This window comes from Pongo abelii, chromosome 9 (assembly GCF_028885655.2).
Source record: "Pongo abelii isolate AG06213 chromosome 9, NHGRI_mPonAbe1-v2.0_pri, whole genome shotgun sequence".
In the NCBI taxonomy this organism is placed as follows: Eukaryota; Metazoa; Chordata; class Mammalia; order Primates; family Hominidae; genus Pongo; species Pongo abelii.
Window position 1 is genome coordinate 71,428,634 of NC_071994.2, and position 72,089 is coordinate 71,500,722.

Below are 72,089 nucleotides of genomic sequence, written 5' to 3' on the forward strand. Positions count from 1 at the left end.
CTTGCCTCTGATTTAGACTAGCTTGCTCATCCAGTCCCTAGCACAGACACATACAAGTCTCATTTGGAAAGGTCGGCCACTGACTTTGCTAATGTGGACAGACCAGAATGCATGGCCTATTCAGACAGGGAGATTGACTTCTGTGAAGCGTCAAGGCTCAACATATAACTCACCCACAGCTCACTGATATCTGATGCTTCTCCCACACAGAGAAATGAGTTAGGACAAGAAGAATGTTATTCTAAATGAAGTCCTTATACTTGAAGTAATAAGAAGTGTAGAATAATTAATTATACCCTTTTCCCAAATCTCTCCTCCTTTCCTTAAACTTACTGCTATTTGTTCTTTCTCATAATACAATATCTTCTTGTACTAAATTCAGATTGTGATAGCCTCTCCTGAATGACTACTGGGTAAATAACGAAAGAAAGGCAGAAATAAAGATGTTCTTTGAAATCAATGAGAACAAAGACACAATGTGCCAGAATCTCTGGGACACATTTAAATTTCTTGTCTTCAATTAGCCCACAGAATAGTTAAACTATCCTTGGGCAATGGTATTCATGTTTCAGCTTTTTTATAGAACTGCTTTGAAAATAGCTTTACTTTTTTTTTTTTTTTTTGAAAGACAATGTAAGATACAATACTTTTCTCTGAGTTTCTCTTCAAAGATTTAGCCTGCTAACTTCCTGGTCTTTTGTTCTCAAACTCAACTTTCCTTTTCCTTAGTTACTGTAAAACAGCTTACCGCTTCCCATCAGCTCTAATCAATAACTCACATCTGTTACCTTAGTTACCTGGACTCATTGTTCTCCGGAAACTGCACATCTCACATGCCTCACCACTGTACCCCATGTCCCCCTTCCCTTCCGTATTTAGAAAGATATTTGCAAGTAGCCAATCTGGTCAGCTCAGCCCATGGGGGAGTGACACAGCCCATGGGGGACCCCAGCCCATGGGGAGTGACACAGAAGTAGAAACTACTGTCAGAGATAAAAGCTCCCTGCTCTCCTTCCTTCCCTGTGCTCTTGTGATCTTGATTGATGCGAGTGAATCATTCTGGAGGTTGAAAGTGCGTGAATGGTAGCAAGCGCTAATGCTGCGCGGAATGAATGAGTCCAATCTGTGGCTCCGTGGTCACCTCATATGGGGGCCCCATCAGGGGTTTATGCTGACCCGCCATCAAGGCTAAGAGGTACCTGAAATATTCCCACGAGGGAAGCGGCCAGAGTGGACAAAGCGAAAGGATGCAAAGAGCTTCCAGCAGGTGGGGCTAAAGGATAGGCGAATTGAGCCTCAGTAAAGATTCCAGTGAAGGATAGGCAAGAGATCCCCTAAGGGGTTGGGCCACAAGGAATCGCCCGCCAAATAGGCAAGAAATCCCTAATATGATGGGGTTGAGCCACAGCAATCCCCCTCTAGGCAAGAAATTCCTAATATGAGAGATTGCGCCTAGCCAAGACCCAATATGGGAAATATTACAAGCAAAAATGGTAAGAATAGTAACAAAGATATATACCACCTGAAAGTCCCCTAAGTCTCATGAAAAAAGATATGAATAGTAACAAAGATATACCACCTGATAGCCCCATAGGTCTCATGCTAAAATGTTGGGAAGATAATGAAAGAACTAAACATAAGAAAAAGCAACAAATGATAAAATATTGCTTTTCTATTTGGACTCAAAGACCTAACCTCAATCCCTCAATCTTCTGGCCAAAGTTTGGGTCAACTGAGGATATACTATGTCAACTTTTAGTTTAACATGTAAATAATAAAAGCCCAGTTTCTCAAGAAGAACTGGACTATGCTCTTTTTTGGAGGCAAAGACCTGTCCTCCCTTTCACTTATGCACCTGCCCCTACTGTGGAGACAGTGAAGGAGGGTGCTCAGAGGATCCTAGCAAAGAAAACAGCACATAGGATTCCCTGGACCATCCTCTACCTAATGCCCCTAGTCCCCCACCTAATATCCCCAACCCTTCCCCCCCTCGGGCCCAGCCTAAGTCCCCCTCTCTGAAAGGACTCCAAGCTCCTAATTCGCCAGGTGGCTTTTGCCAGGCTAGCAACATCAAGGATCTGCCTCAACATGTTGTCGTTGTCGTCCAGCCTCTAGTGCGCCCCCACAGCAGAAAAAGCCCATGCTCTGCCGCAGCCTATGCCCCAAGCAGACTACATTATGGGACATATGTCTTACTTTTGCCAGGGTCAAGTAATACGGGCTTCAGATGCAGCTCCAAGCAGCTAGGCACCCCCGCGGCTAAGTTTCCTGAGCAAGTAGTAGATAATCTTTCAGCTGCTATATCCGCTAGCATTTATTATGGGTCAGGCCAGTGTTAAAAGTGAAAATATCCACCAGAAAAGAACTTTGATTCTTTAAAGTCACTTATATTAAAATGTGCCACCAGAAAAGTATTACATATGTATGAGTTTAAAAGGATAGTTTAACATTAACTACTGATAATTCACTTAATCTAGCAAGTTTCTTAATGAGATATCCAAATCTAAAAAGAAAGCACATGTGTTTAGATTTAACTGATTACAAACGTCCGGCCAAACTTAGAAGAAACCCTCTTCAGGAATGATTAAGGGAAAAAGAACGCAACAGGTGTTCAGTAATTAATAAAGAAGTTCCTAGAGAAATTTATAAGCTGTCTGCACTTAGTCAAGCTTTAAAATACCTGTAGGACCAGGAAAGAACCATCTATACTAATTCTAAATACACCTTTACAGTGGCTAATACATTTAGCAAATTTCAGACTGGGTTAATAGTAAAAGTCAAAGCCTTGTTCATGAGGAGTTAATCACCCAAGTATCTATTGTCCATATCCCCAAGCACCAGAAAAGCCTGTCTTTTAAAATAACCTAGCAAATCAGATAAGCCGAACAGGCTGCTGTTTCTCCTGTAGGCACTAAAGGGAACTCAGAAAAATATTACCCATTAAAGACCCCAAGCCATGTATAACACAAAGTTTATACTTGTATAGGAATTTATACCCTTAGCCAAACAAGTCTAGAGACTTGGTTGCCATACATGAAATGTCTTCTGTCTTCCTATTACCCTATTAAGTCCAAACTACCTCCCAAAACAATCTACTGCCAACATTCCTACATACTTGGTTTATCTTCCACTTTCTCTGCTCTCAGAACTCAAAATTTTCCGATACAGGTGCCACCCCTAAAGTTCCCAGTACATTGACACCAGCCTGAGAGCTGGCCTAGTGCTTCTAACCACTGAAACTGCAGTCCAAACAGCAAGAAAAGATACCCGAGTCAAGAAAGCACCACCATCCCCAAAGTCATGGACCATTATTCAAGGGAAAAAAACCCTCAAACTAAAGTTAAGGAAAGTTTAACTCTCTTTTATCTATTCTATTACCCTTTCTTCTTTCCTCATTCTATTGCTGACCTTGTTATCAACGTAACTAAGTCAGACTCACCCGAAATCATTACCTTTGTTGCTTGCCTTGTTATGCCTTGTGAAGAGGAAGAACAATGGCAAAGGTATGTCTCTCCTTTAGAAAAATACCTCTGCCCCTTCAGAGAAACCACTGACCTCACGCCTTGCTCATGGTGGGGGTACCAAGGCACCTCAAGTTAGGAGATATGTTCTCAATGAGCAGATGTCATCCTGACTACCAATGAACACGGCGGGACTCCCCAGAAGGCCGTACCAACCTAAAATCTTACCTCCTCCTTACCAAAGGAACCACCCCCTGTAATTGCCAACTTTACCATTGTAACCCAGTAACTATCTCTATTAACGCCCCTACCTCTACCAACCATACGCTTCCTTTAGAAGGCTTTTACGGCTTAGGGGCAGAGGCCAATGGATACGACCCTGTAGGCCTCTTTAAAATACACTTTATTGACCCTCCTTCACCTTCTAAACTTTCTACCCTGCCCAACAACAATGCCAAAGTAAATATTGTAGAAGTGAAAGATCTAAGACAAACTCTAGCAATTGAAACAACATACCAAGATATAAATGCTTAGTTGGGATGGATTCAGTCCGCAGTTTGAACAAAAGCAATTGTTATTCTTGTGTGCAAGCAGACCAGAGGCTCAGATTGTCTCCTTTCCACTAGGATAGTCCTTCAGTCGACCAGGCATGAGCTGTATAGTAGCTCTTTTCCAAGATTCCACAGCCTAAGGCAACAATCATGCCAAGCTCTCTCTCTGCTATATCCCAAAGTCCAACACCCTGCAGGTCAGCCCCCGAGGGCCATTCAGCTTCCACCTCCCGACGTCAATTTCACCTCATGTCTCTCATGGCAGGGGGAGAACTTAACGCTCCTTGGAAGCTTAACACATTGCAGCAAGCTTAGGCCCTTCCAAGAGCTTACCCATCAGTCTGCCCTTAGTCATCCTTGAGCAGATGTATGGTAGTGTTGCAGTACACCCTTACTGGACACTCTGCCAAGTAACAGGAGCGGCACTTGTGCTTTTGTCCAATTGGCTATCCCTTTCGCTCTAGAATTTCATCAACCAGAAAAAGAAAAATCACAACACCGAAAAATAAGAGAAGCCCCTTATAAGTCTTTTGACTCTCAAGTTTATATAGATGCCACTAGTGTCCCACGAGGAGTGCCTGACAGGTTCAAAGTCCGAGACCAAATAGCTGCAAGATTTGAATCCATATTTCCACAAGTAACTATTAATAAAAATGTAGCTTAGATAAATTACATCCATTATAATCAGCAGCAATTTATTAATTACACCAAGGATGCTATCAAAGGAATAGCTGACCAATTAAAGCCTACTAGCCAAAGAGCTTAAGAAAACAGAATAGCTCTAGACATGTTATTAGCCAAAAAGGTGAGGTTTGTGTTATGATTAAAACCCAATGTTGTACCTTCATCCCAAACAACACTGCCCCTGATAGGAGCATAAAAAAGGCCTTACAAAGACTTACCACTTTATCCAATAAACTAGCTAAAAATTCTACAGTCAATGCCCCTATTTCAGGATGGCTAAGAAAGTAGTTCAGTAAACGGAAAAGAATCATAGCCTTAATTCTTATTTCTCTTGCAATTGTAATAAGTGTACTCTTTCTTGTTAGGTGTTGTGTCATACCACGCATCCATAGGCTAATACAAAGGACTGTACAAACAGTACTTACTAAAGCCTCCCTTAGTTCTCCTCCACCTTATTCAAGTAAGCTTTTCCTTTTAGAAGATCAAATCGAATGGCAAAGCCAAGACATGTTAAAAGTGTTTGAAGAGAAAGAATAATAAGAAAATTAAAACGGTGGAATTGTAAGATACAATGAATTTCTCTGAGTTTCTCTTAAAAGATTTAGCCTGCTAACTTCCTTGTCTTTTGTTCTCAAACTCAACTTTCCTGTTCCTCCTTGTCCCTAGTTACTGTAAAACAGCCTAGCTGCTTCCCATCAGCTCTAATCAATAACTCACATCTGTTCCCTTTGTTACCTGCACCCATTGTTCCCCTGAAACTGCACATCTCACAGGCCTCACCACTGTACCTCAAGTCCCTCTTCCCTTCCATATTTAGAAAGATATCTGCAAGTAACAAATCAGGTTAGCTCAGATTGTGCGGTCTGACCCCAGCCCATGGGGGGAGTGACACAGAAGTAGAAACTACCGTTAGAGAGAAAAGCTCGCTGCTCTCCTTTGTTCCCTGTGCTCTTGTGATCTTGACTGATGCAAGTGGCACCCTTCTGCAGAAGTAAATTGCCTTGCTAAGATAACTTTTGCCTGAGTGTGGGTTTCACTTTGTGGCACTGAGCATTTATTCCTACAGCATTTTTGTATCCAACAACAAGCTATATCTACAGTTTTTTTTTTAATTTAAGGGAAAGTATATTTGTCACTAATTTATAAGAGACAGAACTCAGGGAAAGAGTGAGATATTAGTTATATTTTTGGCTTAATTTTGCCAGTTCAGTAAAACACAAAACACAACTGTTAGCAGAGACTTGTGAGAGGAAGCAGTTCCTGTGGAATGTTTGCTGTATTTTGTGTCCTCCCACCTGTGTTGATACATGTGGCCCATCTGAAATGATTGACTAAGTGGTTCTGGAGATTCTGTAGAAACAAGATAATCTTCCCTATACTTTGTATCACTTTGTCATTTTCTTTTTCTTCCTTTCCTTTGGGATTATTAATATATCTCTTATAGTTTGAAGAGGAAACATGTTTTAACAAATTGAAATCTCAATGTGAGTTCTTTGATACCTTGGTTCTAGATCTAATCTAACTGTGTGAAATTGATGTAGGAATATTGGGTCTGTTTCAGAAAGCTTGCTGATCTCTGTCACCCAACACTTGGTCTCTAGGGCACAAGATGCAACTTGAAATAAAATGTTTTCCACTATCTTTCCCAGTCCTCTTGGTTTCCCTCTGCTTCCCTTTTATTTCCTTCCCTCTTCACTCTCTGTCTGTCTGTCTCTCTCTCCCATCTCTCTCTATCTCTATCATCTCTATCTCTATCTCTATCTTAATCTCTATCTACATCTCTATCTCTATCTCTACCTCTATCTATCTCTCTGTCTCTTCTCCCATGAATACTGAGTAGAATTTTGTTCTATGGCCATCCAACTTATACTTCTTTTTGAAATTTCTCAAAGATATTGGCCTGCTGGCTGTAATCCGATTTTGAGTCTTAGTTTTCAGTCTTTTTTTTCTTCGTGAAACCTACTTTTGAATTTGTAATGATGAAGATAACAAAATTAATTTGCGATTGTTACTCATTGCCTCAAATCTTATTGATTGCATTTTACTTATCCAGATTTTAAGGATACGTTCTTGTTTTACTTTGTTGCTGTTGCTGTTGTTTCTTCCCCCACCTCCAGCTTAGGTCTATTAACATTATTGTTTTCAAATTTTAATTGTAATATTCTATGATTCATACAGTCTTTCTGCTTGTGTACCTCATATTCTTCATTTATGTAATACCTATCTCATAGTTTTGAAGTAAAAGTTTGGTAAAATAATAAATATGAAACATTATTGTAATATTAAACCATGTATATGTTTTAAAACGACGGTTTAGGAAAAGTAATTTATTGATCTGTTTGATAGTGTTTTGAATGGCTTAAATGAAGTTACCTGATAAAGAAACTTTACCAAATGAAAAAACCTAATTCTAAGATATAACAGCTTTACTATTGATAAGCTTATGATTTACATTACATAGAGGCACTTTATAATTTTAGCTTTTAAAAAAAAATAAAACTCAGGTTTTACTCCCAGGTATAAAAATCTTATTGCAAAAATACATGGTGTGGTTAATCTATTTTACTATTTTGCTATTTGACTATGTATAACATGATATTAAAATATATCATTTATATTAGCAAATAAGAATATAATTTTCATCAATATAACATCTTGACCTGCTTATCTATTTATACTTATTTTGTGATCACAGTCTATTTATTACTTCAGTTTTCTCTTGGATTATGTTCTTATTATTTTTCTCATGTTTAATTCAATCTTGCTATTACTAAATACCACATTTACCATTCTAATACTACCGTGCACTTTATCTCTGCTATTTCCAGAAATCTAAATAAGGTATAGTGTTCCCACAGTATTCATGAGGGAGTGGTTACAGGACACCTCCCATAATAAAATCTGTGGATGATCAAGTCATTTATGTAAAATGGTGTGGTATTTTAATATAACCTACACGCATCCTCTTGTATATTTTAAATCATCTCTAGATTACTTATGATACCTAAGGCAATGTGAATTCTATGTAAACAGTTGTTATATTGTATTATTTCTGTTTCTATCATTCTTATAGTTGTATTTTTTTTTCCAAGTATTTTTGATCTGCAGCTGGTTGAATCCCAGGGTGCAGAACCCACATATATGGAGGGCCAACTGTATTACTTTCTCCATTGTCCTTGACCACTCTACCTCTTTCTCCATCTACATGAAACTCAGATCAATCAGTCAAGCCCAGACATCTTTGATTGGCAAAGTATATAGATTTCTTTAAGTCTTCTTTCCTCTACATCTCTCCTGTCCTCAAACAGCTGTCAAGTAGTATCCATTGTATTTTCAAAATTATTCTTGACATTAACTGCAAAGAGTATTTCCCCAATTGTTATCATTCTAGTAACCACATTTATTGCAGCTTCATTTTTGTGTGCACTGGAACATTCATATAAATCCAAATACTTACCCAGGCAGCAGGATGTCAGAGATAAATGAGCAGGCAAAGATGTTTTTCTATAAAGTTATACAAGTGTCACATAAATATAGACTAGAAAGGATAACAGGACACTTGAAATTCAGTCCATTCGACAGGTCTAACTAAAGTTAAGTTTTGTAAAATGTATAATTATGTCTTGTCTGTTTTATGTCTTTTATCACATTGAGGTCTTGAATTAAACATTTTGTGATTATTTAATAAAATTTATGGCAGAATATTCACATTTTTTCCTGAGTCCATAGTTTTTGAACCTTACATTTATTCTCTTCCTCTATAACTTTCTTTATCTTTATGCTGAATTCAGACTTCTATATCATAGATTTATGTCATACTTAAAATACCTTTCTCTCTATAAAACAATTTGATCACTCCTTCACGGATCTGCTTGGTCTTCACTCCATAGACAATTGGATTTAAGGTGGGAGGCAGCATCAGGTAGAGGTTGGCTATAAAAATGTGAACATGATGAGGTATGGTGTGTCTCCCAAAGCGGTGAGTGAAGAAGTTGAAAAAGGCTGGGACATAGGTGATGAAAATAGCACATATATGTGATGTACAGGTACTGAAGGCTTTGTGGCAGCATCTGCAGATGACAAATTCACTACAGCACGGATAATCATGGTGTAAGACATGGAGATACAGAACATGTCAAACCCCCCAATCAATATGGCAGGTATGAGACCTTAGATGGCATTAATCTGGACATTACCGCAGGATAATTTGGCCACAGACATATGGTCACAATAGGTGTGGTGGATGAGGTTGCCCCTGCAATAGGGAAGACGCTTGATCAGGAAAGCAAATGGAATCATAAGCAACACACTTCGAATGAAGGTGACAAGCCCAACTTTGGTAATTACAGTGTTGGTGAAGATGGTGGAATAGTGTAGAGGTAGCAAATGGCCACATAGCGGTCTAGAGCCATAAGCATGAGCACCCCAGACTCCATGCCTGTCAGCATGTGGACGAAAAACATCTGCACAAGGCAGGCATTAAAGCCAATTTCCTTGAGGCCAAACCAAAAAATACATAACATATTGGGAACAAATGAGGTGCATCCAGTAACATCTGTAAGAGACAGCAAGGCTAGGAAGTAGTACATGGGTCGATGCAGGGCCTCCTCATGGCTAATGAGGTATATAAGTCCACAGTTCCCCAAAACAGCAATGATGTACATGAAGCAGAAAGGCAGGGAGATCCAGATGTGTGCAGCTTCCAGCCCAGGAACGCCATTGAGAATGAAATATCTTGGTGTGAGGCTGGAGCTGTTGGCTCCATGCACGATGCTCACCAATTACGAAACATGCTAGTTTTTGTGCCAATAAAGTTGTCCCATATAAGGAGAGAGTAGTGAGATTATTTCCAGAGAAAAAAATATAAAAAAGTATTTTTCACATTCTAAATAATAAATTTAGGGAGAAATAATCATTTTGTACCCAAACTATGTTTTTGATTCTATTGAATGGTCCTATGACTGTAACTGAACCAACAGAATAAAAACATATTGTAAACATAGTGCCACAGCCCTGGCCTGGCTTGGTTTTCCACTGGAAACTCTGTTTATATGTGTCTACTTACATTCCTGGGCCATTTAGTAATGCTTGACTTTGCAACCTCAACCAATTTCCAAATTATGAACTCTATTTAAATAACACTGATTTTCTTAATTCACTGCATACTATCCCTTCTTTCAAGAAATACTTTGAGATGTGTCCACTGGGTTATAGTTAATCAAATTATGTCAGCACCTACCAATTATGCACTTCTATTATGATTCAGCTTGATCTATATACAAGTGTAAACCTGGCAAGTCTGGATTTTCCAAGTCAGAATAATCAAGGACAGAGATGTGAAGGGCCAAAAACGTACATAATAAGTTACAATTTATAAATCATGGCCATGTGTATTTTGTATTCGTCTCTTTTTGTATTATTTCAGGTTTCTTGATGGTAAGCATGAAATATTTTTGTAATGTTTGCATTTAGCTAATAACATTATTAAGCTCTATGTAATTTTCATGCTTTTTGTTAACTCTCCTCAAATCTCTGTGTTGATAGCATGATATATATAATATAAGCATGATATATATGAGCATGATACATATGATAAATCCATGATATATATCACCCTTTTATATAAGCATGCTTACATATACTATTAATATACAGTGCATGTATTACATATGATCATAATTTTATACCTTCTTTTGATGTATTATTTTTAGCCACCAAAAAACTATAGACAATTATATTGAGTAGGATAAAATCTTTACTAATTTTTTAGTCCAGTTTTTGAGAATGCTTAGCTTTCCATCTTTCTTCTGTGGCCTGAAACATGAATCTAACCTTGAAAGCTTTTCTGATTAAAGTTGTAAGACTCCATAGTCTTACCTTTTCTTTCTTTCCTTCCTTCTTTCTTTTCTTTCTTTCTTTCCTTTTTTCATTCTTTCTTTCTTTCTTTTTAAAAATATTTCCCCAGTTATTGGTTGCTTTAGATTACCAAATTGAATTATTCGTTTTTCCATATCATTGCAGTTTAACAAATTATTTTATATTATCTTCTGTTATATTTTAATCTCCTTCAAAGTTCTAATTTTGATTGCTTCTCTCTCTCTCTCTTTCTCTGTGTGTGTGTGTGTGTCTGTCTGTCTGTCTGTCTCTATCTCTATCGCTGCGATGGGATTTAATCTAGAGTTTTCTACAGAGTCTTTTTAACCATTAATTAGTGGAAATCTTTTCAAGTGTTGCTGTATAAATAATCTCAGTATATAAAAAAGATAAAAGTAAAACCTTCTAGAAAACAATAAAAAATAGAACTGATTATTTTTAAAGCATTTTGCTTTAAGGCAAAATACTTTTAATGTTAAGTAAAGTAAACCGTGTAATTTTTCAGCACAACCTGGAACATAATAAGAAAAATACATATACTATCGCAATTATTGTTAGTATTATTATCATTATATTGCTCTACAAAATAAGTGAAAATAAAATTATGTCCAGCCATCCCTTAAAACCTCCTGGATACTTCCGTCTCACTCAGAGCAAACACCAACATCCTTGTATTTGTTTACAAAATCCTACACAATTAGGACTCTTTTAAATATCTAAATGTATCTCCCAGTATTCTAATTCTCATTCTCTCAGTCTAACCATACCTACTGAAGTTTTCTCAAGCTTAACAAACGTACAATTAAAGATATTTCTACTTGCAGTATCAATGCCTGCCATGTTCATCCCAAGCTGTATAATGAATGGATGGATGAATACATTCTGAAATCTCCTTTTTGGATGGTCCTCCTCCTTACACATAAATACCTTAACAAATTAGTGTCACAATAAACTTTGAAAAATAAAAATGTATTAGGAAGACATGATTTCAAGTTTCAGGATGTCCTTAATCTTACCTACAAAAATTAAAAATTAATGAAATTGGAGATATTTAGAATTGGGAAGAGTACATGTAGTAGATGCATGCAAATTGTCTTTTGTATTATTTTGCATATCCCCAAAATAAACATATTATAAATAGAAAAATGTTACAGAAATGTAAATTTGGCTTCGAGGAATGTTGCCCATTCACACCAATAAAATTTTCTAATAAGATAATGGGATCACCACCATCTGAGGTATCAAACAGTGGGAAAACGGCATATGTCATTAATGTTGTCAAGAACTTGGGCTATATGATCACTAGAATTTCTTCCAAGTGTTTTTTTTTTTAACTTTTAAGTTCAGGGATACAAGTGGAGGTTTGTTCCATAGGTAAATTTTTGTCATGGGAGTTTGTTGTGAAGATTATTTCATCACCCAGGTATTAAATCTCATACCTATTAGTTATTTTTTCTGATCTTCTCCATCCTCCCACCCTCCATCCTAACTCTTACATTAATTCATTTTCAATGGTAGAGATGTTACTGCTTCCTAAGGAATACTCCTCCATCTATGGAGGGCAGAGAAGTTTTTCTATTATTGTATAGAAATATGCTTGTCTGTATCTCTTTGTTCCATGTCACATCAGCTTCATGGAATCCCCTTCCTTCAGCACCTAAACTACATTTAATTTTCTGCCTCTTGTCCCTCCTCAAGGCAATTTGCAAATTCCTTGGTTTCAAAATTCTAAAGAGTGAAGTAATTCAGAACTTCCTTATTCAACTGCTGTCTCACTTAAATCCCTCCTATATAGTAGCAATTTTGTGCATTTTATTTGTTTTCTTTTTATCTGAACCATTTTCATCCACACTCACCCTGCTGCCAGATGTTTTTAAATTCCCATTCATGACTGATATTACTCAGAAACAATTGCACAATATTGATGAGGAATCCTAGATAACAAACTTAATATCTTCTCTGGGGATTTTCCAAGCCAAAGTAAAAAAATTCTTTGGGGCTTTACAGATAGATGTCCCATAGGTCTCTGAAAAGGAGGTGAATTTACCTTTGTTGAAAATAGATCTATATTTAGAATATGTCTATGCCTGAGGGAAAAAATTCTCAAATTTTATTATTGATGGGACATGTGAAGTGTCTAGCATCTATTGAATCATAAACCTGGAATTTTACCTGACTCCCTAGGGCAGTTCCATTCCAGTTTCATAACATTTATATATTTATTCATGTGCCATGTGGGTATTTTAAAGCTTTCTCAAAAATATTGAGTAAACAATTTCAGAATCTTTTATGCTAGGGGTTCATTAAAATATATATTCTGCAGTAAGGCTGAGTTATGTCTTTATTTAAAAGGTTAACACTGTTAAATGCACTGTCCCTCCATCACTGCTCCCTTTTACCTCAGTAGAAATATAGCATTCTTTTCTGTTGTAATCCCTGTTAGTACATCTTGATCAAGTTTAAGGAAACATCAAAGGCTGGGATTGAAATTCTCCTCAAAGTAGACAGATGTCTGGAAAGGAATCAAAGAACATCGTGACCACAATTTAATACCTTGGGTTTGTAGAATGAATGCAGTCTATGGAGAGGTGAAAACAGTAAACAGTAATATGATGTAGTGGTACATCTTTCTTTCAGCACAAGCAACTACAACAGACAGAATCCCCACAAATGTAGATCCTTTTTTCTTTTGCAGTGAGCCAGCTCACTTACTGAAACACATAAAACAAGCTCTATGCCATAGAACTTCAGCCCAGAGTGAGCCTTCAATTATTAACAATATGGTGGTGTGTAGCTTTATTCCAGAGCAGATAGCTGATAAATGAAAAACATGGAGGTCAGCTTTCCTTTTAAAACTTGCTGATTTACAATATTAATAGCATTTTAAAAATAATACTTAAATAAATAGTAAGCTATCAGATGCTAGGTAATGCTTCAAGTCCTAGACTCTGCTACAAAGTTCCTCAAGTAAGAAAATCTTTGAAAAATGTCCTTACTTCAGGTATTTTTTGCTTTTTATTTGTTTTCTGAATTAAAACTGTATTAAGAAGAATATCTGCTTATAAATGCTATGTGTATATAATAATGTACTTGTGAAAAAATAGTGAATAAGTGTGAGAAATTAAAATGAAGTCTATTTATCTGGTTATAATACAGGCATACCTTAGACATAGCACAGATTTAGTTTCAGACCACTGCAATAACGTGAGTCACATGAATTTGGGTTTCTCAGTGCATATAAAATGTATGTTTGCACTATACTATGGTCTATTAAGTGTACAATAGCATTATGCCTAAAAAATATATAGATCTTTCTAAAAATATGCTGTTGCTAAAAAATGCTAGTGATTATCTGAGCCTTCCGTGAGCCATAATCTTTTTGCTGGTGGAGGGCCTTTGATTGCTGTTGACTGCTTAGGGTGGTGGTTGCTGAAGTTTGGAGTGATTGTGGCAATTTCTTAAAATAGGACAATAAATATTGCCCCATTGATTTTTACTTTCATGAAAGATTTGTCTGTGGTATGTGATGCTGTTTGGTAGCATTTTACCCACAGTGAAGCAGCTTTCAGAGTTAATCCTCTCAAAGCATACTACTGCTTTCTCAACTAAATCTAGGTAATATTCAAAATCCTTTGTTGTCATTTCAACAATGTTCACAACATCTTCACCAAGAGTAGATTCCATCTCAAGGAACCATTTTCTTTGCTCATCCACAAAAAGCAACTCCACATTATTCATGTTTTATCATGAGATTGCAGCAATTCAGTCACATCATCAGGTTTTGTTTTCAATTCTATTTCTTTTGCTATTTACATCACATCTTTAGTGATTTCCTCCAGTAAAGTCTTGACTCCCTCAAAGCCATTTATAAGGGTTAAAATTAACTTATTTCTAACCTCTGTTAATGTTGATATTTTGACCTCACCCCATGAATTATAAATGTTCTTAATGGTATCTAATATGGTGAATCCTTTCTAGAAGGTTTTCAATCGACTTTGCACATGCACATCAGAACAATTACCATCTATGGCAGCTATAGTCTTACAAAATGTATTTCTTAATTAAATAAGACTTGAAAGTCACAATTGCTTCTTGTTCCATGTGCTGCAGAATGGATGTTGTATGAGCAGGCTTGAAAATAAATTAATCTCCCTGTACATTTCCATTACAGCTCTTGAGTCGCCAGGCGCATTGTCAATGAGCAGGAATATTTTGAAAGGAATCCATTTTTCTTGAGCAGTAGGTTTCAACAGTGGGCTTAAAATATTCAATAAACCATGCTCTAAACATATGTACTGTCATCCAGGCTTTGATGTTCTATATAGAGAGCAAAGACAACATAGAGTTAGAATAATTATTAAGGGCCCTAGGATTTGGGGATTGGTAAATGAGCATTGGTTTCAACTTAAAGTCACCAGCTGCATTAGCCCCTAACAAGACAGTCAGCCTGTTCTTTGAAGGTTTGAAGACAGGCATTGACTTATTCTCTCTATGATGACATGCTCTTCCAAAAGAAGGCTGTTTCGGCCAGACACGGTGGCTCATGCCTCTAATCCCAGCACTTTGGGAGGCCAAGGTGAGTGGATCACTTGTGGTCAGGAGTTTGAGACCAGTCTAGCCAACATGGTGAAACCCTGTCTCTATTAAAAACACAAAAAGTTAGCCAGACGTGGCAAGGGAGCCTGTAATCCTAGCTACTCAGGAGGCTGAGGCAGGAGAATCACTTGAACCGGGGAGGCAGAGGTTGCAGTGAGCCAAGATCGGGCCACTGCACTCCAGCCTGGGCGACAATAGTGAAACTCTGTCTCAAAATAAATGAATAAATATAAATATATATATATATATATATATATATATAGAGAGAGAGAGAGAGAGAGAGAGAGAGAAGGCTGTTTCATCTACATTGAAAATCTGTTGTTTAGTGAATCCATTTTTATCAATGATCGTGGGATCTTCTGGATAACTTGCTGCAGGTTCTCCATCAACATTTGCACTTTCGTGTTATGGAGATGGCTTCTTTCCCTCATGAACCAACTTCTGCTAACTTAAACTTTTCTTCAGCAACATCCTTACCTTTATCAGCCTTAAAAGAATTAAAATAGTTGGTGCCTTGCTCTAGATTAGGTTTTGGCTTAAGGGAATATCGTGGCTGGTTCGGACTAGACCACTTAAACTTTCTTCATATCAGCAATTAGGCTGTTTTGCTTTCTTGTCATTTATGTGTTCATTGCAGTATCCCTTTAATTTCCTTCAATAACTTTTCTTTTGCATTCACAACTTGGATAACTTTTTGGCATAAGAGGACTGGCTTTTGGTCTGTCTCGGCTTTTGTCATGCCTTCCTCACTAAGTTTAATCATTTATAGTTTTTTTTTTTAATTTAAAGTGAGAGATACATGACTCTTCCTTTCACTATACACTTAGTGACCATTGCAGGGTCATTTATTGGCCTAATTTCAATATTGTTGTGCCTGAAGGAATAGGGAGGCCCAAGAAGAGGGAGAGAGACAGGAGAGTGGCTGGCCAGTGTAGCAGTGAGAATACATACAACATTTATAAATTAAGTTTGCTATCCTATGAGTGCAGTTTGTGTAATCTCAAATTGATCTATAGATTCAATATTGTCTTCACAAAAATCCAAGACAGCTTTTTGTAGAAATTAAACAATTAATTCTAAATTATCTATGGAAATGCAAAGGACAAAGGATGTCCGAAGAATCTTTTTAAAGAAGGACCTAATTGAGAGCGCTTACACTAATTTAAAAATGTGTTATAATGCTATGACAATCAGTAAAATATAGTAACAGTATAAAATTAGAAATATAAGTACCACCGAATCTAAAATAAAAGTTAAAAAGAGAAATTGAAGATGACATAAATAAATGGAATGATAGCTCGTGTTCATGGACTGAAAGAATTAATATTCTTAAAATGTCTATAAAGCCCAAAGCAATCTTCAGATTCAATGCAATCTCTATAAAAATTCCAATGTCATTCTTCACAGAAATGGGAAAAAATCTTAAAATATCTATGGAACCAAAAATACCTTAATTAGTCAAAGCAATATTTACCAAAAAGAATAAAGCTGGAGGCACCACACTACAGAATTTCAAAATATATTGCAAAGCTATAGTAATCAGAACAGCATGGTACTGGCATAAAAACAGATACATTGACCAGTAGAATAGGATAGAGATCCCAGAAGCAAACACACACATTAAAAAAGAAAAGGACCTGTCTTCAATAAATTATATTGGGAAAAATTGATATCCATATACAGAAAATATAAATGAACCCTTAGCTTATCTCTTATACAAGAATCTACTCAAAATAAATTAAAGATTCAAATATAAAACTTGAAACATTAAATTAATAAAAGAAAACAGGAGAAAAGCTCCATGACATTGGTTTGGGCAAAGATTTAATGACTATGACCCCAAAAGCACCAGGCAACAAAAGCAAAAATAAGCAATTGAGATTGGATTATATTAAAATGCTTCTATACAGCCAAAAATACCAATAGAGAGATAACTTCTCAGATTGGAAAAAAAATTTGCAAATCATATGCTGGATAAGGACTAATATCCAAAATAAACAAGGAATTCAAACTACTCAATTGCCAAAAAAAAACCCTATAAAAAGTAGAGAAAGGATTTGAATAAAAATTTCGCAAAAGAAGACATACAAGTGGACAAAAAGTATGTGAGGAAATGCTCAGCATCACTAATCTTTGGAGAAATGCAAATTAAAACCATAAGAAGACATTACCTCACACCTGTTAGATTGGCTATTTTCAAAAGGATGAAAGATAAGAGCTGTTGATGAAAATGTTGAGAAAAGTGAACCATTATACACTGTTGTTGGGAATTTAAATTAGTATAGTTCTTTTAGAAAACAGTATAGAGTTTCCTCAAAAAATCAAAAATGGAATTACCATATGATCCAGCAGTCTCACTGGGTATATGCCCAAAGAAATTGAAATCAATATGTTAATGAGATGTCTGCAACCTCGTGTTCATTGCAGTATTATTTGCAATAGTCAAAATGTGTCCATCAATGAATGAATGGGTTTTAAAATGTGGAATATATACACAATGGAATAGTATTTGGCCTTAAAAAATCAGGAAATTCTGTCACGAGCGACAACATAGATGAACCTAGAGGGCATTGTTAAGTGAAATATATTATTTTTTATTATGGCATAGCTATGCTTCTGCACTGTACCATTAGTCTATGTCTTCATATAATCATTGGGAACTAAGTTTCATTACCCTCAGTAGGCATCATTATACCCAGTCCTTAGTAATGAAGCAAAGATATTCATTATTGCTACTCTTGGTAAACATTGCATAGAAGGAAGATCTTAACCAGTGCAATAAGGCAAGAAAAAAATCATACAAATAGGAAAGAAAGAAGCAAATTACTCATTTTTCACAGAGTGAAAAATATGTCTAGATAATTCCAAATAATGTTCATAAAAATGTTATAAATAATAAGCAAATATATCGGAGACATGAAATAAAAAGTCACATATACAACTCAATTGTTTGCATACCGGCATTATTTAAGTTTTCTTTAAAAACATCTTTTTCAATACTAATTTTGTGCATGACATTGTGCTAAGTTTTGAAAAATGAGGCATTTTTCAAAAGGATTTAATTATGATACTCCAAGTGGTTTCAGACATATGTATCTCCATTGTACCTATAAAAAATTATGTCCCCAGGAGTCCCAGACTATAATGACGTCAAAATAGTTCTTAAGACTGCTCCCACTGGCTTAGCCAGTATCCTTAGGACCTAAATATACCTGATTCTTAATTCTCTTTTGTTCATATTCTAAACATACACACATACACAAATGCATTCACCAGGGAAATCACTGCTCTTCTGAGACTACAGTAGAGACAGTAACAACCAAGTTTTTTCCATTACTCAACTTCAGAATATAAAACATCCACAACATACACACATGCATGCATGCGCGCACACACACATATAGACAGATAATAGAAATGTTCCCTCCTCCACTTGCCTCCCAAGGTCTCAATGTAGGTATTATATTTCTCCTTCAGGACCAAGAGGATCACATAGACATAAATATGACTTGATCCATGGATAGGTCTTCAGTTTCTTGAGGAACTCCGGTAGTTTTCAGGGTAAGCAGATTTACTTTTGTTTAAGATTTATTTTAAGTTCAGGGTTACATGTACAGGATTTGGAAGTTCGTTACATAAATTAATATGTGTCATGGAGGTTTGTTGTACAGATTATTTCATCACCCAGGTATTAAGCCTAGCATCCATTAGATATTTTTCCTGATTCTCTCCCTCCTATGGGAGTTCTGCACAGCAAAAGAAACTATCAACAGAGTAAACCAACAGCCTACAGGATAGGAGAACATTTTTGCAAACTATGTATCTGACAAAGGTCTGATATCCAGATCTTTAAGGAACTTAAATTTAGAAGAAAAAAACAAACAACCTATTAAAAAGTGGGAAAAGGATATGAACAGACACATCTCAGAAGAAAACACGTATGTGGCCAACAATCATATGAGAAAAAGCTCAACATCACACTGATAATTAGGGTGAGCAGATTTCTGAATTGAGATTGCTTTATTCTTATTAAAGGGATGGGTACAGATTACAGTAGCTGAGAAATGAGGATGAATAAGAGAGTTGTCAGAAGAGTTATTCTCCTAGCTTTTAAAATGGTGCAGCAGACAAACTGGTTTGTATGTTCCATTTTCACTTTGGATAAAATATTCACATTTCAATTACTGAAACATAATCTTTGCAGGAAGTATTCTATTTATTCCCTCTGGCTGTGAAAGCTAAAAGCAGCATTTCTGAGAGAAAAGAATTTCTTCTGTGATCTGAAAAAAAAGAGAGATAACAGCCTTATTCCATACTTTTCTGTGTCTTGTCTTCTTTTCAGTGAGTTGCCTCTATTTCACATGATAGTAATGTTATTTGAATTATATCTCAATTAGAAAAGTGACGAGTTCATTTATTCAGCCCTAATATTTCATAAAATAGGGACATAAAAGTTTTATAAAAGACACATATGAAAATAGGATAGCCAGTTTTATACAACCTTAAATTTTCAATAGTGACATCCCTGAAGTGACAGGTGGGTCACCTCCGATATGTCAAGGAGGAACTATAAATATCAATATTGATATTTTTAAATTAGAAAGCCTACTTAGTTTTCCTCCAATATCCTTCTATATGGGAATATGCCCCTATCACACAACTTGCTCCTTTTAAAAAATTTTAATCAACACATTCCGGCTGATATAGCCCACTTCTTCAGACCCGTGAAGCCTATTTTCGTCTATTCTGTGGTCATAACTTTGAGTTTTTTCTTATTTTCTCACAGCACGCTATCACAACTAATATTCTCTCCCTTACTATTCAGAAGTGTTTTGCTGGTCCTTGTTCTACCACTGCCTGTTCTTCTGTGGGCCTTGAAAAACGTATTGAACATCTTCTGTATACAAAAGAAACTTAGTTTTGGAAATTACATAGCTTCAAAAATATTTGATAAAAATATTCTTTATTTTAAGCCTCAAAAATATTTGATTATATGGCTGAAGTTTTGATATGGGTAGGATATAAAGCACTATGTTCTAAAGGGAATGTCAATTTATTTTGTTTAGGATGATAAGCATCTTTATTTTCGTTGAATTGACTCTAGAGTCAATTAGACTAGACTGTAATCTTAGGAAAACATTGGATTCTCATAAGTTCTTGCATTTCTAATGATCCTTCATCCTCTATATATCATGGTACTTATAAAACAAGTGGTCTTTTGATGATATTAGAAAGTGGATTATTATTGTTATTATTTATTTGCCTCTAAGATCATTCTATGATTTCGCTTCAAGAAAACTACAGCTACAAGGGGATGATTCATATTTTTCTGTATTTAAGTTTTCTGCAAAACAAAAGGGTGGAGTTTGGGCTAAAACTAGATTGAAAATATTGTCAGTATGTCCATTAGGACAGATTTAATTTGAAAGCTAAGCCCGCAGGAACTACTGAAGTCTGTTAACATTTCAGAATACAACGGAGATCTCTAAGATGGTGAGCACCTAGAATAGAGCAAATATTTAATCAATTCTTGACCACAGAGTTGTTCAGTTCATGGCCAACATTGGCCTGGAGAATGGACTACGTGATAACAAAAGACCCCAGATATTCAGGTCCAAATGTACTGACTAGACTCAGTTTTTCCTGTCAACACCTACTGCTTAAGGCACAGACCCAGACAGTGTATATATCTCATATTAAACATAATAGAACAAATATAGTCATTGATCTACAAAAAAAACAAAATAGCCATTATGGGAAAGAAGACTGATGGTCAGTTACTCCCTGAAATTACTTTTTTTTTTTTTTCCTGCTCACAGAGGCAATGCTATAACTGCTATACAATGAACTTCCAACAGTCATTATGTCATTTCTAAATGGCACCAGCCTAACTCCAGCTTCATTCATCCTAAATGGCATCCCTGGTTTGGAAGATGTGCATTTGTGGATCTCCTTCCCACTGTGTACCATGTACAGCATTGCTATTACAGGGAACTTCGGCCTTATGTACCTCATCTACTCTGATGAGGCCTTACACAGACCTATGTATGTCTTCCTAGCCCTTCTTTCCTTCACAGATGTGCTCATGTGCACCAGCACCCTTCCCAACACTCTCTTCATATTGTGGTTTAATCTCAAGGAGATTGATTTTAAAGCCTGCCTTGCCCAGATGTTCTTTGTGCACACCTTCACAGGGATGGAGTCTGGGGTGCTCACGCTCATGGCCCTGGACCGCTATGTGGCCATCTGCTTCCCTCTGCGTTATGCCACCATCCTCACTAATTCAGTCATTGCTAAAGCTGGGTTCGTCACTTTTCTTAGGGGTGTGATGCTTGTTATCCCTTCCACTTTCCTCACCAAGCGCCTTCCATACTGCAAGGGCAACGTCATACCCCACACCTACTGTGACCACATGTCTGTGGCCAAGATATCTTGTGGTAATGTCAGGGTTAACGCCATCTATGGTTTGGTGGTTGCCCTGCTGATTGGGGGCTTTGATATCCTCTGCATTACAATCTCCTACACTATGATTCTTCGAGCAGTTGTGAGTCTATCATCAGCAGATGCTCGACAGAAGGCCTTCAGCACCTGTACTGCCCACATTTGTGCCATAGTCATCACCTGTGTTCCAGCCTTCTTTACCTTCTTTACACACCGTTTTGGGGGACACACCATTCCTCCCCACATACATATTATTATGGCTAATCTCTACCTACTAATGCCTCCCACAATGAACCCCATTGTGTATGGGGTGAAAACCAGGCAGGTACGAGAAAGTGTCATTAGATTCTTTCTTAAGGGAAAGGACAATTCTCATAACTTTTAAAGTCTTCTGAGATGTTAGAATTTTCTTAGCCAGGTTGAGATCACCAAGTCAATAGGGAGCTCTTTAAATGACACCAGAAATCTGGCCACAGGAATATTTTTATGATAACTCGGATTACTGTACATCTTTGGAAAGGGTACCATCATGATCAAATAGGTAAATACCCTCTCTTATGTTATTCCATGTTCTTTAAAGCCTTTTTACTATAGAGGACTTCAAAGTTCACTGCATTTAATCTTCACAGACATCATCTTCTCTCCTAAATGACAGTCTACACAAATTTGCAGCACAGTGGTTGGATCACTACCACTGGAGTGAAACTTTAAAAAATTTAAATCTCTGGCAAAACATGAGCCGTGTTCATTTATGTCTGTCCTAACTTACTTAGCTCATCATTTTCCTGCCAAAATCACTTAGTTTATTCTGCTTCTATCCCAAGTTTGCCAGCTGTATATCCAGTAGCAACCCACACATATGTTAACCAGAAAACTTCTAAAGTTGTAAATTGAAGCATGCCTGTAATACCCAGAAGCTGGGAATCACACCAATGTCCATCAACATTAGACAACATAAATAAATAATTGTGGTCTATTCAAATATAGTATTAGGTGAAAGAGATAAAAACCCATATTATATATTGTCATTGATGTACAGTTCAGAAGTAGACCAAACTAACTGAGATAATGTTTAACTTTGAGAATGAGAAACCAGGTAATGAGGGGATGCTTCTGAGGTACCGCCCTTGATTAGTTCTTGACCTGGATGGTAGTTGCAGGGTGTATCAACTTAGTGATATTTCATGAGCCTATTATTTGTAATATGTGCTCTTTTTGCCTGTGTACTATGCTTCAACAACATTTTTATTTAAAATAATATGTCTTGAGCACACACTCTCACCTCCCTAAGCTGTGAGACATTTCTTTCTTGCTTCCTATGACAACTGTCTATAGTTTACAAAGTATATATACTTTCTTTTCTTTCAGAAGTATGTTAAATTTAGCATAAATAATATGTGCATATTTGTACAAATCATAATAAAACAACAAATACAAGATCATCATAAAAAAACTAAACTTTCCTTTTGAAAATGTCCTCCATCTAGTCCCTTTTTAGTGATGGCCTCTTAAAAATATTGTTTGTGTAGCAAAGACTTGGAACCAACCCAAATGTCCAACAATGATAGACTGGATTAAGCAAATGTGGCACATATACACCATGGAATACTATGCAGCCATAAAAAAGGATGAGCTCATGTCCTTTGTAGAGACATGGATGAAGCTGGAAACCATCATTCTCAGCAAACTATCACAAGGACAAAAAACCAAACACTGCATGTTCTAACTCATAGTTGGGAATTGAACAGTGAGAACACTTGGACACAGGAAGGGGAACATCACACACCGGGGCCTGTTGTGGGGTGGGGGAAGGGGGGAGGGATAGCATTAGGAGATATACCTAATGTTAAATGATGAGTTAATGGGTGCAGCACACCAACATGGCACATATATACATATGTAACAAACCTGCACGTTGTGCACATGTACCTCAGAACTTAAAGTATAATAAAAAAATAAAAAAATATATATATTGTTTGTGTATGTGTATGTTTTTGTTGTTATTCTTTTTGGTGGTTATTTCTTTTACTCCAAGCTATGTTTAAACTTTAATAAGATTACCAACTACTCTGTTACACACAGTGAGGATTTAATTTAATAACTGTATCTATATCTGTCACCTGTCCTTTCCCTCAAAATATTTTATGTGTATATGTGTATGTATATAATCACACACACACATATAAAACATCAATGTTAGTTATATCTTTAATTTTCTGTTACAAGATAATTACCACCTTGCATTAATTCTGGAAATCTTTTTGATTTGTTTATAGTTTGGTTGCAATAACGGAAAACTAATAAATAGTATTTGAATTACTGTAATTATAGAAATAATTTTCTGAGTGTTGAATATGAATGCTAATCACTTTACAGCAAAGTAGAGATTATATTTTCTTCTTCATTAGTTCAGTATCATCACCTTCATTATTCTTGAAGTATGTTTCCAGTATCAATATTTTTTCAGAGATTTCTGAGAATATTTTGGACCAATCAAAAAAGGAAAGGAGTTGCAGACAATTAGAAAATAACATTTATAACAGAGAAGAAGGAATGATAGCAGAAATATCCAAGAAAAGAAATATAAAGTTGTGAAAATCTCACAAAAAGGACACGAAAAAGGCAAGGCAATGTAAAACATAAAAGTAACAATATAGATCATCTCCTCAGGATGTCAAATGTCTGACTTTATGATTGCTGTTAAAAGAGAAAACTGCTAAAGCAAGGAATAATTTATCCCAACCAGTATGAAATAATTTTTAAAAACCAAATTCAAAACGTGATTTTTAAGAAATGCCAAAATACCTAGAATAATTGTTGATAGAAGACTCAAACCCAGACACACAACTGTGAGGATATGTGACCTACTTTTTATGCAAGTTTCAATATACAATGCATTATTATTAACTCTAGTTACCATACTGCACATTATGTCTTTATAACGTACTCATTTGATAACTGTAAGCTTATATTTTTTGGCCAACATCTCTTCATTTCCCTCACTACCCTAACATGCTTCTAATCTGCTTCTACCCTTCTCTCTGTTTCTATGAATTTGGCTTTTTAAAAATTCTACATGTAAGTGAGATAATGAAGTATTTATCTTTCTATGCCTGGCTTATTTCATTTAGTTTTCCAGGTTCATCCATGTTGTTACAAATGGTAGAATTTCTTTCTTTTGAAGGTTAAATAATATTCTATTGCATATATATGATGTTTTCTTTATCCATTCGCCTATTGACACACTTGCCAGGAAGAATACAGATAGTCCTCTGCTTTATTTTAGCTCATAACTGCATCTTTGTTTTAATTTTCTTGATAGTTATTTTCTTGAATCAATAATCAAAGAAAGTGATTTGAATAAATTCAGTTACTGATAACTTGTTTGTTCATATTTAAAAAGTGGAGGCCGAGAAACTGCAATGCTTATCAAAATTACCGAATTTTTTTTTTTCTTTCTGGAGATGGAGTCTTGCTCATCGCCCAGGCTAGAGTGCAATGGTGCAATCTTGGCTCACTGCAACCTTTGCCTCCCAGGTTCAAGCAATTCTCCTGCCTCAGCCTTCCGAGTAGCTGGGATTACAGGTGCCTGCCACCACCCCCTGCTAATTTTTGTATTTTTAGTAGATCTGAGGTTTCACCATGTTGGCCAGGCTGGTCCTGAATTCCTGACCTCAAGCCATCGGCCCGCCTCAGCCTCCCAAAGTGCTGGGATTACAGGTGTGAGCCACCGCAACTGGCCCTAAAATTACTGAATGTTAAGTAGAAAATCTTCAAGTTCACAAAGGTAGTTTATTACGAAGTTAAGTCGTAATTTCAGCACACCAAGAAATCCAATGTAACAATGACCCTCAATTCTGACTATGGGTAAGGTTGGTCCCACTTACATCTACTTATGGCCTGTTCTATTTTACTTTCCATTATCTGGCACCTATAGTTGGGGGAGACCAGTTACTCATAGAGAACCTTACTGAATAAGGTGGCACATATACGTGGATTGTGTTCAAGAGCATACAGTAGAGTTTTGGTGCAATCTTTCTGGGGGGAAAAAGTCTAGCAACATGAAAGCTTTAAAATTAGCATATTTTTTACTCAGTATCTATTCAGGCCTATAAATTTTCCAATGGAATTAATCATGATTGTGTTGATGTTCACCATAAAGTTGTAACTTATTGGAAATTAACTCAATGTTTTAATTTTAAAAATATGTAAAGGAAAGTTTATAGCCATAAAGTAGCTTTGCTGACTTTGACATATTGCAGAGGAGTCAAAGAGTGAAATATTCATGACATAATGGAAAAAACTGTGATAAAATATCCTCTAAACTATGAATATTCCAAAAATTGTGATTTTCCAAAAAAATTTACACATACCTGGAAATAAAAACACACAAAATCCTAATAGCAAGTGTTTCTGAGTATCTGAAGTATGTACTATTCAGAAGTGCCTTTATTGTTACTTTTTTCTCTTTTTCAACTAATAAGCATTTACTATTTTAGAATTCACAATAATAAATAACAACACACTTATGATATCACACTCATATACATCTTTTATTTATTTTTAATTGCCTTAGACATGAATTGCCAACTTCTAGTCCTAATGGTGGCATAGCTGTGGCATGAGATTTGCTTTCCTGACTGCTCTTTTTTGGAGCCCAGCTATAGTCACAGAAGTTTTTTCCCTCACATATAGGAATCTTTCCCTTAGTGCTCTGTGGTCTCTGGGGTCTCTGAAGCCCAGTTTCACATTGAGACTCTCGAGCATATGAGATTATGCCTGTTTCCTGTGGGAACTCGGCTGGACTAAGCACTTCTGACCCAAACTCTATAAGCTGAAGCCAGGGTCCCCCCATCACATGCATTCCTGGGCCCTCTCCCTGGCATGAACACCTTTCCCATCACTTCTCATCAGGAGCTATTTTGTGGGTAAGAGATTTCTGCTTTCCAGACATTATTGTGTGACAAAGCCTTGCCTTGTTCTAGCCAGTTTGTGTCATCATAAGGATCAAAGACACTGACTTACAGAAAATGTTGTTGGTGATTTCTTAGTCTGAGAAAATTAGGAAGAGTATGTTCATTCCACATTCAAAGCAGAGATAGTACCTGTAAGGGATATATGTTCTTGGTGGACAAGGTACAGGTTAGATGCCCTCAAAAGCTCCTTTAGAATTTAAGGAACTCCTCTCCTTATATTTATTCTTCTTCTTTTTTTTTAAATACGTGCTGCAATGCCAGAGTCAGAGAAGTGGACAGTAAGAACTTTATTATCTCTTAAATCAGGAAAAAACAAATAGCTACAAACTTTTCCCTTCAAGTCACTAGCCCTTCCTTTCCCAGTCCCTCCCTTTTCTTCAGTTGGGTCATACAACTTGGAGTCAGTCAATACAACTTCAATTTGTTGAGTATTCTTCTTTAAGCTGGGTACTGTCCTTTTTCATGGGATAAAATAGGTGGCAGATTTGGCCCATAGACTAAAAGAGCTCACAGGTCAGTAAGGAGACAGGATAAATATAAATTGTTTGAGCACTGGTGCCCAAGTTATCATCCATCATAAAAATGGAGAAAATGTGAGGGTAGCAAAGAGGAAGAAAAGTGAGTTCCAAATAATAATTCTGGTTTGGTTTAAGAGAGATGGGGTTGTGCCTCACCAGTATTTAGTGTAGACAGCACAAAATTCTGTATCTTTGGCAAGCTATTGAACAAAGAGTCCTGATTAGATAGTGATTAGATACTATTTAATTAGCAGATGCATTATAAGAATGTGATTAACTTCACAAGTTAATTCAAATATTAAATAAGTAAATATATTAAACAGGTAAATATAGACAATCAAATAGTACTACTATTACTTTTTTTGTCTAGTCGTGTGGATAAATATTGGAGTTGATATGCAAATCTGCTATTTATGTGCAAGGTAAACCTAAAAACACCAGAGTAGAGACAGAGAAAGTCCTTCTGCTAAGTGCCAAAGGATACATTGCCTGGCATAGATACAGTAGATAATATATATATTTTTTAATTTTACAAATGAAATATGTTCAATTTAATTTGGAGTCCATACACTTGAGACATTCAGATTCAATTACAGCATTTTGTGTCATTAAAAGGTTGATTTGACATTTCCAGGAAAACATTTTAGAGCAACAACAGAAAAGATAAAATAGCATTAGAGAATCTAGAAGTCTCTTTTCTGGATCCAGCTTTATCCTGATATTCCTCTCCAGGGAATCAAGGATAGGTCGTTCAGATGCCTGATAGGATTTTATTCTGTGTACTGGTTCCCAAATTCCTTGAAAAAATGCTGTTCCAAGCCATCACTAGAGAAGCATAGTGTGGAAGTTAAAAGGAAGTGAAAAAGTAAGTCTCCTTGGCTTTCCTAACTTCTAAGCAGTTCCTGATTCATCCAAATTTTCTGGAGGTTAGGATAAAGTGGTAATTCAAAGGACCCTGTTTTCTGTTGTAAACAGCCAGAGGCAACCATGGATGCTACATATACTTTGTGTCAAATGGCTGCCCAGCTTGGGATGAGGAGACCACACAGGATGCAACAGTGATAGGATCAATCACTCCACCCTTCACCAGATACTAGAGGCGTGGACACCTACATTAGGTAATGGAACTCATTGTCATCAAGAATGGACAAGCAATTGTGATTGGCACAAGGTGGTATGTTGCAGCATATCTTGATGTGGTATGTTTTGTTATTATTATACCTCAAATGTGTGCCTATGTTTTGTTGCCTTTTTTAATTCCCCAGAACCACAAGCAAGAATAAAGAAGTCGGGTAGGCTCAGGGTAAGTCTGCATAGTATTTGTAACCAAATTACCTTCTCCTTTGGAAGAAAAAATATAAATCATCCCACACAACTTTTTTACTATTTACCTGAACAATGACTGAAATGCTGGACAAGGAAGAAATTTTAAGGAGCAGGAGCATTAGAGGTCACACACTAGAAACATGAAGCCTCATCTTGCTACAGGAAAAACAAAGAAATAGGAAAACAAATACAAAATCAAACAAACGAGAAAATAAATCACTGAACTACTACGTGTTAGTCCACAACTTCTGCATTAATTCTATTTATAAGGGATTTGCTTTAATGGAACATATGTGAAATTCTAATCTAAGGAAACCTGTTTCATTCCGAGTTAACCACTAATAGCCTTGATTAAGCAAGTTAAACATCCTGTATCTAAATCAGGATGTTTAATGGCAATAGCTCTTTCTGGACTCTGGAAACCACAGTCTTCTTCAAAGAAAGTCACATCCTATCTCAGTGTTATTAAGATAAGCATCAGGCATTTAAGTCTTTAATCTATTTTAAGGTGATTTTTGTATGTGGTATGACATAAGGATCTAATTTTTTTCTTCTGAGTGTGGATATTCAGTTTTCCCAACACCATTTATTGAAGACACTGTCTTTCCTGATTGTGTGTTCTTGGCACCTTCCCTGAAAATTTTTTGGCTGTAGATACATGGGCTTTCTTCTGAGCTTTCTTTTCTGTTTCATCTTTCAGTCTTGGTATGTTACTGAGTCAAATAATCCATTTTTTCTACATTATTCAATTTATTCGTGTATAATTGTTCATAGTAGTCTCTTATGATCCTTTGTATGTCTGTTGTGTCAGTTGTAATGTCTCCTTTTTCATTTTCTTTTTATTTATTTGAGTTTTCTCTTTTTCCCCCCTCAGTTAATCTAGCTAAATGTTTGTTAACTTTCGTTTTTTGTTTTCAGGAAAGTTAACTCTTATTTTTGTCAATCTTTTCTATTATTTTTCTAGTCTCTAATTTACTTCAGCTATAATATTTATTCTTTACTTTGCAGAGATATTTGCAAATAAATGAAAGAAATTGAGCAAAGTCAACATAGACTTTAAGTATATGTATTTGGGGGGGATTAGCAAGTATTTAAACATGAAATGCTAAACTACATTGACTATATAATGCATTGTTTAAGCCAGGATACTTATAAGTGGTTAGAAAATGGAAAGAAAGAAAACAGGAAAGAAAAGATAAGACCTAAATTTCCTTTTATTGAATGTCATACCAAGGAATTTAAGCCCTGTTCTCAAAGTAATGGGAAGACATTGAAGATTATTAAGCAGTGAATTAAAACATCTTCAAAATTGTACTACAGGAAAAATTTCACTTATGAAATACTAAAGAGGCAATGCCAAGAAATAGATGGATGTGGCTAGGTGGTCTTTACGCTTAAAGTGGTGTTAGAAAGGAAGAGCTGATATAATAAATTTTCTGATTTAAAAGTTTTTTTCTGAAGATAGACTACAGAAAATAGATATGTTGATGTGACCTGGGTGGAGTAACAATTTGGACCCTTCGAGCTGTAAATGAATTATATCCAAGATGAGGTGAAGAAATACCAGGGAAGATCATAAATATACTAGTTTAGGTAATGTAGTAGATAATGACACTATTATCCAAAAGACAGAACTTAGAGGTAAAGTCTATTTTGGGCACAGGTAGAGATTGAAGCAATAAGTGTAATCTTAGACATAGTAAATGTAAAATTTTATGGATATTTCTGATGAAAATAGTCATCATGCATTTAGAAGGACTCAACAGCTGTGGCATAACTTATTTATACAAGTAATTATCTGAAAATTATCTTCATGTTGGTTATACTTGAGGTCATAGAAGTAAAAACATTTCCCAAAAAGAGAATAAAGGGAGAGTCTAGATAATATGCTTCTTGAGAATTATATAAAAAGAGAAGATACAGGAAGAAAATAGATAATCTCAATGACGTTGAAGGATTATAGGGTACTTGAGAAAAAGAGGTTTCTTTCTTCTTCCTTCTCGGAACAATCAAATCAGGTTGACATTTATGGTCATTAGTCCTGTATTTTATATCCGTTTTGTATCTATACCTGCATTTTGAATAATCAGCATATCTAATCCATCAGAATATTAACCTAAGAGTAAATAAATTTCTGATTATTTTTCAGAACTCTTTGAGGTAGGTATCACCTGCTTCCCATTTAAGATGTGCAACTGAGGCTTGGAGAGTGACATAAAGCTTACCAAGTCACACAGTATAGAAAAAACTGAAATATGAAGAATGTGCTATTTGGTAGAAATAACCATAATCTTCCTATTGTGTATTGGCACACAACATTAATTTACTGAAGAAATTTTGGACCATGTTTCACATGCTGTCATAGGATATGTCTTCTGTGAAGCCAGGATGCACAGTAAAAAGACTGCGTGAGTGTTGAAGTCATATATGAATACTGTTTCTGTTCCTGAATCTAGTTGTGTGACATTTAATATTATTCGATCTTTCTGTGCCCCAGTTTCTACTTTTATTTGGTGGTAAAAAAGTACAACTTTTTACTTATGGCTATGGAATTACATTTAGACTGTTTATGAAACTTTTAAAATATCATCTGGAATATAGTATTATTCAATACATTGTATATTTTCGTAGTCACTATTATTTATAATTGTTGGTGCCATTATAAACTTAATTTTATTCTAAATTTGAATTTGTATTTGCAAGGAAAATTTGAATGAAATTTGTTTCATAATTCCTTCTCTTCAGGATGAAACTTCTGGAAAAATAGAATGCCTCTATTTAATTCATTATGCTGGTTTCCAACAATTCATATGTGGCTCCTCCATCTTTTATTCTTAATGGAATACCTGGTCTGGAAAGAGTACATGTATGGATCTCCCTCCCACTCTGCACAATGTACATCACCTCCCTTGTGGGGAATCTTGGTCTTGTGTACCTCATTTATTATGAGGAGTCCTTACATCGTCCGATGTATTTCTTTTTGGCCATGCTCTCCCTCATTGACCTCATTACCTGCACCACCACTCTATCCAATGCACTCTGCATCTTCTGGTTCACTCTCAAAGAAATTAACTTCAATGCTTGCTTGGCCCAGATGTTCTTTGTTCATGGGTTCACAGGTGTGGAGTCTGGGGTGCTCATGCTTATGGCTCTAGACTGCTATGTAGCCATTTGCTACCCTTTGCGTTATGCTACCATACTCACCAAACCTATCATTGCCAAGGCTGGGCTTGCCTCCTTCCTGAGGGGTGTATTGCTGATGATTCCTTTCCCATTCTTGGTTAAGCGTTTGCCTTTCTGCCAAAGCAATATCATCTCCCATACGTACTGCGACCACATGTCTGTACTAAAGCTATCTTGTGCCAGCATCAAGGTCAATGTAATCTATGGTCTAACGGTTGCTCTCCTGATTGGAGTGTTTGACATTTGTTGTATATCTTTGTCTTACACTTTGATCCTCAAGGCAGTGATCAGCCTCTCTTCATCAGATGCTTGGCAGAAGGCTTTCAGCACCTGCACTGCCCATGTATCTGCCATCATCATCACCTATGTTCCAGCATTCTTCACTTTCTTTACCCACCGTTTTGGGGGGCACACAATTCCCCCTTCTCTTCACATCATTGTGGCTAATCTTTATCTTCTTCCTCCCCCAACTCTAAACCCTACTCTTTATGGAGTAAAGACAAAACAGATACAATAGAGTGTCATAAAGTTCTTCCAGGGTGATAAGGGTGCAGGTTGATTCAAGACAACTTAATTCAGATGGAAGAAAGATAAATGAAAAATAACAAAGAAGAAACTTACGTGTGATATTTTACATTTATTCATGTGTAGTGTCATACATTTTCTCTCCCAGTCTGTTTTTCTGAAACTGCTTTGGGGAAATTTATAGCCCATTCTGGATGTATATCTCAGTGCCTTTCCCTTAATTTTTGTCTATTGCCAGTTTTTAAAAAATAAATTTAATTCAATTTATTTAAATTGACACATAAAGTTAAATGTCATATATAACATAATGTTTTAAATAAATATAAACCTTATGGAATGGCTAAAACTACTTCAATTCATAGAAGTAAAAAGTAGAATGGTGTTTTTTTAAAACCACGTGTTATTTTTCTAAATTTTTTAAATTGATACATAATAGTTTTACACATTTGGGAGGTACACATGATATTTTGATACATGCACAAAATGTGTAATAATTAAATCAAGGTAATTAGAATATCCATCACCTCAAACATTTATCTTTTCTTTATATTGGAAGCATTCAAATTCTCTTTGAGCCATGTTGAAACACGTAATAAATTATCGTTAACTACAGTTATCCACTGTACTATTGAACACTACGTCTTATTCTTTTTAACTGTATTTTAGTACCTATTAATTAACCTCTTTTCATCCTTTCTTCCTCCCACCATTCCCAGCATCTGGTAACCACCAGTATAGTCTCTATCTCCTTGAGATCCACCTTTTTAGCTCCCACATATAAACAAGAACAACAATATATATCCAAAAAAAGAAAAACAATATATTGAAGAGATACCAGATACCTTCACTCCCATGTTTATTGCAACATTGTTCACAATAGCCAAGACGTGAAATCAGCCTGTGTCCATCAGCAGATAAGTGGATAAAGAAAATGTAGCATCATAAAAAATGATGAAATTCTGTAATTTGCAGCATCATGGATGAAGCTGGAAATTAATATGTTAAATGAAATAAGCCAGCCACAGAAAGACAAAAATTACATTGCCAGTTTTAATCAAGTCATTGGTATGAATTCACACAACTTTTATCTAATATATTCATCTTGGATATATTCTTAAACTTTGAAAGAGTCCTTAAGTGTCTTCTCTATGTTGATAATCTTTCTTATAGAACATTTTCCAGCCCAGTCAGTCTTTGAAGCTAAAATTAGGTTTATGAATTAATTTCGAGAAATATTTTTATTTGTATATTAGAATGGACAGACAAGTCTTATTTACCTCAAGGCTTGAGTACACCAGAAGTCAATGCAGGAGCTAGTTGGTATATGGTATGGCTTTCCCAGTTAAATGTCAACCAATTGGTGAAATGATTGATTAAATCATTGATTCATTGATTCATTCATTCATGCTTCATTTGTTAGTTATTTCATTTCCCATATTTCTGAATATTTTTATCAACTCAGATAAATCTTAAAATAGAACTTATCATTACCTCTTCCTGGTTGTCACACACACTATATTATCACAACACTCTTATAATAAGTTTATTTATTTGCATATCTGTTCATTCTATACTACAACATGTTGTATTTGAAAGCACTAGGTATCTATTTGTCTTTGTATTTCAGGTTCTGACAAAACGCAACTCAAAGCTATAAATAAAACAAATATTCATTAAATGACTAGATGAATGAGTCTCCATTAGTTAGGCCTTATGTTAGATATTAACCATTAGAAAAATATAAACATTCTCCTTGTTACAAAGAAGCCCACAGTCTAGCTAAGGGGTGAAATATTAATAAAAATGTGTTGAATTCAGTGCTATGCTAATCGTCTTAACAGAAAGCAGGGTAATAGAGTCAAATAGTCGATTCAAACTAAAAAAGAAAAGGAGTGATTATGTTTGCTGGAACATTTTAGTAGGAGATGAATAAAAGAGTAAATGAAAATTTAATCTCTCAAGTAAACAAATATACATTCAATTAAACTATAGTTTACAGGAGCATTATAAGAGAGTTTGCAGAAGTGCTGAAACAGCACAGAAAATGATCCTCTAACCTTGAGAGAATAAGAAAGTCACAGAGAGATGGTATTTAAACCAGAATATAAATCATGAAAAAAAAACCCTATTTACTAGGGAGACAAAGAGTTCTGTTTTCTTCTTCACCAAGGCTATTTCTTGTCTGGTGTTATAATTCCTTCCAGCTAAATGTATTCCATTTATAAAAACCTTTATAATGAAATATTTATGTACCTATTATCTTAAAAATTTTGTAAATCAGCAAATATAACAGAAGAGGTATTAAAAGCAGGTACATATTTGCTCATGGTTGAATAAAAGATTATGCTGGGCTGGGCACAGTGGCTCATGCCTGTAATCCCAGCACTTTGGGAGGGCGAGGCAGGTGGATCACCTGAGGTCAGTAGTTCGAGACCAGCCTGACCAACATGATGAAACCCCGTCTCTACTAAAAATACAAAAACTTAGCTGGGCGTGGTGGTAGGTGCCTGCAATCCCAGTTACTTGGGAGCCTTAAGGAGGAGAATCGCTTGAATCCAGGAAGCGGAGGTTGCAGTGAGCCGAGATTGTGACATCACACTCCAGCCTAGGCAACAAGAGTGAAACTCCGCTCAAAAAAAAAAAAAAAGAAAAGGAATTATGCTGATAATATACAGGTAAAAATAGCATTCATGGATTTATTGAAAACGACCTTTAGTAAATGTCATATTGTAAAATGCTCTGCAGGCCAATTTACTCAGGGAATAAGGAATACATATAATATATATGTTAGGCCTCAAAAATAATAAATGCAGAATATGATTCAAAACACATACTGTTTTTAAATATTGATTTATTTTTGATCAGTCGTTTACTAATTTTATTACATTTTCTCTACTGAATAAAATAGCCTATTAAGAATATTCATACCTTAATACATAAAGCTCACAACTACCGGGTGTGTAAAAAAGTCTTGAATATACTTTCTCCACTATAATCTCTAAGTTGTATATCTCTTTCCTGGCTCACTGCTCATTAGTGATTAATCACCTGTTCCCTCCACTTTTACCTCTGGAATATCTAATGCAACAGTTGTTGAGGTGTTATCCATGGATTGTTGAGGGCTTCATGTTCATTTGTGTAGACATATGAAGTCACAACAATTTTCATAGTAATACTAAGGCATTGTTTGCCTTTTTCAGTTTCATTCTCTTACTAATATATAAAGAAATTTTGGAGTCCACATGATGTGTGATAATATTGTATAATAAATGATGTCAACATTTGAAAGATCTGTATGTTAGTGAGACGGTATTTCCAAATGAGAAATACTTGATGGTACAAAAAGATACATGAGTAATGATTAATTCAAATGCAAGGTAGACCAATGAATTCTAATGCAACAGAGTACAAAAAGTTCACTGATGTGGCTTCAGATTCTACATTGCAACTAATGTTTGGGAAAGTTTATTGTTGATTGTGGGTGTAGTATCAAAAAATAAGATCCAAAGTTATTGGAAAAAATGTTTTAAAAACCCAAGTCATTTCTTTTCCAACTGTATAGCCATATGAGGTCATATTTTCTCAAACACATTAAACAAAACAATATATTTCAACAGATTGTGTGCAAAAGCAGATCAGATAATATAGCTGTTGCCTATTGAGTTGGGCATTAAATACTTATAAAAATGTAAAATAATATTATTCTCAGTAATTTTTGAAAAATCATTAATTCTTATAAAATGTGTTTATGTGACATGTAATGAATGTATTATCATTACTTTATAATGAATTAATAAATGCTTTTAAAGTTTCTCTCTTAATTTTGAATACAGTTAATATTTATAGATAAAAGTCATATAAGCAAAAGCTTTTTATGAATACTTTATATATTCACACTGAAGGATAATAGATTAGATGACACAGAAAGCAACTTCTGGAAATAACAAAGCAACATAGAGTGAACATGTTATTAATAGAGCTCTTCAAAACTCTCTTCTTATGTTATCACAACATCTTATAGTCACACAGAAGTAGATAGAACTGGCAACTAAACAAAACTTTGGAAGTGCTGAGGAAAATTTTCTAAGAAGAAAAGACAAATGCTCTTAGATCTGAAGTGTGATTAGGAGTCTGCCAGATCAGCGTTCTCTTTTGTTGCTGTTTCCTGTCTCCTACTTACATGACACTGATATACTCAGATTTCTGATTTTGCAGTTCTGTATAGTACGTTATTGTGTGTCCTCACCCACCGCCTCAGCACCAAATCTACTTCCAATCATCACTTTCTTCAGAAGAAACAATCTTATCTTGGAGAGGAAAGAAAGTAACCCTGTAAATCCTATTAATATGACATAAATAGAAAAATGGCAGGCCTGGGCAGAAGAAAGGGTCTGGAAGATGCTGGTCAAAGTTTACAAAATTTCAGTTAAGTGGGAGGAATCTATTGTACAACATGTGACTATGATTATTAACAATGTATTGCATTTTAAGTGTTCTCACCAAAAAAAAAGAAAGAAAAAGTATATGAGGTAATGCATATGTTAATTAGGTTGATTTGGTCATTCCAAAATGTATACATATTTTAAAACAACATGTATAGGATTTATACATACTTGTCAATTAAGAAACTAAAAATTATAAACACAAGATGCTAGCATTAGCCTAACCAGCACAAGAGGCAGGCTTGTATGTAAGAAATATATTTGTTTATGGAATCAATCTCTTATTATTTTAACATTATGATAATATTAAAACCTACTTACAGTCTTATATCAGCCACAATTTAACACAGCCCTTAATATTCAGATAGATTAGATTTATATTTACATTTGCAGCGTGTAGCAAGACACTGTGCACATATCAGATGTAAATAAATATTTTGAAATGAATGAACAGATAAATGATTGAATAAATGAATGAATGAAATTTCATAATAAACTTTAAGAATTATTACATTGCTATCTAAGTATTATTTCTTGGAAAGCATGAACAAAATGAAATAGAAACAGTAGAAACAGAACTAAAATGTCTACCTCACAAACCACCAGAGAATGGTAATTTCTAATAAAAATCTTCTCATAAAACAGAGAAAACAAAGAAAATTTCAATGAAGAGGCAAAAAAACTAAGATGACAGGAAAAACAAATGTTTTGGTTTGGTCAATAAAGGTAAATTATTTAAACTATACTTCATATCCATCGTATTTCACAGTGATTATACATATATATGCACCATAAAAGATACACAAAGGAAATCATACATAAATGATGTGTAAATTGTTTCTGGGAAACAGAAACCATACCATGATAGCAAAAACATACCCCTAAATTTTGGAGGAAATATTTATCAAAGTGAAAAAAACAAAGAAAGTAAATGTTGAATCAAAGTCACTTTTGAGATACAATAAATGAAATGCTTGACACGATGCAATTAAGCCTGATTTTACCAAATTGTGTCACCTCCAGATCTGAAACAGTTTTCCGCAAGCAAAATAACAGAAAACACTGAAACTGTCTTCCACACTTTGTTAGTCCATAGTAGAAAATTGAAAAATGGGAAATCCACTTAAGCACAGCTTATTCGTTGATCTCTACTTAGCAACACTGATATAGACTTAAGGATAATAATTTCAAAGCTCGTAAAAGCCTTGTAATTTGTATTATGAACAGAAGAAATACAGCTTTACAATATAACAATGTGTTTCTTTGAATACAAAATTTGTCATCGAGTTTCTTTTTGTTAGGCTCATAAATTTGTACTTTATGTTTGCATACAACATTATAATTTGAACATTTCTTTTAAATTAAGGAAACAAAACTGTAAAAAGTCAGGTATGTGTATATTTACATATACATTTACCTACACACATACATATACTGAATTATATAATTGATTACTGTAAGAATAAGTTAGACTTTAAAATGTATTTTCGATAAATGTTTGACTAGTGTACATCAAATTCTTAATAAAATAAGATCATTATTCGCTTCTCCCTCTGAATACAATTGAACAATCACCTCTTAATCCTATGTGTTCTTGTGACAGAAGCAAGTAGAGAAATTAAGGAAGGAGTACTCACAATTTGAGAATACAAAGCATATCTCTGAGATGACCTGAGCTCTATTCCAAAGAATATAGCTCCTATATATAATGCAAATAACCTATTTATCTCCCTCCTGTGTCCTTTTTATGTTTATAATTTTAATTACTAAAATGACTTTATTGTTACATGAGAAGTATAGGTCTCATACATTTAGGAGTCTCTCAATTAAAAATCCAACGTGATGCTGAAATGGGAGAAGTTCCCTAACCCTCGCAGGGCGTGCGACAGGGGTGTGGCTCGCGTTTTCGGTGCCCTCCTCCTCAAACCCCTAGAGGGAACATGCAGACGGGCAGGTCGTGGGCAGCGTTTTTTGGGCTCCGACCCCATGGCAGCGTCTGGGGTTGACTGTTTACAGCTCTTTACAGCTCCTGAAGCCCCAGTGTACGTGTGTTACAGTGCACTCGTAATCCGCTCAATTAGACCCTCTGCCTTATCGCAAGGACAGAGGGCTTTCTGTATCCTGGGTTATTGCCCTAGTGTACTGGAAAAATTGGATCACACGTGAGCTTGGAGGATGGCTGCAAGGTTTTATTGAGTGGTGGAGGTAGCTCAAGGTGAGGTGGATGGGGAGCAAGAAAGGGGATGGAGTGGGAAGGTGATCTACCCCTTGAGGCCAGCGGCTGGACTCTCTCCTCTGACTGCCCCTGACAGAATTTCGCGTCATCTCACCTGCTGGTGTCTGTCAGTGTGCTTTTCAGTTCCGATGGACGTCCAGCTGCTTGTGCGTGTGCCTGCTATGGTCTCAGGTTTGAATGGCCACTGGATGAGGGCATAGCGGGCCAGAGTGGTCTTGGTTAATGCAACATTTGGGTGCGAAAAGAGGAGTGCCTGTTCTCACTTTGGTCCGTGGGCACAGGCCCGTGGGTGGAGCCCTCGCCAGGGACCCCGCCCTTCTCAACCTACCACTTCCCCGCCCACCTCCCATATCAATACTAAGTATATTATATTAACCACAAAGCAAATATAACTTTTTTCAAACAGAATTTAAATGATTTTAATACATCATAACTCAATTTATCTGTAAAATGAACTCATATTTTGTCCTGAGTATCTTGAAGTAGTAATGTTGGCACATGGATATTACCTGTTATAAAGTACAAATTTCATCTCATCTTTTGTCTATTCTCACCTCAAACCCAGAGACAATAAATTCACTTCCTCACTTGGCCGTCCTCAGTCTTTACAGCCCGTGTTCTCTCAGTAACATGGTAGGCTCATCCAAGTCGGTTTGCCGTCTTGAATGGATGAAACACAGTCACAACTAAGTCTATAGAAATGAAACATAAATTAGACTCTCCTGAAGCACAAGGGGAGGGCAGATGAGAAAGAACAGTTTTTTAATCACAGTCGGGAACTATTGTCTAGATCTTTTCTCTTGTGATGAGGGTAATTCATACATGAACTCCACCACTATCAATGATCCTTATTTAGTTATGGAAAATATAGATAGAAATGATCCTCATTAAAAATTACACTGAATTGCAGTCTGAGAGTTGGGAAAATAAACATTTCCCAGGAAAAGTAAACCTATCACAACACTTCAGACTAGGTGCCTTCAAACTGGGTGAATGGAATCAAATCTGAATTCCTGAGAATATAATAATTAACCTGTATACATTAAAATCCTCTGTTCACTTTAACAATGCCTCTCTCCAATTTATCTTCTACTACCGATACTAGATTTAAGAAGTCTGTTATTACCCCGCCCTTGTTTTGTATGTCCTCTAATATCTAATTTCCGGATGTCAAAACAGTCAGCTGAACGCAATCTGGTCCAAGGGTTCAGGGTTTTGGTAAAAAACCATCACGATTCTACAATATGAGCACATGCCTGGCTGTCAACCTCTAAACCTCTTTATCTGTACTATTGAACTGAACCTTTAAAGGAAAGTGTGTGTTACATATTCAAAGAAATATTTCACAGCTTTGGTCACACAGATGTTGATATGGGAATGAAGCCAACACCTTTCTAAGGAAGAAAAAGAGTGGAAGCTTTCTGTTCTTACCATCTACTTGATGATACAAAAATAATAAATAACTTCATATGCATGTGTCTACATATGCAATTTTGTGTGAGAATATAAGTATAAGAGACATTGATAATAAATCCAAGCTTTTAACATTATTTTATTTTCGCTGAAAGTTCATGATATCAACATTTATTGCAGAGTTGTATTTCTGTGTAAGGCTTTGTGTGACACAAGTTGAAAGCACTTAAGTACAGAATTTTTTGATCACTCACACACACATATTTTTCTTTATTCATTTATGGCTTCATATGCCTATTTAAAAAACTATTGAGGCCGGGCATGGTGGCTCATGCCTGTAATCCCAGCACTTTGGGAGGCCGAGGCAGGCAGATCACGAGGTCAGGAGATCGAGATCATCCTGGCTAACACGGTGAAACCCCGTCTCTACTAAAAATACAAAAAATTAGCCGGGCGTGGTGGTGGGCGCCTGTAGTTCCAGCTACTCGGGAGGCTGAGGCAGGAAAATGGCGTGAACCCAGGAGGCGGAGCTGGCAGTGAGCCGAGATTGCACCACTGACTCTAGCCTGGGCAACAGAGCGAGACTCCGTCTCAAAAAAAAAACAAAAAAAAAACTACTGAGTGCTTACTAATCTCTAATCCAGGCTAAAAACTCTGAAAAATGCACCAGTTAACATGGATCTTGGTATCTAAGAAATGTATCTTTAAGTCAGTTTGATGATGAATATTATGGCATTGTAGAAATTCATCGAAAGTTAGTGATTATTATGCAAAAATATTAAAATAGGAATAATTAGATGCCCTAATTTTGAAATAGTAAGATTGATGTCAATAATCACAATATTAAAACCCAATGAATGGTTCAAAGCTTATATTTATTTCATTAGATTATAAAGTAATGGCTGCACAACTGTTTTATTAATTAGAAAAATGAAGATGAGTTTACAAAGAGATAAATAGAACTTTTAAATTGTATAATGCCAAAGTAATTTCTGATACATTTCTTAATACGCAACTCCTATGTGTGTTTCAGAAGTTGGGATAACACAACATTTAAACATAAAATTTGTCTTTTCCGTTGACATTATATATCAAGCACACTCGAAGAATGGTTATTCAGCAATACTGTGGTGAAAAAAAACACACCAATGTATTTACACGATTTATGTAACCACTTTCCTATTCTTAGACATCTGTGGATTTTTATTTTACAAGAAGTAATGCAACAAATATATATTTAGAGAACAGTTTAAATACAACTTTTTCTTTTTTGTGATAGAAGCTACACAACATAAAATTAACCTTTCTAACCATTTTAAAAATATACAGTTGACACTTAGGTTGTTTCCAAATCTTAGCTGTTGTAAACGGTGCTGCAACAAACATAAGAGTGCAGATATCCCTTCACTGTATACTGATTTCCTTTCTTTTGATCATCAATAGACGAATGGATAAATAAAATAAAATGTGTTACATATACACAGTGGGGTACTATTCTACCATAAAAAAAAGTGATACTGTCATTTGCAACAACATAGATGGAACTGGAGATCATTATGTTAAGTGATATAAGCCAGGCACAGAAAGACAAACATCTCATATTCTTACTTATTTGTGGGATCTAAAATCAAAACAATTGAACCCATGAACACAGTAGAAGGACGGTTACCAGAGGCTGGGAAGTGTAGTGAAGGTCTGGGCATGGGAGGTAGAGACGGTACAAAAGATAGTTAGAAAGAATGAATTAAAAAATAGAAAGAATGGGTACAAAAATAGAAAGAATGAATAAAAGTTACTATTTGATAGCACAACACAGTGACTATTATCAATAATAATTGTACATTTTTTAATAACTTAAATAGTGAATTGGATTGTCACTCAAAGGATAAATACTTGAAGGAATGGATACCCCATTCTCCATGATGTGCTTATTTCACACTGCATGTCTAGAGCAAAACATCTCATTTATCAAATAAATCAATAAATACCTACTATGCATCCACAAAAGTTAAAAATAATAAAATTAAATGTACAATTGAGTGGCTTTAAATATGGTTACAATTCTGTGCAACCATCACCTGTATGTAAGCCCAGACTACTTTCATCATCTCAAAAGGAAACTTCGTAACCATTAGTCAGTCTGTCCTTATCATCCTGTCCCCCTTGGCTCTGACAGCAACTCATTTGCTTTCTGTTTCTATGGACTATTGTGGGTATTCATATAAATGGAATCACACAAAAGATGGGCAACTGAATCTAACTTTTTCACTTAATATGTTTTCAGTAGTTATATATGTTGCAACATGTACCATACTTCACTTCTTCTGATGACAGAATAATAATTCCATAATAATTCCTTTTATGGGTATACTTTATTTTGCTTATCCTTTCAGCAATTGATGGATATATACGTCATTTCTACTTTTTGATTAATAATGATGTAAAAAATATTCCTGGAAAAATTTGTTTTAACACCTCACCTGTTTTCAATTAATTTGAGTATACACCTAGGAGTTGAGTCATATGGTAATTGTGTTTAACTTTTTGAGTAATTACCAAACTTTTTCCCACAGCTACTATACCATTTTCCATTTCTAACAGCAGTGTAAAAGGGTCCAATGCATCCACATCTTTGCTAATATGTGTGACTTCTCTTTTTCAAAAAACAGACATATTAGGGGGAGTTGTGGTATTATATTGTGGCTTTGATATGAATTTGTCTATTGCTTAAGGACTAATGAGGTTAAGCAATTTGTGTACTTGTTGACAATTTGCACATTTTTCAGAAAAATGTCTATTCAAATTTTTTAATACATAAGAAAGAAAGGAAATAGCAAAATGGGAAAAGTAAGTCCTATCCTAACAAAATTTTAACACATGCAAATAAATTAAATTTTCTAATTATAAGGAAGAGACTGGCAGAATTTCTCCTTTGCCACTTCTATTCATGAGTGATGGAAGTTCTAGGAAAGGCAAGTAGGGGAAAAATTAAGATGTATATTCCACTTGTCTTTCCCTAAGATTATTTGGGAAAATGAGCATCACTATGTAAATATTTGTGATGAATATTTTTGCTTGACACTCAAAGTTTTCAAATAATATGTCCATCTCTTTTTTTGTAATAATCAGTTACCAGCACTAATTTCTTATCCCACATAAAATGCTGTCACAGTGCCTCTCTGTTCCTTAATCCTTCTGCCATTTGCAATTATTGGTGAATATAAAGAATAAATACATGAGGAAATAATAAATAGTGAGTATCTCTCTCTGTCAGGTGCTTTTGATGCCCATCCTAAGCACCTTATATAAGCCCTGCCTGAGCTCCTTGTTCTTAAGCGCATACATTATGGGGTTGAGGGCAGGGGGAATGACATTGTGTAGCACATTTAGTAAGACTGGAATGAGGGGAACTCTCATTCCTGTACTATGAGTGATGGAAATCACAATGATGACTGTGTAGAAGAAAAGGATTAGGATGAGGTGGGAAGTGCAGGTACTTAAGGCCTTGGATACAACTTGTGGAGAATTCAGCTTCAGAACAGAGTGAAGTATTAAAGCATATGATAAAATAATCAAACCCAGGTCGCTTCCCATGAGTGTCCAAACCAGAAGTAGCTGGTTAATGCTATTGATTTTTCGATCATCACAAGATAGGCTAGTGACTCCAAGGTTAGAACAAAGACAGTGCTCAATTTGATTCTGAGAGCAGTAGTGTCTCTGAGCAGCCAACACAGGCACTGAGATAGGAGATAGGCTGTTTCTTAGTGCCATGAACACAGTTGCTTTGAAAACAAAAGATTCAGTGACGATTGATGGATATCGTAGTGGTTGACAAATGGCTACATATCTATCAATAGCCATGCAGACAAAGATACCCGACTCCATGGCCACACAAAAATGTATGGCATACATCTGAGCAAAGCACTCCGGGAGACTGATGGTCTTAGCATTGACCCATAAGATGGCCAAAATCCTAGGCATGATGGTGGTAATCAGGCCCATGTCCACCACAGCCAAGATGCCCAAGAAATAGTACATAGGCTGGTGCAGTGCTGCCTCTTTATTGATGATGATCAGGATAAGGACGTTGGCACTGAGAGCTAAGAGGTAGAGCAGAGCCAGGGGCAGGGAGAGCCAGTGCTGCCAGCCATGAATGCCAGGGAATCCCATCAGGTTGAACTCAGAGACCTGGAACTTAGAGCTGTTGGAATCTCTGTGCTCCTGGAACATCCTTCACTAAGAGGGATAATATTCAACATTATTATTCTTAATTATCTTCTTGACAGCATTTGAAATAAAATTACCCAGGATTATGACATATATACACACATACACATACATACATATATATGCAATAAAAAAGTACAAAGACAAAACTATATACAATATATGCACAAAGAGTTTCATAGAAATAGAAACTAAACATACTAAAAACCTTCCCCAAAATTTTTTGAGGAAATATTAAAGTCAAAGTAGAAACCAAAGAAAGTAAGTACTGGATAGAGACAACTTTTGATAAACAATAGATGAAATGCATGACACCATGCAATTAAAGCTGATTGCAGCACTGTTCAGAATAGCCAAGATTTGGAAGCAACCTGTGTCCATCAACAGATGAATGGATAAAGAAAATGTGGTACATATACACGGTGGAGTACTATTCAGCCATAGTAAAGAATGAGATCCTGTCATTTGCAACAACACGGATGGAACTGGAGATTATTATGTGAAGTAAAATAATATAATAATTATGTTCAGGCAAGAAAGACAAACATCACATGTTCTCCATTATTTGTGGTATCTAAAAACCAAAACAGTTGAACTCATGAACATAGAGAATAGAAGGATAATTACTAGAGGCCAGGAAGGGTAGTGGGTTGGGGCGGGAGCTGGCGGTGAAGGTGATGACGGTTAATGAATACAAAAAAAAAAGTTATAAAGAATGAATAAGACCTAGTATTTGACAGCACAACAGGGTGACTATAGTCAATAATAACTTAATTGAACATTTAAGAATAAATAGTATAATTAGATTGTTTGTAACACCAAAGATAAATGCTTGTAGGAATGGATACCCCATCCTCCATGATGTGATTATTATGCATTGTAGGCCTGTATAAAAACATCTCATATACCCCATAAATATATACATGTAATATGTACCCACAAAAAATTGAAAATTAAAAAAAAATCAAACTGATTGAACCAAATTGTTTCATTTTCCTGTCTGACACAGTTTCTCTCAAGCAAAATAATGGAAAACACTGAAGTTATTTTTCTCAAATTATTAGTACACAATGAAAATTTTAAAATGGGGAATCCACTTACATTAACACAACTTCTTGGTTGATCTTCAATTTTCAACTTAGCAACACTGGTATGGATTTACACAAATAATTGTAAGGCTAAGGAAAGCTTTGTAATTAGTATTCTGGATATAAGAAAAATATGTGCTTACAAAATGAGAAAGTGTTTCCTTGTATAACAAAATTATCAAGTTTCTTTCTGTGAAGCTTGTAAATTTGTTCTTCATGTTTGTGTATTATATTTTTCAAATTTCCTTTACAATTTATTATTAAAGAAACAAAATTAATAATTTATACACATACATACATAATTGTATAGATTACTGTGAAAATAAGCTAGATTTTCTAATGTAGTTTGATAAATATTTGACTAATATATGCCAAGTTCTCACAAATATTTGAAGAATATTGAATTATTGCTTGTTTTTCCTTATCGATTCATTTAAGTGGTCAACTCTTAACTCTATGTGTCTGTGTAACAGAAGCAAGTAGAGAAACTTGAGAAAGTAAAGATACCTCTAGGTTGAAAATAAAAAATATATCTTTGAGATGAGTTATGCTGTCTTTATCTCATATTGTATATTTATCTTACGTTACATATATAATATCTCATATTGTATATTTATCTTACGTTACATATATAATATCTCACATTATATATATTTAATATACATTATATTAATAGATATTAAAACTGTAACTATAAAAGGGAAACACATAAATATCCTATTTATGTCTCTTGTGTTTCCTTTTTATATAGTTTTAATTACTCAAACTGGCTTTATTGTTACATGAGAAGTTTAGTTCTCATCTCAATTACGTTTATAAGCATCTCAGTTAAAGATCTTGCTGATACAAAATAATATAGCACTAAGCACAAGTTATATAATACTTTCTCCAAAACAAATGAAAAACGCTTTTTTTAAAGTTAGCAAAAATTTATTTTACTTGTTAATTCTCTCTTCTTTTAATACAGCAGCTACATTTTAATTTTTTCTTACATGCTGCTTTCTGTATTTCTCTAATTTGTGCTTCCAGAGAGTCAAAGGGAAAGAGATGTCGGTTGAGAAAGATGTCTGTTTGAAATATACTATAAATTGCCTCTGAGAATGATACTTACACTTGCTGGAAACTCAGCTGGGCAATGTGACTGCTGTGGCAGTGTAAATTTACACAAATCTATATAATTGCTGGTGATGAAAGAAAGATAATTCAGCTTTATATTTTATGAAAAAGGGAAATTATAATACCTTCTAGTCCCCAATACGCTGACGTCCCAATTATCAGGATTTGAAGCTGAGGGCCACAATTTAAAAAAAAAAAAGTGATGAGTCTCATCAAGAAATTTAAGCTTATAAAATGCTTTTAATGCTATATAACTTTATAATTCTGCAAGAATAATAGATTTGTATTATGCTGTGAGCGAGTAGGTCTATTAGGTGATAACATTAAACATGAATACCACCATTTATAAAGTATGATTTTGATATCATCGGTCGTGTATTTTCACCCCAAACTCTGTAGATAGTAACTTTGTTTTCTCACTTGACCATGCTCAATCTTTACAGACCATGCTCTTCTCTGAAAATGACTGTAGGTTCATCCAAGTATGTTTGCTACCCAAAATCAATGAAACACAGTCACGACTATGTCTGTCTAGGAATAAAGCCAGTTAATTAGATTCTTATTCTAAGGAACAAGAGGAGGGCAGGTAAGAACTTGATTATGGCAGAATTCTGACCATAATCAAGAACTGTTTTCTATTTTTTCTCCATGTTATCAGGTGGTTCATACCTGACTTTCATCATTTCCAATGATTCCTGTTTGTTTTGTTTATAAATATTCAAAATCATCGTAAAAAGTTTCACTGAATGAAAACCTGAAAATTGGGGAAATAAACATTTTTCTGCAAAACAAACGTCTGCAACACTTCTGCCTTCAAACTAAGTGGATGAAATCAAGTCTGTATTTCTAAGAATAATCAATAGTATACACTCAAAGATTCTGTACACTTTGGCAAAACATCTCTCCAATTTATCTACTATGAACTACAACAAGAAAAATCCTGTCACTACCCCGTCTCCTTTTTATGTCCTTTAATATCTAATTTCCGGATGCCAATAGAATGAGCTGAATGCAGTTTGGCCCAGATGTTCAGAATCTTGGTCAAAGAACACATGAGAATCCTACAATATATGTACATGTACTCCCCTCAACATTAAAATCCCTTGATACCTTTCCTACTGATACTAGCCTTTAAAGAAAATTATGTGTTATATGTCCCAAGGGGATATTTCATATAATTAGGGTCACAGTGTTGGAATTAAGACAATGTTCACAGGAGTTAAAAGAGTGGAAACACTCTATGCTCATCACCTATATGATGCTACATAAGTAACTGGTGAATACTTCCCTATGAATGTATCTGTACATGTGCTTATGTGTGGCCATGTATATGTAGGGAGAAGTGAGAAAGAACACAGGATGTTTATATTTTAAAAATTATGATATTAATAAGATTGCAGAGTTGTTTCTTTTTGCTTAAGGCCTTGTGGCATACAAATTGGAAGCAAGCACAGAATGTGTTACTCACACAGATTCTTTTGCATCTTCTTTTTTTTTTTTATGTTTTCATGTGTTAAGTAACATCATTAAGTGCTTCATACTCTCAGACTTAGTCTAGGAACTTTGAAAAAAGCATCAGAAAACATGGACCTCAGTTTTCAAGAAATTTATTTCCAAGGAAGATTGGTGATGAGTATTAGGGAATTGTAAAAATTAATCAAAAGTTCAGACTTATTACATGTAAATATTAAACTAGCAATAAATAGATGCCTTAATTTTGAGATAATAACAGTGATGTCAATAAGTGCAATAATAAAAGACAATAATTAATCTAATTTTATGTATTTTTAATTAGAAGAAAAATGTTTATTTTTATTCATTGTAAAAATAAAAATGAGGTTGTCACAGAGATAATTAGAACCTAATTCTATAATGTGCAAGTAACTTCTGATACTTTTTTTTATATACAATTGCTATATATGCTTTTGACAAGCGTTTGGATAACATCAATTTTAAAACAAAAATTCTATCACTTTCAGTTAATGTTTGTATTAAGCACATTCAAAACAGGATTGTTCAGTATTATGATTAAATAAAAGCACATTATGTTTTACACACTTCCTTAAGTATTTTCCTGTTCTCAGACATCTATGTTCTTTTATTTTACAGAAAATTGTATAACAAATATACATGTAGAGAATAATTTTAGCAACTTCTTTATATTGTTTTATATTGAATGTAAGTTAGTACAACCTCTGTGGAAAGCAGTATGGAAATATTCAAAAAACTAAAACTAGAACTACCATTCCATCCAGCAATGCCACTCCTAGGTATCCACCCAAAAGAAGATAATTGCATTTAAAATAATTACACTTAAAAATACTGGCACTAGTTTGTTTATCACAGGGAAAGATATGGAATCAACCTGTGTCCAACGCCAGATGACTGGATAAAGAAAATGTGGTATGATATACAGTGGAATACTCCTCAGTCATGAAACCAAATGAAATGATGTTTTTTACAGCAACATGCATAGATTATGAGGTCATTATTTTAAATGAAATAACTCAGAAACAGAAAAGCAAATACCACATGTTCTCACTTTTAAGTGAGAACTACCTAATGTGTACACATAGGCATAGAGTGTGAAACAGATGAATATTGGAGATTTGGGGGATGAGCAGATGGAAGGGGAATGAGGAATGAGAAATTCTTTAGTAGGTACAATGTACACTATTCTGGTGATGGGTACACGACAAGCCCAGACTTCACCACAGCCAGGCTATACATGGATATACATCCATGTATCAAAAAGCAGTTGTACCCTTTAATTTTATATAAAATGAAAAAAGAAAACATACAATTGGATGACTTTCACTACATTCATTATGCTATGCAACAATTGCCACTATCTAATTTCACAACATTTCCATTACCTCGAAAGGAAACTTCATAACTATCAGTTAGTCTCTCATTATTGCCTGGAGTCTCCATTCCCTACTAACAACTAATTTGCTTTTTTTTCTATACACTTAACCTATTCTGGATATTCATACAAATGGAATCAGATACTAGACAGCCTTTTGTGTTTGGCTTTCTTCACTAACCTAAGCACAATGTTTTCAAAGTTTATGTATGCTGCAGATTGTACAAGTACTTTATTTATTTTTGTTTGTTTGTTGTTGGGAGAATTTATTCTTTTTATATTTTTCCTCTTTACCATGCAAAATTTTCCATATCATTTTATTAAATTTAGCAATTTTTAATTCAATCGAGTTGAATTTTTGTAAGATAAGTTTTATTCTATATATATTCGAGGTTTACAGCATGAAATTATGGGATAGAGACAGCAAAATAATTAGTGAAGCTGATTAGTATATCTATCATCTCATATAGGTACTTTTTATTAAATAATAATTCCTAGTATAGATACACTTAATTTTGTTTATCCATTCAGTAGCTGCTATGTTGTGGATAGGGTTTGCTTGTCTCCACCAAAAATCAGGTTGAAATTTGATCCCCATTGTAGTGGGATTGGGAAGTGGGGCCCAGTAAGAGATGTTTGGGTCCTGGGGATGGATTCCTCGTGAATGACTTGGTGCTATTCTTGTGGCAGTTACTGAGTTTTCTCTGTTACATAACTGGATCAGTTCTCTGGGAGATGGATTAGTCATGACAGCGGGTTGTTATAAAGCTGGGAAGCCCATTGGGTTTTGTCTCTTTGCACATGTCTGTTTTCCCTTTGACCTTGTCTGCCATGTTATGAGGCAACACCAAAGTCCTCACGTGAAGCCAGGGACATGTCCTTGAAGTACCCTGCCTGCAGAACTATGAGCTAAATAAACCTATATTTCTAACTCAGTATTAGGTATTCTGTTGTAACAACACAAAACAGAACAAGACAACAGCTTATAGATATATAGGTTGTTTCTACTTTTTGGCTAATAATGCTACTGTAAACATTTGTGTACAGGTTTTTGTATTAACATTTTTTTCAATTATGTTGGGTGTATTATTAAAAGTTGGGCCCTGGGTCATATGTTAATGGCATTGAAGTTTCTGAGTAATTGCCAAACTCTTCCACAGCTGCTGTGCCATTTTTACTTCCCAACAACAATGTATTGAGATTTCAGTGTATCCATATACTTGCAAATACTAGTCTCTTATTGCAAAAAATAAATTTGCAGTACATTTATATGTATAATATAGGGGGTAAAGGGGTGTGTTACTGTGGTGTTGTATAACGTGGGGGTAAAGGGGTGTGTTATTGTGGTTTTGATTGAATTTGCCTAATGATTAATGACTAGTTATGTTGAGCATCTTTTCATGTATTTTTGGACATTTGCATATAATCTTAGAGAAATGTCTACTCAAGTCCTTTGCAAATTAACAATATAAGACACATAATAAAGCAAATCATGAAAATGCAGAAGTATCTCCTATTTTATAAATTATTACATCAAATGTAAAATATTAAGCTCTTCAATGAAAAGGAATAGATTGACACAATATCTGCTCTGACTACTTCTATTCGACACTGTCTGGAAGTTCTAGCTAAGACAAATGGGTAAGAACATGAAATGTAGATTACATTAGTCTTTTCTTTGAATTCCTTGAGACAAATAGTGTCACTGTTACCCTTTGTGATGAAGATTTTTGCTTGACTCCCAAATATTTCAAATATTACCTTCATCTCCTTTGTTCTAAAGTGTCAGTCGTTGCCACCAATTCTTTATGCTATTTCTTTGTTGTTCTGCCCTTTGCAGCAATTGGAGAATATGGTGTAAAAATATGTGAAGAAAATTTTCAAAAAATGAATATCTTTTCCATATCAGGTGCCCTTCACTCCAGTCTAAGTACCTCGTATAAGCCTTGCCTGAGTTCCTTGTTCTTGAGTGCATATACCATGGGGTTCAGGGCAGGGGGAGTGACATTGTGTAACACATTGAGTAGAACTGGAATAAGGGGAACTCTCATTCCTGTACTATGAGTAATGGAAATCACGATGATGACTGTGTAGAAGAAAAGGATTAAGATGAGGTGGGAGGTGCCGGTACTTAATGCCTTGGATGCAGCTTCTGGAGAGTTCAGCTTCAGGACCGTGTGAAGTATTAAAGCATATGATAAAATAATCAAACCCAGGTCCCTTCCCATGAGTGTCCAAGCCAGAAGGACCTGGTTAATGCTATTGATTTTTCAACCATCACAAGATAGGCTAGTGACTCCAAGGTTAGATCAAAGACAGTGCTCAATTTGATTCTGGGAGCAGTAATGCCTCTGGGCAGCCAACACAGGCACTGAGATGAGACACAGGCTGTTTCTCAGTGCCATGAACCCAGTTGCTTTGAATACAACAGATTCAGTGACAATTGATGGATATCGTAGTGGTCGACAAATGGCTACATATCTATCAATAGCCATGCAGACAAAGATACTTGATTCCATGGCCACAAAGCAACGTACGGCATACATCTGAGCAAAGCACTCCGGGAGACTGATGGTCTTAGCATTGAACCATAAGATGGCCAAAATCTTAGGCATGATGGTGGTAGCCAGGCCTATCTCTGCCACAGCCAAGATGCCCAGGAAATAGTACATAGGCTGGTGCAGTGCTGCCTCTTTGTTGATGATGATCAGCATAAGGATGTTGGCACTGAGAGCTAAGAGGTAGAGCAGAGCCAGGGGCAGAGAGAGCCAGTACTGCCAACTGTGAATGCCAGGGAATCCCATCAGGATAAACTCAGAGACCTGGAACTTAGAGCTGTTGGAATCTCTGAGCTCCTGGAGCACCACTAAGGGGAAAAATATTTGATATTAGTATTTCTAATAATCTCTATGAAAGTATTGAGAAAATAATTACCTAGCCTCATGATATTGAGTTGTGACTCAGCCTCTTTAATTTCATGTTGTCACTTACATCTATTAGACATGTATTATCCTACGTGATATTAGGTACCTTCTCTGTGATAACTCAGTTAATCATCTGTAATACTCTATAAGGTAGGTCATATTTTTTCCATTTTTTCATATCTAACGTATAGGACATTATAAAATCAGGACCTTGTTTAAGAGCTCCCATGCAGTAAGTCACAGGAGCAGGACAAGTTGAAAGTGATCTGGTATCGCAGCCCAGTTTCCTAAGTTTGTCTTTGTTAATGAGTTGGTTTCTTTAGAGACCTAATGTATGAACTCAGAGTAGTGGTTTTTTATGCATGGAGGCTTTTTAGGTAAGATATTTGATGACAGAGTATATAGAAGTGAACTATTTTTTGTTCACATACTTAAACATATAAGAAGTATTGATGTATATTATTTACTTTTTATTAAAATGTATGAGCTAAGTTAGTATACCATTTTATAGTCATGTAATTGATGTGTAAGCATTCTAATAACGTGTATAAATCCATGCAAATACAAATGAGTTGAATGTGGTTTGGAAATACCAGTGTTCTGTAAATTCAGTTGGTTGTAGTTTTGTGTTACTTATTTCTACTTGCATATATTTTTGGTTTTTGGAGCATTCTAATGGCCATATGGCCATGATGACTGGAGTAGAAGTTAAAAACATGCACGCACATGCACACACAAACATAGACATGCATGCAAATCAGTGATTTTGAGAGCAATGTTTTGGCATAAGGCCTCCTAATATCTAATCTCTCTATATCTGACACCTCCTTTCTATATTCTTTTGTTAATATTTGAATTAAAATATTCAGAACAAATTTTCATGAAATGTTTTACTTGTGCTATTCTGCACTATTTATTTCTTCTTTCCTTTTAAGTGTCTAAAATATTAAGGATACAATATAAAGGCAAAAAATTATTTTTAAAAGTTGTGCACTAAAATTATAGAGTCTACAGAGGAGGCAATGTTATGTTGACTTGGTCGATACATTCACTTTACTCTAGGTAATAACATCTTATACTACTTGTAACAAAATAAGGTTAATTGATGAAATTGTTTCTACAAATTTTAATGCTTAATTAAAATGTGGCTTGGGGAATACTATATTGTGTCTAACTGCCCAAAGAGGGAAAAATATATATCAGTGTGTAGGTCATTGAGTTGATATGTGTATCTTCCATAGAAACCTAAACGAGTGGGATATTCGTTATTTATGTCACTGTTTTTCCCCAAGAGACAGACACTTAATAAGCACTCAATTTATATTATGTGAATGAATACTGAAGCAGAAATAAGCAGTTTTATGTCCATGAGTCTTGTATTGTTTATGAGGAGGTTAGGGCCATTGACATATAAGCACGTTAAAAATATAATGGAGGCCGGGTGCAGTGGCTCACGCCTGTAATCCCAGCACTTTGGGAGGCCAGGCAGGCGGATCACGAGGTCAAGAGATTGAGACCATCCTGGCCAACATGGTGAAATTCCGTCCCTACTGAAAATACAAAAATTAGCCGGGCGTGGTGGCGCGTGCCTGTAGTCCCAGCTACTCAGGAGGATGAGGTAGGAGAATCGCTTGAACCCGGAGGCAGAGGTTGCGGTGAGCTGAGATGATGCCACTGCACTCCAGCCTGGGCAACAAGAGTGAAACTCCGTCTCAAAAATAAATACATAAATATAATGTAATGGAAGGAGACAGGGACTGAAAGAAGAATCATGTTGAAACAATCAAGGGGTAGAAGAGTATAGCGGATATCTCATCAAGACAAGATGAAAACTAAAAATAAAATTATACATATTATAAAACATGAAAGAGGTAATTCATATGCATCTGTAAACATACTGATTCTTATAGATTATAATTACTGATTAAAAATGAGACACTCAAGTTACATTTTTTAAAACTGTACTATTTTTGAAAGAAACTTTAATACAAAATTTGAAAGCAGAATAAATCAGGTATTCTTAGATAAGAAAACCAATGTAACAATGTCATATATAAAATTAGTAATTCTGTTAAAATAATAATTATGAAATGATAATAACATTATACTAAACATTAACAGGATAATATAGTATTTGTGACTAGCCTGAACCCAAACACATAACCTAAGCTTGAAATTCTAGTAGAAAATGACAAAGTATGGTTATGGTAAAGTATATTTAAATATATTTCTTTAAATAAATACATAAACCAAAACTGGTAGTGATATAGATTTTTTTCTTGAATTATTTGTTTTTGTCTTTTTTTATTAATACATAATAAATGTACAGATGTTCAGTGTACATGTGATACTTTGATGCTAGGAACATTTAAATTATTCTCTTCCAGCTATTTTGAAATGTACAATAGATTATTGTTAACTTCAGTCAATCTACTGATCTATCACCTATTAGGTTTTACTTATTCTATATAACTGTATATTTGTACCAAAGGAGTTAAATGTAAATATCTTGCAAAAAATAAGAGATTACCGATCATAAACACATAAAGAAGATGCATGAATATGAGTGATGCTTTGAGTAATGAGTGAGAAGTAACAAAGAATATCATAAATTTCGTAAAACAACATACAAAATTATCAAAAGCCATAAAAAACAAAAGACATTCATATATTTAGAAAAATTTAGCAAGGGTATTAAATGATAAATGAATCAAATATAAAATAGTATTGGACATGGCCTGCAGAGAAAAATTGTTTAAATTGCTAGAGAATATAGTAATCAATTATTTTTCTTCAATGAAGTAAGGGTCCACTGTTCAATAGATTAGTAAAGAAAAAAAATACATGCGGCATCTATCTTAGAAAATACAATGATCTAGCTTGAAATACGAGGAAAATTTAAGATAATCTTTTATAATGAAAAGCTGTTTGGAAGAAAACTGTACAATTTATTCTTACAATGGATTATATTTATATATTGATGATTGCTAAACATTAATATTACTTCTTGGCAGGTGTATGTGAGACTCTAAGTGTCTTTCCAATTCTAGTATTTCCAATTGAAAGATGCACATGTGAATATATTATTCTCACATTTCAGCAAAAATTCTAATACTTTGGGTGAAAATGAAATTCTGTGTGGCCCTATGAACTTCAACAAAAGTCTTAGCCTCTAGGATTCTTGATTCTATTCTATGAAATATAAGAATTCATTTCTAGATTCTGGAGTGTTAAGAATTCCATTAAAATGTCTAATTAAAATTCTTGCAAGATGGGATAATTAACATTTACGTGGTAAATTTAAATGAGGGCCTTTGATGCCTAATACCATGAAACTGGTACCAGGTATTATGTGTCAGCAAGCTAAGAAAGACATGTGCATGAATATGTATAAAAAATCAGCAGAGCTGGAGAGTTACAATGTCTAACACAAAAGCTAAATATTGAGCTTGAAAAAATTTTGTGAAGAATTACAAAGCTCCAAAGTATCTAATAAAATAAAATATGCTGAAACAATAAATAAAGAAGAAATATCATTCTAAAAATGCTGGTGGTAATATAGTTTTATTTTACATATTAAGACATAGTGGTTATGAAATAGCTAACATTTTGTTGTATTAGGTTCTATAAAGTTTTCCAATATTCAGATTAATTTGACATGAAGTACATTTCATGGTTTCTACACAGTCATTAAAGAACCATTACGTAGATGCCTCCATCATAGCTGAGGCTTACTCTTCTATATGGCATTCCCAAATCTCTGCAAAGATTAAAAAGACTGACTCTGGCCCCAGCTATGTACTTACTGTGGCGTCGTGTGTAAGACTTGTCATAAGTAGTGATCTTCAGTATACCCAGAGCTGGTTTACAGCCACTGAAGATGGACTAGGATTTTATGACCAGTGCAGAGAAACTCAGGGACCTGCTTAAGTGGAAGAAAAGTCTAGAGTTGTAAAACCCAATTAGCCCGAAGCAAGTCAAATCTAGGGCATGGACATAATTAGGAACAAATCATATCATTTTGCTAAAAATCTTAATTTGGGTATGGTAGAGCTAGCTTTTATTAAATATAGGCATAAAAGGGTTAAATATCTAAATATTATGATAGTTTTCTCTTTGAGGAAGGCTTTGGGAAAGTTGTTTTTTCCTTTTTTTAAGGAAAACCACAATACAAAACCTCTTCCTACATTTTTGAGTTTTATACACACAGAAATTTCAAAGGGATTTTCTGTCAATTTGTATCTCTAGGACTTATACAATATTGAGGAAAGCACTCCAAAAATAATTCAGGTAGTGAGATCTAGAGGTCAAATAATACTAAGTAATTGATGAACAACCATAGGATAGAGGCTTGAAATTCTTGCATCCTCTTGTATTCAGCTTAGGTAGTCTGAGCTTCATTACACAAAAGGAAGGGAAGATGAGGTGCTTAGCTCTCTGATAGGATGTGAAACAGCCTGATTCTCTCTGGGTAACCCTAGGAATAGTTTGCTGAAGAATTCAATTTGTTAACTCCATCCTACCTACCCCCTCTTCTAACCTCACGCAAACATACACAAATAAGAAATCCATATGATTTTATAATATTCCATAGTCTAAGCTTATCAATGCACATGCATAGTGTACACAGCACGCCTTCCCCAACCATGTCACACAATTGACAGAAAACTTTCCCTTAATGCAAGCTAGATTCAGAACTACTTTATCTATTTCATAACAAAAATAGCAAACACTTATATAGTATTTCTTATATGACAGAAATCCTTCCTTGTGTGTTACATATTTTAAAAATTAACACTCATAATAACCTCCATTGTGTTAGGCACCAATATCTTTACATCTTATAGATAAAGAAACTGATGCACATAAATTGTAAGAAACTTGCCTGATATCACACAGTATATGCTACAGCTGAACTTGGAATTCTCACGCTCAGTATGTCCCATTGATCCTTTTTTTTTCTTTTTTTTTTTTTATTTATTTTTTATTTTTATTATTATTATATTATTATTATTATACTTTAGGTTTTATGGTACATGTGTGCAATGTGCAGGTAAGTTACATATGTATACATGTGCCATGCTGGTGCGCTGCACCCACCAACTCGTCATCTAGCATTAGGTATATCTCCCAATGCTATCCCTCCCCCCTCCCCCCACCCCACAACAGTCCCCAGAGTGTGATGTTCCCCTTCCTGTGTCCATGTGTTCTCATTGTTCAATTCCCACCTATGAGTGAGAATATGCGGTGTTTGGTTTTTTGTTCTTGCGATAGTTTACTGAGAATGATGATTTCCAATTTCATCCATGTCCCTACAAAGGACGTGAACTCATCATTTTTTATGGCTGCATAGTATTCCATGGTGTATATGTGCCACATTTTCTTAATCCAGTCTATCATTGTTGGACATTTGGGTTGGTTCCAAGTCTTTGCTATTGTGAATAATGCCGCAATAAACATACGTGTGCATGTGTCTTTATAGCAGCATGATTTATAGTCCTTTGGGTATATACCCAGTAATGGGATGGCTGGGTCGAATGGAATTTCTAGTTCTAAATCCCTGAGGAATCGCCACACTGACTTCCACAAGGGTTGAACTAGTTTACAGTCCCACCAACAGTGTAAAAGTGTTCCTATTTCTCCACATCCTCTCCAGCACCTGTTGTTTCCTGACTTTTTAATGATTGCCATTCTAACTGGTGTGAGATGGTATCTCATTGTGGTTTTGATTTGCATTTCTCTGATGGCCAGTGATGGTGAGCATTTTTTCATGTGTTTTTTGGCTGCATAAATGTCTTCTTTTGAGAAGTGTCTGTTCATGTCCTTCGCCCACTTTTTGATGGGGTTGTTTGTTTTTTTCTTGTAAATTTGTTGGAGTTCTTTGTAGATTCTGGATATTAGCCCTTTGTCAGATGAGTAGGTTGCGAAAATGTTCTCCCATTTTGTAGGTTGCCTGTTCACTCTGATGGTAGTTTCCTTTGCTGTGCAGAAGCTCTTTAGTTTAATTAGATCCCATTTGTCAATTTTGGCTTTTGTTGCCATTGCTTTTGGTGTTTTAGACATGAAGTCCTTGCCCATGCCTATGTCTTGAATGGTATTGCCTAGGTTTTCTTCTAGGGTTTTTATGGTTTTAGGTCTAACATTTAAGTCTTTAATCCATCTTGAATTGATTTTTGTATAAGGTGTAAGGAAGGGATCCAGTTTCAGCTTTCTACATATGGCTAACCAGTTTTCCCAGCACCATTTATTAAATAGGGAATCCTTTCCCCATTTCTTGTTTTTGTCAGGTTTGTCAAAGATCAGATAGTTGTAGATATGTGGCATTATTTCTGATGGCTCTGTTCTGTTCCATTGATCTATAGCTCTGTTTTGGTACCAGTACCATGCTGTTTTGGTTACTGTAGCCTTGTAGTATAGTTTGAAGTCAGGTAGTGTGATGCCTCCAGCTTTGTTCTTTTGGCTTAGGATTGACTTGGCGATGCGGGCTCTTTTTTGGTTCCATATGAACTTTAAAGTAGTTTTTTCCAATTCTTTGAAGAAAGTCATTGGTAGCTTGATAGGGATGGCATTGAATCTGTAAATTACCTTGGGAAGGATGGCCATTTTCATGATATTGATTCTTCCTACCCATGAGCATGGAATGTTCTTCCATTTGTTTGTATCCTCTTTTATTTCCTTGAGCAGTGGTTTGTAGTTCTCCTTGAAGAGGTCTTTCACATCCCTTGTAAGTTGGATTCCTAGGTATTTTATTCTCTTTGAAGCAATTGTGAATGGGAGTTCACTCATGATTTGGCTCTCTGTTTGTCTGTTATTGATGTATAAGAATGCTTGTGATTTTTGCACATTGATTTTGTATCTTGAGACTTTGCTGAAGTTGCTTATCAGCTTAAGGAGATTTTGGGCTGAGACAATGGGGTTTTCTAGATATACTATCATGTCATCTGCAAACAGGGACAATTTGACTTCCTCTTTTCCTAATTGAATACCCTTGATTTCCTTCTCCTGCCTAATTGCCCTGGCCAGAACTTCCAACACTATGTTGAATAGAAGTGGTGAGAGAGGGCATCCCTGTCTTGTGCCGGTTTTCAAAGGGAATGCTTCCAGTTTTTGCCCATTCAGTATGATATTGGCTGTGGGTTTGTCATAAATAGCTCTTATTATTTTGAGATACGTCCCATCAATTCCTAATTTATTGAGAGTTTTTAGCATGAAGGGTTGTTGAATTTTGTCAAAGGCCTTTTCTGCATCTATTGAGATAATCATGTGGTTTTTGTCTTTGGTTCTGTTTATATGCTGGATTACATTTATTGATTTGCGTATATTGAACCAGCCTTGCATCCCAGGGATGAAGCCCACGTGATCATGGTGGATAAGCTTTTTGATGTGCTGCTGGATTCTCTTTGCCAGTATTTTATTGAGGATTTTTGCATCAATGTTCATCAAGGATATTGGTCTAAAATTCTCTTTTTTTGTTGTGTCTCTGCCAGGCTTTGGTATCAGGATGATGCTGGCCTCATAAAATGAGTTAGGGAGGATTCCCTCTTTTTCTATTGATTGGAACAGTTTCAGAAGGAATGGTACCAGCTCCTCCTTGTACCTCTGGTAGAATTCGGCTGTGAATCCATCGGGACCTGGACTTTTTTTGGTTGGTAAGCTATTGATTATTGCCACAATTTCAGCTCCTGTTATTGGTCTATTCAGAGATTCAACTTCTTCCTGGTTTAGTCTTGGGAGGGTGTATGTGTTGAGGAATTTATCCATTTCTTCTAGATTTTCTAGTTTATTTGCATAGAGGTGTTTGTAATATTCTCTGATGATAGTTTGTATTTCTGTGGGATCGGTGGTGATATCCCCTTTATCATTTTTTATTGCATCTATTTGATTCTTCTCTCTTTTTTTCTTTATTAATCTTGCTAGCGGTCTATCAATTTTGTTGATCCTTTCAAAAAACCAGCTCCTGGATTCATTTATTTTTTGAAGGGTTTTTTGTGTCTCTATTTCCTTCAGTTCTGCTCTGATTTTAGTTATTTCTTGCCTTCTGCTAGCTTTTGAATGTGTTTGCTCTTGCTTTTCTAGTTCTTTTAATTGTGATGTTAGGGTGTCAATTTTGGATCTTTCCTGCTTTCTCTTGTGGGCATTTAGTGCTATAAATTTCCCTGTACACACTGCTTTGAATGCATCCCAGAGATTCTGGTATGTTGTGTCTTGGTTCTCGTTGGTTTCAAAGAACATCTTTATTTCTGCCTTCATTTTGTTATGTACCCAGTAGTCATTCAGGAGCAGGTTGTTCAGTTTCCATGTAGTTGAGCGGTTTTGAGTGAGATTCTTAATCCTGAGTTCTAGCTTGATTGCACTGTGATCTGAGAGACAGTTTGTTATAATTTCTGTTCTTTTACATTTATTGAGGAGAGCTTTACTTCCAAGTATATGGTCAATTTTGGAATAGGTGTGGTGTGGTGCTGAAAAAAATGTATATTCTGTTGATTTGGGGTGGAGAGTTCTGTAGATGTCTATTAGGTCTGCTTGGTGCAGAGCTGAGTTCAATTCCTGGGTATCCTTGTTGACTTTCTGTCTCGTTGATCTGTCTAATGTTGATAGTGGGGTGTTAAAGTCTCCCATTATTAATGTGTGGGAGTCTAAGTCTCTTTGTAGGTCACTCAGGACTTGCTTTATGAATCTGGGTGCTCCTGTATTGGGTGCATATATATTTAGGATAGTTAGCTCTTCTTGTTGAATTAATCCCTTTACCATTATGTAATGGCCTTCTTTGTCTCTTTTGATCTTTGTTGGTTTAAAGTCTGTTTTATCAGAGACTAGGATTGCAACCCCTGCCTTTTTTTGTTTTCCATTTGCTTGGTAGATCTTCCTCCATCCTTTTATTTTGAGCCTATGTGTGTCTCTGCACGTGAGATGGGTTTCCTGAATACAACACACTGATGGGTCTTGAGTCTTTATCCAGTTTGCCAGTCTGTGTCTTTTAATTGGAGCATTTAGTCCATTTACATTTAAAGTTAATATTGTTATGTGTGAATTTGATCCTGTCATTATGATGTTAGCTGGATATTTTTCTCGTTAGTTGATGCAGTCTCTTCCTAGTCTCGATGTTCTTTACATTTCGGTATGATTTTGCAGTGGCTGGTACCGGTTGTGCCTTTCCATGTTTAGCGCTTCCTTCAGGAGCTCTTTTAGGGCAGGCCTGGTGGTGACAAAATCTCTCAGCGTTTGCTTGTCTGTAAAGTATTTTATTTCTCCTTCACTTATGAAGCTTAGTTTGGCAGGATATGAAATTCTGGGTTGAAAATTCTTTTCTTTAAGAATGTTGAATATTGGCCCCCACTCTCTTCTGGCTTGTAGGGTTTCTGCCGAGAGATCCGCTGTTAGTCTGATGGGCTTCCCTTTGATGGTAACCCGACCTTTCTCTCTGGCTGCCCTTAACATTTTTTCCTTCATTTCAACTTTGGTGAATCTGACAATTATGTGTCTTGGAGTTGCTCTTCTCGAGGAGTATCTTTGTGGCGTTCTTTGTATTTCCTGAATCTGAATGTTGGCCTGCCTTGCTAGATTGGGGAAGTTCTCCTGGATAATATCCTGCAGAGTGTTTTCCAACTTGTTTCCATTCTCCCCATCACTTTCAGGTACACCAATCAGACGTAGATTTGGTCTTTTCACATAGTCCCACATTTCTTGGAGGCTTTGCTCGTTTCTTTTTATTCTTTTTTCTCTAAACTTCCCTTCTCGCTTCATTTCATTCATTTCATCTTCCAGGGCTGATACCCTTTCTTCCATTTGATCGCATCGGCTCCTGAGGCTTCTGCATTCTTCACGTAGTTCTCGAGCCTTGGTTTTCAGCTCCATCAGCTCCTTTAAGCACTTCTCTGTATTGGTTATTCTAGTTATACATTCTTCTAAATTTTTTTCAAAGTTTTCAACTTCTTTGCCTTTGGTTTGAATATCCTCCCGTAGCTCGGAGTAATTTGATCGTCTGAAGCCTTCTTCTCTCAGCTCGTCAAAGTCATTCTCCGTCCAGCTTTGTTCTGTTGCTGGTGAGGAACTGCGTTCCTTTGGAGGAGGAGAGGTACTCTGGTTTTTAGAGTTTCCAGTTTTTCTGCTCTGTTTTTTCCCCATCTTTGTGGTTTTATCTACTTTTGGTCTTTGATGATGGTGATGTACAGATGGGTTTTTGGTGTGGATGTCCTTTCTGTTAGTTTTCCTTCTAACAGACAGAACCCTCAGCTGCAGGTCTGTTGGAGTACCTGGCCGGCCGTGTGAGGTGTCAGTCTGCCCCTGCTGGCGGGTGCCTCCCAGTTAGGCTGCTCGGGGGTCAGGGGTCAGGGACCCACTTGAGGAGGCAGTCAGCCCGTTCTCAGATCTCCAGCTGCGTGCTGGGAGAACCACTGCTCTCCTCACAGCTGTCAGACAGGGACATTTAAGTCTGCAGAGGTTACTGCTGTCTTTTTGTTTGTCTGTGCCCTGCCCCCAGAGGTGGAGCCTACAGAGGCAGGCAGGCCTCCTTGAGCTGTGGTGGGCTCCACCCAGTTCAAGCTTCCAGGCTGCTTTGTTTACCTAAGCGAGCCTGGGCAATGGCGGGCGCCCCTCCCCCAGCCTCGCTGCCGACTTGCTGTTTGATCTCAGACTGCTGTGCTAGCAATCAGCGAGACTCCGTGGGCGTAGGACCCTCTGAGCCAGGTGCGGGCTATACTCTCCTGGGGCACCGTTTCCTAAGCCCGTCGGAAAAGCACAGTATTCGGGTGGGAGTGGCCCGATTTTCCAGGTGCTGTCTGTCACCCCTGGAAGGGGAACTCCCTGACCCCTTGCGCTTCCCGAGTGAGGCAATGCCTCGCCCCTGCTTCGGCTGGCGCACGGTGCGCTCACCCACTGACCTGCGCCCACTGTCTGGCACTCCCTAGTGAGATGAACCCGGTACCTCAGATGGAAATGCAGAAATCACCCGTCTTCTGCGTCGCTCGCGCTGGGAGCTGTAGACCGGAGCTGTTCCTATTCGGCCATCTTGGCTCCTCCCTCCCCATTGATCCTATCTACACAATTCCGAGGCTTTTTCATATCTCTAAATGAATCAGACAGATGACTGTATTGTGAGAAATTATAAATTTTATTGATTTTTTCAAGGAAGCAGCTCCATGCCTTATTGATTTTTTCTATTATTTTTCTGTTTTCAATTTTATTGATTTCACTCTCTTTGTTGTTTTCTTTTTTCTACTTGCTTTGGATTTATAGTCTGACTTTTTCTATACTCTTGAAGTGGTAGCTGAGCCTATTGATCTGAGACTTTTAATTCTCCTAATATAATTATTTAATTTTATGAATTTCCCTCTTGGTAATACTTTTGCAGTGTCCCACACATTTTGATATGTTGAATTGTCATTTTTCTTCAATATAATTTTTTTTTTGAGACACAGTCTCTCTCTGCTGCCCAGGCTGACGTTCAGTGGCATGATCTCGGATCACTGCAAACTCCGCCTCCCGGGTTCAAGGGATTCTCCTGCCTCAGCCTCACAAGTAGCTGGGATTACAGGCATGGGCAAATATGCCCGGCTAATTTTTTTTTTTTTTATTTTTAGTAGAGACAGGGTTTCACCATGTCAGTTAGGCTGGTCTTGAACTTCTGACCTCAGGTGATCCACCTGCCTTGGCCTCCTGAAGTGCTGGGATTACAGGCATGAGCCACTGTGACCGGCAATATATTTTTTAAAATATCCCTTGACACTTCCTTTTTGACCCAAAGATTATTTAGAAATGTGCTGTTTAGTTTTCTATTGTTTGGAGATTTTCATTACATATATATGCTACCATTATATATATTTTATATATATATAATATATGCTACCATTATATATATATATTTTATATATATAATGAATAATATATTTCCAGTTTTACTTCATTTTATGTGGAGAATACACTCTGTATGCTTGAAATTATTTTTAAAAGTTTGGGTTTCTTTCATTGTTCAGTACAATTTAGGGGTATGTTCTATGAGCACTTGAAAAAAAATGTATTCTCCTCTTTTTGAATAGCATGTTCTAGAAGTGTTTTTCAGATTATGTTGATTGATTGTGTTATAAGTTCTTATATATCATTGCTAACTTTCTGTATAATTGTTTTTTTTTAATTGTTAAGAGAAGTGAGTTAAAGTCTGTACCTGAAGTTGTAGATTTTATATTCTTACTGTCATATAGAATTTCACTGTGGGGACGCACCAAAATTCATTTAACCCATCTGATGGTGATGGACATTTAGATACTTCCAGTTTTAAGTTATTCTACAAATCATCTTGTAGTAAGCATTCTAATTGATGGGTTCTGGTCATTATATATTTACAGTTTTGTGTGAAATAGACCTGATGGTTATGCGTATCTTTATCATTACAAGATATGCAAAAAATAGTTGGTTAAATTTACATACCTGCCAGTAGTATGACAGATATACAACAGAATAGGTAGAACAATTTTAAGAGAGTAATAAAAAAGAGAAAACAATCTTTCCAATACTCATAATCTCACCAATTTTTTTGCTATTGATTTTTAGAAGTTCTTTATATGTTTTAGATTTTAATCTCTTATCAGATATATGGTTTGCAAATATTATTTCCCATTCTGTAAGTTGCCCTTTTACTCTATTGATTGTTTTCTTTGCTGTGCAAAAGCTTTTCAGTTTGATATAGTCCCATTTGCCTATTTTTGCTATTTTTCCTTGTGTTCTTAATGTCCTAAGAAATCATAGCCAAGACCAATATTATGAAATATTTCTATTTTGTTTTCTTCTAGGAGTTTTGTGGTTTTAGTACTTTGGTATAAGTCTTTGATCCACTTTGAATCTATTTTTGTATGTGGTGTAAGATAAGAGTCCAATTTCATTCTTTTGCATATGGATATTCAGTTTTCCCAATTTCATTTGTTGATGAGAATGTCTTTCCCCATTGTGTTTTCTTGCCACCCTTGTTGAACATCCATTAACCATATGTGCATGGGTTTATTTCTGAGCTCTCTATTCCATTGGTCTATGTGTCTTAATACTGTGCTGTTTTAATTTATTACACTTATTTATGCATACTGTTTTAATTGTTGTTGTTTTATAATATGTTTTTAAATAATGAGGTGTGAGGCCTTCAACTTTGTTCTTTCTTAAGATTGTTTTGGTTATTTATAGTCCTTTGTGGTTCCACATGAATATTAGCACTGCTTTTTTATTTCTATAAAAATTTTCATTGGGAATTAAATAAGGCTTGCACTAAGTTCATAGTTACCTCATGCAGTATGAGAATTTTAACAGTAGCAAGTCTTCTAAAATGTGAACATAAAATATCTTTCCATTTATTTGCATCTTCTTTAAAAAAAAAGTTTTGTAGTTTTCAGTGCATAAATTTTTGCCTTCTTGGTTAAATTTATTTCAAAGGGTTATATTCTTTTTGACATTATTACTGTAAAAAAGATTGTTTTCTTAATTTCCATTTCACATTGTTCGAGGATAGTTTATGGAAGCACAAGTGATTTTTGTGTGTTGTGAAGTTAGTAGATGTAAATTTTTTATCAAAACTGTATCTAGCCAACTTAACAATTTTGAAATAAGTAATACACATTAAATTGACAAGTATAAAATATAAATACATGTTCCAAGATAAATATTTAAGATAAATACATCTTAAAGTATTGAGTGAGAAATTAGCAGATTAAGTTGTTTAGCACAATAAAATGTATTTAAATTAAAACACATAAAATCACTGAATAATAACACCTATTTTTAAGGAAACTAAAATATAACAAATGTTATACCAAAATCACTGGGAGATAAACTGGAGGAGCAGGACATGGAAAATTGTTGTAGACCTGGAGAATGCAGGGGGAAAAAGGAGATATTGACCTGTCTAAGAAAGATAGTATGCCATGAAGAATAAGTATGTGGAAAACAGTTCTCTGAACCTTAGCTTCCTTTGGGGAATCATTAGTTTTATAGCCAATACTTAAGACCATGACACTAAAGGAGAATATCTAGGAAGAGAATGTAGAAAACAAATCAAAGTTAAACAAAGTGTATTACATAAATGAAATATATAGTGTCTCTGAAGTAAATAAAAATGATATAGTGTTTCAAGATATTGGAAATACTGAATTGAAATCAATATTCCTGAGAGAGAGTGTGAGATGAGCAAAGAAGGAGGACTATTTAGTTTGTTAACATGGAAAACCATTGGTGAAGTTGACAACAGCAATTTCAGATAACAACTGGGATAAGAGAAAGACAAACTAGGAGAAGAGTGATGTCAGATTGAGGAAGTAAAGAGAATATTGACAACTTTTAGCTTTAGGGTATAGCAAATATTGAAATGGGGCGATACATGGAGGATAATTATATTTTAGTGGGTACTGCTCTTTGGCCAGCTTGTAAAATGCAACATAGTCAAGAAGGATTCACTAAGTGAAAAAATGCAATTTGACAACCATAGTTAACTAAATTTCAGGGAAGCACGTGTCTTCTTGTCAGTTGGACATAGAAAAATAACAGTAAAAGTTGAGTTTATATTCCTTATATAATTGGCTTAGTTTATGAGACATTAACATGAAAGTACTATGTTCTATAGTTTCTCGCTTGTTTTTTAATTTAGATAAATCTTAAATATTAGAAATGTACACCTAATTTTCCTTATTAGATTCACAATTAGAGATAAAATGAAACAAGTAGATTTTGATCTCCTTTCATACAGGTCTTAGAAAAAAATTATACTTTTTTTTATTTTTGGTTAAGGTCTCTACCTCTCTTTCCAGGCTCTGTACTTTTTTAAAAGCCCCTTTAAAGAAAATGAAATATCCAATTATTCTGTTGTGAAATAATTATGTGACCTATTCAGCCTAATACTATTTTAGCTAGATTCTTAGAAACTTAAAACTCATTATATTAATGACTTTATGGGATACACTCTAGATTCTCCTTCAGGAAAATGTCATTGAAGAAACAGGTTTTTGGTAGTTATGAGAAATATCAAGCACATGTTTTCCAGACAAAAGTAATAACTGGCTATTAATCTGAAAATTGTGATCATTGAAAAGAGGACTCACATCATCTCCTTCTACTTAGATTTGTTTTTTCATAAAAAATTGACTCATTAGGTTTTGTCGAATAAAATATGGTTTAATTATTAGACTGGTCCTTCACATGAGTGAGAAGGTAAAAAATATATAGAAATGTTGGTGGGCCTTCCAGTGAAGAGATTCCCAAGGTACTTATTGAGAATGCACCAGTCAACAAACTCCATTTTGTGATCAATACCGTACTTCCAGAAAGATTTTATCAACTCCTGCATAAGAGGCAAATAGAAGTAATTCTTTCCTTCTCTTCTCAATCCTGGCAAGTGTTTATTCACATGCTATAGGATTTGGTATCCTTAGAACCTGAAAGTATCCTTGTGACACAGTCTTGTATCTGTTTGGTTTTCACCCCATAGACAATAGGGTTCATAGTGGGTGGTAGGAGCAGATAAATATTGGCTACAATGATGTGGCAAGAAGCGGGGATTGTGTGTTCCCCAAAGCAGTGGGAAAAGAAGGAGAAGAAAGCTGGAGTATAGGAGAAAACAATGGCACAGATGTGGGCAGTGCAGGTATTAAAGGCCTTCTGCCGAGCATCTGCTGAGGAGAGGCTGACCACTGCCCGGAGAATCATGGTATAGGAGACTGTGATACACAGTATGTCAAAGCCCCCAATCAGGAGGGCAACCATCAGACCATAGATGGCATTGACCTTGACATTACCACAGGACAATTTGGCTACGGACATGTGGTCACAGTAGGTATGGGGAAGTATATTGCCTCTGCAGTAGGGCAGGTGCTTGGTGAGGAAAGTAAAGGGAATAATGAGTAATACCCCTCTCAGGAAGGTGGCAAGCCCAACCTTTGCAATGACAGGATTGGTGAGGATGGTTGAATAGCGTAAGGGGTAGCAGATGGCCACATAGCGGTCCAGGGCCATAAGCATAAGCACCCCAGACTCCATCCCTGTGAAGGTGTGGATGAAGAACATCTGGACAAGGCATTCATCAAATCCAATGTCCTTGAGATGAAACCAGAAGATGCAGAGGGCTTTAGGGATTGTACTAGAGCACATAACAAGGTCAGTAAAGGAAAGCATGGCCAAGAAGTAGTACATGGGTTTGTGCAGGGCATCCTCATAGCGAATGAGGTAGAGGAGTCCACAATTCCCTACCATAGCCACAACATACATAGAGCAGAATGGGAAGGAAATCCAGAGTTGTGTGTCTTCCAGTCCTGGAACTCCATTCAGAATAAACGAAGCTGGTATTAGGTCTGTTTTATTCAGTGTTAGCATGATAAGTCTGGTAGGTTATGAAATAGCTCAAAATTTGTCTGGGTTTTCCTAGAGTTAAAAAAAAAAGACAAGAGAAAATAAAGGTTATGTTTACTGTCTCCCTCTCCCCCAACTATTAAAAATTCCATAATGCATTTTAATGGTCCAACAACCAAATTTCTGAGTGCCAAGAAATAATTTTGTTTGTCTGTTTAGTTTTATTGATTGATTAATTTATTGATTCAGTAAAAAATTCTTATTGGGCAGTCTAAGTTTTCAACACAGATGCAAATAAAACATTAATTATTTTATAAAAAGACATATTCCCAATCTCATAGATTTATAATCAAGTATAATTCTGACTTTTCAAATGGTATTTTTATTAGAATATCTATCTTAACTATAACTATACTCATCTCAATATAGATGTTATTTTAAAGAAGAGTCATTTGATTACCTCACTGATGATCTGAGAGAAGAGATGTTGACTTTTTAATTTTTACTCTTAATGAATGGCTGATATTTATTCTTGGGTACTCAGGCACTGTTCAAAGAATTTTGAAATTTTAATTAAGTTATTACTCAATGAAGCTTGGGGTCTCAAAAATTAGTAAATTTGTTGGGTGTCTATAGTCATAATAATTTAATTGTATATTTAAGAATAACTAAAAGAGTATAATTGGGTTGTCTGCAACACAAAGGATAAATGTTTGAGATGATGTATACCCCTATTTACTTCAATAGGTTTTTTTTTTTTTTTTTTTGAAGCAGAGTCACGCTCTGTCGTCCAGGCTGGAGTGCAGTGGCGCAATCCTGGCTGCAACCTCCACCTCCCAGGTTCAAGCAATTCTCCTGTCTCAGCCTCCCGAGTAGCTGGAACTACAGGCTCACGCCACCACACCCAGCTAATTTTTGCATTTTTAGCTGAGATGAGGTTTCACCATATTGGTCAGTTTGGTCTCGAACTCCTGACCTCAGGTAATCCACATGCATCAGCCTCCCAAAGTGATGTGATTACAGGCATGAGCTGCCACGCCCGGCCCTTTAGTGGGAGTATTACACATTGTATGCTTTTATCAAAATATCTCATACACCCATAAATTCATACACCTACTATGTACCCACAAAACTTTAAAAAGTCAACGAAGTTTTGATTCAGTATTTTCACTTTTCAAGATATCTTTCTTGTTCTTTATGTATCTAGTCAACACAAACTAGAAGATATCCAAATGCATACATACACAAAATATATAAAGTAGTTCACAACATCAGTAAGAAAAAGTTGCAGGAAGAAACATACACTTCAAAAGAGGAATGAAAGCGAAAATGAACATGTAAATAGGCACAAACTTTTATATTAATCAAAAAAATAAGTAAAAATTGTATCTCTCGTGACAAAGCACCTTTTTTTGGTATGTAGTGACATACCAAACTGGACAGCTAAAATGAAAAGAACTAAAAATACCAAGCATTGGCAAAGATGTAGAACAACTGGAACTTTCATTTACTGCTGGTAGATATGTAAATTAGAACAACTGTTTATTGGATATCTCATAATGATAAGCATACACATGACCATCATTGCCATTTCCAACAAAACCATGTATATATATTTACTAGAATACATCAATTAGAATGCTTATTAAAACATGATTTGTAGTATAGCCTAAAACTGGAAAAAAACCTAAACGTTTATCAACATCAAATGGGTAAATAAATTTTAGTACATTCCCACAATGAAATACCACGTAACAATAAGAATAAACAATCTATGACTATATGCATAATATAGACGAATCTCACAATATGTGTTAATTTTTTTTAGAAAGACTTAAAATAGTATGTAACATCTTGTGTTCTTTAAATGAAATACAAAAACGGATCAAATTATTCTGTGCTATTAGAAATAGAAAAATCTTTTTACAAAGTGAGAGAGAGTGATAACTGAAAGGCAGTATGTGGTAGAAGGGTCCTGTTAGTTGCTGGTCGTATTCTCTTACTTGATTTGCTTGTGAGATGTACAAGATTCGGGTTGTAAAAATCAATCAACATGTAATTGGATTAATTGTAAAATTGCATATTATGTTAGAATTTATAATAACAAAAATTAAATTGCCAAGAGGATTAAAGGACATAATATGTTAAAACATGCTACCACATTTTAAGTGCTCAATACCCATATTTGTATTTTCTTCTCAGGCTGGCAGCCATTTTGGCAATGCTTACAAAAATTAACACCGTAGGAATCACAAGTGCCACCAAATGAACTCTCTTTTGTGCCCCATCAGAGGAGGTATTCATCCTAACCTCCATTAATAAAATACACTGTTTTAAGATTATCATCTGATAGGAAGTACAGTCACATGTTCTGCTTTATTGGGTAAGATCAAGAGGACAGATCAGATTTATCAAAAGGCAACTTGTTTTGAAAATAGTAGAAAAACACAGGTTAAACTTGTTAATAGGCATGCTCCTCAAAGATATGTCCTCGAGTCATTACAAAATGTTAGAGTTATACTGGGTGTCATAGGAGCACCTGTGTGTCTAACCTAGCCTCAGGAGATGTTCCTAGAGAAGAGGACAGATGCTTCCAGACCTGGAGCATGATTAGAATTCTGACAGGTCAAAGGGGTAGGAACAGCATTCTCTTCTGTTGCTGTTTGCTGTTTCCTACTGATATCACACTGACATTCTCAGCTTTGTGATAGGCAAACCTCTACCACCTTGGTGCTCCCTTTGCCCACTCCCCTCAAATGTAGCTAATCCCTATACATTCTTCAAGCAGAAGCATCATCAGGGGTCTCAAACGTCCTTTGGACATGATAGCGACCCATCCTTTAAATTATTTTAAGATAATGTAGCTACCAATAGCCGTGATTAGGGGTAAGAAATTGATTTGTTCAAACAATTATTCTCTTTAATTATATTTCCCTCATGATATTGTGAAAATCAACTTATATTTAAGAATTCTCCAAAATTCAGTGAAATCACCGATGTAAGGACAGTGTCTGGTAAAGCATCCTCAGAGCCGAGCAAATCAAAGCTCTCAGATACTCAATAAATGTCAATTTTAAAATAAATAAATAAATAAGTACATGAAGAAGTGAATGAATCACCCAAAACACTTTATTTTGATAATTATTAAATTATAATCTAAGTGTTATTAGATTGGTGCAAACATAATTGCGGTTTTTACCATTAAAAGTAATGGCAAAGCCACAATTACTTTTGCACCAACCTAATATTACTTGGAATATATAAAAGAAACCACTAGAAGAAAAAAAAGAGAAAGTTTTACTTAAGATTACTAGAAAAGATAAACAAC

At 35.5% G+C, this 72,089-nt stretch overlaps 5 protein-coding genes and 1 pseudogene across 5 annotated transcripts; 2 read left to right on the top strand and 4 right to left on the bottom strand.

Annotated features, from left to right (window-relative positions):
• Positions 1-8,504: 8,504 nt before the first annotated feature.
• On the bottom strand, positions 8,505-12,122 carry LOC100453477 (olfactory receptor 52N2-like; annotated as a pseudogene).
• Positions 12,123-18,572: 6,450 nt separating this feature from the next.
• LOC100451253 (olfactory receptor 52N1) lies at positions 18,573-23,370 on the top strand. The gene is made up of 2 exons (XM_054526187.1): positions 18,573-18,727; positions 20,986-23,370. The coding sequence occupies exon 2, from the start codon at positions 21,030-21,032 to the stop codon at positions 21,990-21,992; it is 963 nt and encodes a 320-aa protein (XP_054382162.1). The 5' UTR covers positions 18,573-18,727; positions 20,986-21,029; the 3' UTR covers positions 21,993-23,370.
• Positions 23,371-31,215: 7,845 nt separating this feature from the next.
• LOC112135511 (olfactory receptor 52N5) lies at positions 31,216-32,127 on the top strand. Its single transcript, XM_024255812.2, has one exon. It carries the CDS (start codon positions 31,216-31,218, stop codon positions 32,125-32,127), a length of 912 nt encoding a protein of 303 aa, XP_024111580.2.
• An 11,369-nt stretch (positions 32,128-43,496) lies between these two features.
• Positions 43,497-44,500, bottom strand: LOC100453846 (putative olfactory receptor 56B2). The gene has a single exon (XM_024255021.2). It carries the CDS (start codon positions 44,454-44,456, stop codon positions 43,497-43,499), a length of 960 nt encoding a protein of 319 aa, XP_024110789.2. The 5' UTR covers positions 44,457-44,500.
• Positions 44,501-51,107: 6,607 nt separating this feature from the next.
• LOC100436530 (putative olfactory receptor 56B2) lies at positions 51,108-52,527 on the bottom strand. Its single transcript, XM_024255023.3, is given in 2 exon segments — positions 51,108-52,389; positions 52,515-52,527. Coding segments are annotated over 2 exon segments (963 nt in total). The 3' UTR covers positions 51,108-51,439.
• A 14,983-nt stretch (positions 52,528-67,510) lies between these two features.
• On the bottom strand, positions 67,511-69,284 carry LOC100454220 (olfactory receptor 52N4). The gene is made up of 2 exons (XM_002822108.4): positions 69,222-69,284; positions 67,511-68,833 (listed from the first exon to the last, which is right to left on the bottom strand). The coding sequence occupies exon 2, from the start codon at positions 68,783-68,785 to the stop codon at positions 67,820-67,822; it is 966 nt and encodes a 321-aa protein (XP_002822154.3). The 5' UTR covers positions 68,786-68,833; positions 69,222-69,284; the 3' UTR covers positions 67,511-67,819.
• Positions 69,285-72,089: the final 2,805 nt, after the last annotated feature.

What these genes read in the sequence shown, in the direction of transcription:
- LOC112135511 (XM_024255812.2), top strand. Translation starts at nt 31,216, where the DNA reads ATGCTGGTTTCCAACAATTCATATGTGGCTCCTCCATCTTTTATTCTT.
- LOC100453846 (XM_024255021.2), bottom strand. Translation starts at nt 44,456, where the DNA reads ATGTTCCAGGAGCACAGAGATTCCAACAGCTCTAAGTTCCAGGTCTCT.
- LOC100454220 (XM_002822108.4), bottom strand. Translation starts at nt 68,785, where the DNA reads ATGCTAACACTGAATAAAACAGACCTAATACCAGCTTCGTTTATTCTG.
- LOC100451253 (XM_054526187.1), top strand. Translation starts at nt 21,030, where the DNA reads ATGTCATTTCTAAATGGCACCAGCCTAACTCCAGCTTCATTCATCCTA.